Source organism: Diadema setosum, chromosome 7 (assembly GCF_964275005.1).
Source record: "Diadema setosum chromosome 7, eeDiaSeto1, whole genome shotgun sequence".
Classification (NCBI taxonomy): Eukaryota; Metazoa; Echinodermata; class Echinoidea; order Diadematoida; family Diadematidae; genus Diadema; species Diadema setosum.
This window is the reverse complement of record NC_092691.1, coordinates 12,904,595-12,973,636: the sequence shown is the minus strand read 5'-3', so window position 1 is coordinate 12,973,636 and position 69,042 is coordinate 12,904,595. Positions and strand designations below refer to the sequence as shown.

General features: G+C 38.4%; 2 protein-coding genes across 2 annotated transcripts; one reads left to right on the top strand and one right to left on the bottom strand.

The window, feature by feature from the left end:
- The first annotated feature begins 25,201 nt into the window (after window positions 1-25,201).
- On the top strand, window positions 25,202-67,789 carry LOC140230374 (uncharacterized). Its single transcript, XM_072310521.1, has 11 exons — window positions 25,202-25,548; window positions 27,289-27,448; window positions 27,844-28,014; window positions 28,503-28,594; window positions 29,730-29,961; window positions 30,633-30,878; window positions 34,709-34,931; window positions 35,816-35,905; window positions 36,777-36,985; window positions 37,449-37,652; window positions 66,909-67,789. Exons 1-11 carry the CDS (start codon window positions 25,202-25,204, stop codon window positions 67,206-67,208), a joined length of 2,274 nt encoding a protein of 757 aa, XP_072166622.1. The 3' UTR covers window positions 67,209-67,789.
- On the bottom strand, window positions 48,099-49,086 carry LOC140230509 (uncharacterized). The gene is made up of 2 exons (XM_072310659.1): window positions 48,357-49,086; window positions 48,099-48,280 (listed from the first exon to the last, which is right to left on the bottom strand). Exons 1-2 carry the CDS (start codon window positions 49,084-49,086, stop codon window positions 48,099-48,101), a joined length of 912 nt encoding a protein of 303 aa, XP_072166760.1.
- Window positions 67,790-69,042: the final 1,253 nt, after the last annotated feature.

The following is a 69,042-nucleotide window of genomic DNA, read 5'->3' as shown; positions in this document are numbered from 1 at the left end:
AGTATAGCATGCCGTTCTACAAAGAGTTGTATTCTAGAAGAATTGTACTCGACAAGGTGGCTCGTATACCCACCTGCTGATGAACAGTTAGTCTTTGCAATAATGCCATGGACAATTATCCCTGATTTCGTGCAATTATGGTCTCACAGACTCAGTACATATTGACCGATGTATTTTCATGGATATATAGAATGTCGCTGTGTATAATCAGAGATAGAAAATGGTTTGATTATGAATATACTTTACCTTTATTCAAAACTTACCTTTCGAGTAAAACCTAAACGCCTGAGAGATTAGCTTAGCAAAGGACTTTGTAAGCCTTTGCGAAACGGGATTATGATTGTAGGCCTGTGCGAAACGAGGTATGATTCTATTCTTTATTGAAGCGAGGACGAGAACACCGTGAGGTCTTCCTATATCTTTGCAGAAGAATCATATACCTTGTGGCTTCTCATGTTAATTTATTCACGACTACAGCTGTATACGCCGCTACTCCTGGTAGACTGTAAATTATTTTATAAAGTATTTATGACGGACGAAATATTTAGACAAGAAGTAGCGTTTCATGTTATTGCACTGGGCATTGTCGCTTGTGTTAAGACATAGCAGAGCTGTCAAAATGAAATGGCGATGATACACGAGGCTTTTGTCGCTTTTGTGATGTTTCTTTGACTCGCACCATTCAGAGTGATAATTTATTTTAATCTCTGAAATATTTGAAACCACAACAATGTCGCTTAGATGATATTAGTTCGCCTACCGACGTAATTTTAGGATCCTTCGTTTACCCCGTTTTAAGAGTGTGTGCAAAGTATTTTACGGGTAGAAAGTTTTGATTGATGATGTATTCCACGTGAAATGTATCATCTAAACTGTATCATTCTAACATTATTTTACCTCTAAATGTGAATATGGCCATATAGATTTGATGCAGCAAAAGTTTCTCGTCAGCATTCAATTGACATATTACTCAAAGATACGTTATTCATGAATTTTAGGAAATTCAATATCTAGCTTTGTTCAACCACATCTGTACTAGAAATTATATTGCGCACTGATTAATGTAATAGAACTACAAGCGCATATGAAGTTTGCAACACCCACAGGGATCTTGAACAAGCAGTCACTTGATGTGACTGTGAAATGCCTCCTATTAATTCGAAAATCTTGTTAAATCTGTAATTCGGGGTCATGAAATGTCAGTTATGCCTTCATAATTACGATACACTCTGCTCTGAGCGAACATGTAAGGAAGTCGCAGTAGTGTATGTGCATGTAAATCTGGCACTCGTTTTTGCTGGTCTTTATCTCTAGGTTTATTAGATATCTTCGTTGGATTGTACAATGTCCCTCCGCTTTATATGGCATTCTTAAGAATTGTCAGGGAATGACATCTGTTCGGCTTCACGAAATGGCAAGAGTATAACATCACCTTGACGATGCTCCTGTTAATTCGCTTAAAAGTTTACTTCGGTTTTATTGGTTAATAGAATGAGCACCCCTTAAGTTCTTGGAAAGATCTCTTACAACCAAGGGTTCTTAGTGCTCGTCTAACCTTGATCAATGAAATATGTTTCTTCGATATTCTTGTAAAATCTTAATCATAGGTGAAAAAAGACATCATGTACTATTTCATCCGGGTTTAAATAGCTGTGAATGAACGTGATAAGGACGGTAAACATTCACACTATAGAGGGCTGTTTCACCTTTTATAGAACAAAACAGAACTTGTCTAATAACCTATTACGCCCGCACCCCACCTCTCCAATGTTATTCGTAATGTAAGCCGAGAATGTTCTAGTTTACGGTTATGTCCCGTAGGGAGACAAGAGTCTTTTCAGTCCCTGCTTGTTTCCTGAAGAGTTATAAATGCTTTTAAGCTTTACCTTGCCATATGATAATTTCTCTCTTTTTCTTCGTAATATCAGGCAAAACTCAGACAAAAGTTTTAACTTTCGCAGCAAAAACATTGCTTATATTTCGATCACTTGGAATGTATATCAGTCGAGTAAACTAGTATTTAACAACATTCTGTTTTTTTCATTTAGGTGGTAATGTCATAAATTATGTTGAATCCAATGACGCAGAATCGTTAAATGACTCTCAGTTAGGTGGATTTCCACTTCTGAGATGACAGCGATTACTACCATGAGGAAAGGGAGAAGTGAATCCATTTTCATTACCTCCAAGAGACTAATATGAGAGTTAGTCGCTGTTTTCTCTCTTTCTGAATATCGTTGTTTGTTTGTTTGTTTGTTTGTTTAGAATTCTGTCGAATCGATATCTTGGACTGTATTCGCATGAGCTCTTAATTCTGAATTAAACTAAACTTATTTTTCACATACATCTATTGTTTCTTGTCATTACTTCGTAGAAGGCCAGATCGAGTTGACTTGTTCGAGTGGATATGCATGTTTTTGTTGTGTTTGTTATGCATGTGTTTGAAGAATATTGAATTAATATTGAATGCATTGAAACCTACACAGTTCCGTTTTCATAAATTCATTATAGATTAACCGATGTGATTCGTTGTTTCGAGTGATAGATAAACCGATTCACTAATCATTCAATAGCTGATACTCGAAGCCATGTCCGAAAACTAATTCATTTACTGGGGAACATAATTTGGATGAACTAACCCTTCCGAAAGGTAATTAGGTACCACGTCGTGTTGGTGTTTTTTCATGATTTTATCTCAATTGAATTCATAGCAGTTTTTCTTCACATACACTGTCAACGTTTCACCATTTCAGTTGAGAGAGTTTAATATCACACATTAGTTTCATTTATTTTTTACACTCCTTTCCATTGTCACTCCCTTTTGAAGCTTTGGCAGTCTAGTAGTTTATACGTCAAAACTGTTCACTGGATAGCATGGAGACTGTCAAACATATACTATCTTTATGATATATATATATATATATATATATATATATATATATATATATATATATATATATACATGTATAAATATATATATATATACATATATATATATATATATATATATATATATATATATTATATATATACATGTATAAATATATATATATATATATATATATATATATATATATATATGTACCACTTAAAATGGCAAATTCTACGAAACAAATAAATGACTTCTCAGACACTTACTCATTGCAGAATGTGTGGAACGGAAATGAAACACGGAAACTGCGTCAGCTTTGATGACCGTTTTTTTTAATATGATATATACACATTCAATATATTTGCTTTTTCCCCCATAACATGATTACTTATATTTACATAATGTGGCTGCCAAAGCAAAAATTTGTTGCACCAAAGGGAATTTCCAGGATGTTAGAAAAACAAATGTTGAGAAAAACATCGTATGGAACAATCAACCATCACCTCGTCACGAGTTATTCATTTTGCTGAACACCTTCATCTTCTTCAAACGGAAGAGCAGATGTTTTGAAGAAGAGGAAGAAAATGCATCGGCCATAATAAAAGTACAATATATCCATGTGTGCCATGCTTCATTTTGCACTACTTGCCTATTTCGTGTCTATAGAAGTAAGAGCTCATGTTTGACGCATATCTAAAACTCTTATAGTAATTCTTTGTACTTTCCTTTAATTTCCCTTCTCCATTTACAGATAAAAACAATCAACATCAACACATAATTTTTATTGTGTTATTGTAACAGCTGTCTTCAGCAGTCGCTGGCTCCTCGAAACATAATGTTATAGTAGCATAGTGAAAGCAACTTCGACACCAATGTCTCCATTCGTTGAACGTGTGAAAGCGCAATGTCATATATCATCAGTTGCCACTGAATCCGAGGTAGAACAAGATGATTATAGCACCAACATTTCATGATTCCTGACAGCACACTTTTATCCAGCAGTTTCATCCAATTTCTAAGGGAGTTTTCAATGGACAAGCGAGCCTGCCTGTCATTCAAATCTCCATTGATCTTGCGTCCTAAGAATTTGACTGGCGTATTATGAATCCCAGGGATCCTCTGCCCGTCCACAACAAAGGGTTCTTCTTGTCGAACTTTCCCGTGGACCAATACAAGCGATCGCGATTTCGCTGCCTTGATTTTCATACGGCTCCAAGTCATAAACTCATTCAATTTGTCCAAAACCTCCTGCGCGGAAATCACCGAAGAAGTGCAGATGGTTATATCATCCATGTATTCCTTTAATACAGGAACACGAATACCCCTCTTCTTCAAGAGATATTGCTTCGTCGAGATTTGGCTGACAAAGTCATTCAAAAGATTGAAAGTCGAAACAAAAAGAATTGGAGACAAGGTGCGACCCATGAAGATGCCAATTGAAAACTTCTGCCAGTCCGAGGTCCAATCCTTCACCGAAAAGCGCGCGTACAATCCGGCGTAGTAAGATTGAATAAGATCAACAAAAGTGTCGGGAACGTGGTACCAGCGAAGAGCAAAACTTATCGCCGCGTGGGGAACGGAACCGTACGCGTTCGCAAGGTCCAACCAAATTACAGCGAGGTTCTTCTGACAGGTTTTGGCATCTTTGATGGTTTCCCACAGAGTAGATACGTGCTCCCATACGCCACAATGGCCACGTATTCCTCCTTTCTGCACGGAGACATCTAGGTAGTCGTTCACTCGAAGATAATGTTCTAATCTCTTGGCTTGAATTGCGAAAAACAGCTTAGCTTCCACATTAAGCAAAGAAATCGGTCGGAAGTCAGTGATTGTCTTTTCATTGGAAGTCGCCGATTTTTGAATGTACACACCTTCTGCTACTCTCCATTGGATAGGGATCTTCTTTGTTCTCCATACAACTAACATAAGACCCCATATCACGCGAAGAAGACGGGGGCACTTCTTGTACATTCTGTATGGAAGACCGTTTTGCCCCGGAGCGGAAGCATTTCTTGTCCGCCCAAGTATTACTTTCAACTCCCGGAAAGATGGGGCAGTGTCTCTGAAAAGTTGCGAAGGCGGGTCAGGCTTGATTGCGCCATCCCATTCTTCAAAAGCATTTGACGCATCCGATGAATAAGTCTGTCGAAGATGGTTATTTAATTCCTGCCTCGAGCAGTCGAGATCAATCTTCGGGCTCGGTTCAAGAATCTTTTTGGCTGCACGGAAAGGGTCAGTCATGAAGTTCCTTCTCCCCACTCTTCTCTCTCTTCTCCTCTTGCAAGCCCTATCCGCTTTACGTAGGTTGAGAATCGCGACATGCAGATTATCACACAGGTCCTTTAAACCTTCCCTCTCCTCATCCGGTGCCGTCCGCAACCTCTTTTGGAGCCTCCTCTTTTCCTCGCGAAGTTCTCTCAGCCGGAGAGCTCGTCGGTTCGGTTGAATCACACGCTTGACATTTTCCTTTGTACCAAAGTATTCCACAGCAATAGCATGCGCCATCTTCTCATAAGTCTTAAGCTTTTGTTCGGTGGAACCATGCATGAGAGATTTCACCACTCTTTCTGCTTCCTCATCAAAGTTCTCCCAGTCATGATTATTACTCATATTTGGCCAATTTATCGAAGGGTGTCTCTCTTGCTTTGACAAAACAAAACGATCTCGAGCCTCTGACGGCATACGATAAACATTGTGGTTTTCGTTTACCAAGTTCCCGTTCTGCCCCGATTTGCTAAAGTTATGAAACAAGATACGGTTCAAAGACTCACCGCAATTTGTCTTGCCCTGATGAATTCGGACTCCTCTCCTCCCTTTGAATTGACGGTGACAAATTTCACAAGTGTCCTCTTCGGTCGCAAGCTTCAGATCGCTTGAATCAGAATCGTCGTCTAAGTCAAAATCCAGGTCCAAAGTCGTCGAAACATGGGAGGTTGTTAACCCGGGCGACCTCCCAGCCGGTATGAAATTCTCTGAAGTAACTGTATCCATGATAAAACACACTAGTCTTTCCTAGCTGTCAATCAGACTGTTCCTGATAGTCATCCAGTCTTTCCTGGCGGTCACTGAAACTTACGATCAGGAGGGAATATGAAATACCAAAACATTGGCCAAAAATAATGACGACACCCCGACAGGAGTTAGCCAAAAAAAAAACAAACTGAAATTGAAAAACAGGTTAGTCCCAAAACACCGCTATCTTCATCAGTTGCCGGGGAGCGGAAGGTGAAAAGGGTAGGAAAGAATCGTTTCAGAATCGGGCATGCTTTTGCAAACATGACCGATCCCGGCAAGACGACTCTTCTCACTAACCTGTTTAATTCGAAAAGATGCACGCAGCTCACATTACCGTCTCCATGGTGAAAGATCGCGTATCACTATCGGCAACATAATTATATAAGCATATAATTATGTACAATATATATATATATATATATATATATATATATATATATATATATATATATATATATATATATATATAATGTATGTTGAAGGCCCGGAATACATTTTTGTTTGTGATATGTATGTATAAGTAAATGTGTCTGTAAATACATGTGTTTATACATGAAGCATATAACTCGTGGGAAATGTCTGCGACGATAACAGATGGAATCTGACATGTCAACAAGGCCAGCAACACTCCCGCTGGCATGGCGGAAATTTTCAATGACTTTTTCTCTTCAATTGGAAAAAATCTTTCTCAAAATATTCCTCTTTCTAGTAAATCTTTTAATGATTTTCTAGATACACCTAACTCCAAAACTATATTTTTTGACCCAACATATAAAGAAGAAATAATAAAGATTGTTGCTAATTTGAAAGAAGGAAAAAGTCCTGGCCATGACGGAATTGACAACTATTTGATAAAAAACATAATTCCTCAAATAGTGGATCCCTTAGTACACATTATCAACTCATCACTTACAACTGGCCATGTGCCAAATAGCATGAAAATTGCGAAAGTAATTCCTATTTACAAGAAAGGGGAGAAGGATGATGTCAATAACTATAGACCCATATCTTTATTATCTTCTATTTCTAAGATTCTTGAAAGAATAGTTTATATCAGGACAGTACGTTTTTTTAAAACCTGCGACATATTCTCAAACTTTCAATTTGGATTCAGGGAAAATCACAGCACAACACACGCACTACTTGCCCTCATCGACAAAGTCACTCAAGCACTCGACACACATTCACACACAATAGGTATCTTCTTGGACTTCTCCAAGGCCTTTGACACGATTAACCACGGAATACTTCTCGCCAAACTGTCTCATTATGGAATACGTGGAAAGGCCTTGGAGTGGTTCACGAGTTACCTATCAGAAAGATCCCAATTTGTATATGTTAACGGCTTTGACTCTCAAAGTAAAACAATTGCATCTGGTGTTCCACAAGGGAGTTTATTAGGCCCATTGTTATTCATTATTTATATTAATGATTTTCATAGATCCTCGGAGAAACTATCATTCATATTATTCGCGGATGACTCTAACCTTTTTTTTTTCTCACCCTGACCCAAACATTTTAATAAGAACAGTCAATGAAGAACTGAAAAAGGTTATACAATGGATATACGCAAATAAATTGTCATTAAATATTCAAAAAACAAAAGTTATGCTTTTTAGTAATTCTTTAGATAGCCTCCCAGGCAAAATAACATTTGATACTACTCCATTAGAAGAAGTTTCTTCCTTTAAATTTCTTGGTGTTTGCGTCGATAACAAGCTTTCATGGAGGAATCATATTGATAACATATGTACAATTATATCACGTAACATTGGCGTAATGAATAGATTAAAATATTATCTTCCTTCATCTGCATTATTAACTCTTTATTCTAGTTTGATACTACCTTATTTAAACTACGGGATTCTTGCTTGGGGTAATACATATCAGATGTTACTTGATAAACTTCTTTTACTGCAAAAGAAAGCGCTTAGAATTGTTTTTAATTTACATACCCGAGAACATACAGATGCTTTGTTTTCTGACCATAAAATATTAAAAGTAAATGATTTGTATGTGTTTCAACTTGGCCAGTTTATGTTTAATTACAACAGTAACTTTTTACCCAAAATATTCCATGATTCATTTCATCGAAATAGTCATGTTCATAACTATCCCACGCGACGATCCGACGAATTTCATCTTCCACTAATGAGAACCGCACATGCCCAAAATACATTTCTTTATACCGGACCCAGACTTTGGAATAACTTAGATGATAGTTTAAAAGATTCCCCCAAATTTGTTACATTTAAATACAAACTCAGAAAATATTTACTTTCTACTTATAATCTTAGATGATTTAAATTGTTTTGATTCATGCTTGAGCCTTCACCTGTCCTGATGTCGCAGCACTTGGCGTGTTCTGTGTGCAGACTTCTCTTCTTTATTCTCTCCTCTTCCTTTCCTGTCTTTTGTTCCTCGTAGACTTGTATTGTTACCGTCTTCTCTCCTCTCGGTACTGTCTCGCGTCTTACAGTGTATACGTGTGGGTAATCGAATGTGTGTACGAACGTGTTGTCCTTGTCATATTTTCCCGGTACACGTGGTTCAGTGAGCAGTGTCCGGGCACTAGCATTGGTATTCTATATTTTTTTTCCCAACTGGTGTATCTCAAAATAATTACATGTATATTGTTATAGAATAGTATATAATTTACTCATTATTTGTCTAGCGATCCACGTCCGACAAGCTATGCTTTTTAGTGGATCACTATTTTCCATAATCGAATTCATTTTCCGCTCTCCCACGAAGTATTTATACAGTGTTTTCCTAAATATTGTACATTTATATGTTGTTCTATAACTTGTCTCGTATATATATTACATGAATCTTTTGCAAACGTTTGAACAATATTTCATCACATGTATACTTTGTACTATGTTTTTTTTTTGATTTTCGTTGATTGGAAATAAACTATGAATTGAAAAAAAAAAACAAACAAACAAGGAGCGGAGCGAACTTTTTCTACACACAAGGTAGACGAACTTTTTAAAGAGTTGCACTCTCGAGTAGACTAATGAAATGAAATACAGGAAACAGTGATGGATTTTAGCCAAAGAATCCTTTGTACACATCCGTACAAACAAGGACAAAAACTTACACATATGTGGAATATTTGTTAATATGTTGACATTTCTGTATATACAGTACATAATATATACTAACAATGTATAATGCATGTATACATATAAAGATTATTATACACATGCAGAAATTATATGTTTATAGTAATTTTATGCGATTACAGTATACAAAAAATCTGTACACATCTGTACACAAAGGTACATGTCAAGACAGAAATTCATATAAGTTGATGTTTATATGATTATGTACAAATATATATTTATAATGTGTGTGCGTTTATGCGCTTGCCGTTTTGTGTGTGTGGGGTTGACTTGTGTCGACTGATTGTACTTCTAATCTGCATTGTAGTTGATGGATAATAATTGTAAGAATGTCGTATACGGTAATTAACAAACTGTGAGATGAACAAACTTTCCAGGTCGACACAGGAGGTCAAAGAACTTTATCAGGTTGTTGCGAATTCTTGCGAATACTGAAAGATTAATCATGCCACTGATGATAAAACTACATCATACTACTTATACACTTTACATACACTTACACATCAGTGTCATGGCTGTGTGTGTGTGTGTGTGTGTGTATGTGTGTTTGTGCGCGCGCGCGTGTTTAATCAAGATGGTTCATGTGTATATCGGATGAATGCACTTTTAATCTACGTCTTTAATTGGTGGGAAATATTTGGAACGCTATCATTTGCTAATTTACAAGAAGATGACCTCTTGCTCAGTCAGAATGACTCTTTAGTTGAATGAACTTTTTAGCTGATTTGTCATCAAAGCAAAGAACTTAACAAGGGTGGTGAATAACAACCATAGACAGGTAAAAAAAAATAAACAAAAAAATCCTGCAAGGACACAATATACACATTAACTTTAAGGTCAGATCACGATTAAGATTTTTCGTTCCCAATAGTCTAAAGTTCTTTTAATTTTCTTGTTGTTCTTGATCGTTAAACCAACAGCATTTTGGACGTCTAGAAAAGTTCGTTTACTTCTTACCGGTCAGTATGTGCAGTGTGCTGGCGTTACTCTGACAAAGAGGTATGTTCATCATCCTTGGGTGAACATAATGCCTAATATACTCAAATAGTTCAGAAAACTTTGCTCTATTTATTTTTTGTTGACGCTCTCGGCTTCTCCCCTCTTTTTCTTTTTTTATTTCTTTTTCTTCTTCTTTAGTCCAGATGACCTGCCTCCTTTAATCCAATAAGTCCGGAAGCTTTCAAGCTCAGATTAATCCACAACCTGCAAGATGTTCTGAGAGCTGTCGAAACATTCGGTATAACCTGAATATTACCGAAAACTGAATATCGCATTTCGTTAGAAATATGAGAGATAAACACAAATGAGATTGAGTGTTTTAGCCAGGAGATTTATGCACAGTCAATAACAGTAAACAAATAGTTACTAACACCTTATAGTAATTGATTTCTATAGAGCCTTCTTTCGTTTTGCACATATTTAAAGAAAAAAATTTTGAAAAAATGTTGAGAAATGGAGAAGACATGTGGAGCTAATTTTACAATTGCAGTGTAGATAGTGTATGATTATAAGGGATGATGATAATGTATTTTTTTTTTCGAATTGTTTTATTGCGGCATAATGATAAGAATTTTAGTTATCATTATTATTACTGTGCTACAATTACAGTTTATCATACAATTCTAATCATCATCGTTAATATTGTATAGCTTTTATAATCATCGTCATCATCATCCTCACCAAGTTAGCAATCACTCTACTACGTGCAAAATGTCTGCCTTATATACGTCACTGACATCTAGACATCACCTTATGACATTATACTGGAGCATAGTCATGCTACCGCTCGAAAAATAATCATCACGTTGGCTATGCAGAAGTATAATAAATCACTGTAGAATCATAAATCACTGACCACCCACTCAAATAATGCCTTAACCAGTGATAAAAGTGACGACTACCTTGTGTTTACTGCATTACCAAGCAGGAAACAAAATTCATCATCTTGTATGACTGTATATTTAATCAAGAGCAGGTACAGGAATATTTTGAACGTTTGAATCGAAATAAATTATCAAAATGTTGAAATAATGCCCCTTTCCCTCCCAGCCTTTCCGTTGACTGAGAATAGCTCGCATGTTTCCGTGTTACAAATATAACAAACAAAAGACATTGCAAGTTATATGCTCGGTCTATGGGAAGTGCACTGCAACATGTCCAATGCTTTTGTTAATTGTATTAGTCTTATTAAGAGGTTGTTGACAGATTGGTTTGGAAATTTTGGTTTGGAGGTGTGTTTTTTATTGTTTTTGGCTGTATCCGAGTAATCGCAAGAAAAAAAAAACCTAGAAAATTATGATGAACTATATGACAAGGAATCATTTTGGCTACATAAGTGATCTTGAATCAACACAAATCAACATGCATTTGAATTAAATAGTTAGTTTAATCAGAAAAAGTAGAAGTCACTCTATCTTCCATGCACTAACAATCAAGGGAAATCGAACAAATGGATGTTGTCAGAAGAATGTATTTCTCTTCACGCACCATAGTAGTGACTGCTTATCCTTGGTACAGTCATTTATCTGTTCCTCCCCCAGATCCATAACACCTACAGGCTAAGTAATGACTTTACGGTTGCAATGAAGACAAGTCAAGCCAGTATCGTTTTGTGACCGACTTTGATTGCAGTATGTTCAGTCTGTATTATTGGCTTCTGAGCTTGCACTCTTGTCTTGTCGATGCATGTCGCTGACTTATCTCTCACCAAGTCTCTTTCTCTATATTATCCACCTCTTTGTTCCCTCTCGACCGTATTATACAAACTGCAAAAAAAATTAATCTGCGATGAACTTTCGATCAACCCTGTTCGGTACTGATCACCTCAAAGAAACGGGGATGTGTTTTGATCTGGTTTTGGCTGATGTTTGCGTGCAGCTGTCATGAAATTGTAGGTGTCGAAGTTGAAATCTTGCATAACACATATAGCAAATATTGTGACTGATTTTCGTGGTCTATATGACGTACTTGTCCTTCGTTAAGTTTACTGCGCAGGTAGGGATCGAAAGAAATATGATTATGTTGATCTGTCAGTCTACAGGAAATTAACAGCTAAGTTCAATTATTCAACTAATCGTATTATTAGCGTGTCAGTATTTGTCGAACAAATAGAGGAAATACAAGTCAATCAGAACGCATACAGAAATCAGCTATTCATAGCGTGGAACAGGTAGCCACTATAATATTCTGCTATAAGAAACATGACCAGTCTTATTCTACAGAGTGTACAATTTTGCGTAAGTGAGTACATGATAATGAATTAGTTATATCATACAGTTTTCGACATGGAGCGACGAACAACCTTTATTCATTTTGTGGTATGCCCTACATATCTTTCGACTCATGATCAAGCTTGGACTAAAGTAATATGCCACAGTGTTTCGCACAATACAAGGAATCAGATGGTAAGCAAATCATGTTGCTTGCATATTGAAGATACAAAAGCACGAATATAAGATATAAGAATATATAACAGGATAAGAATATATACAAGATGCAAAATTATCACACATTTCACATCATTTCTAACTTGACTATGATATATGTTTCGTTAAAATCAGATCTCACATTCAGTCAACCAGTTTGACATTGGTTTGGAATTGCATTTTACTAGTATCACCATGACAATATCAACTTATCGGGCCGAATATGTACTGTATGTCATACATGTATGAATCTCTGTCAAATTTTCATTTCTACACATGTAAGGAGGACAACACCGATGAGTGGTGATTAGTGGTAATGATGACGGTGATGATGATGAAGATAATGATGATGATGATGATGATGATGGTGATGATGATGATGATGATGATGATTATGATATTGGAAGAAAAACCCTAGAAAGAAGCCTGGAAGGAGATGGTGGTGCAAGTTTTTAGAAATAGCATAGTTAACACTTGAAAATGTTTCATCACTTGTCATGTTTACTTACGAAATATTTTGTATTACCACAAAGTATTGTTCGTGTTTCGAAAAAATATGAAAATAAACTAAACTGAAACTGAAACTTACAAAACAGAGGGGGCATCGTTATCATTTTTTTTTTTTGGAGAATGGTTAGTATTGATCTTATACTGTGCACTAATTCTCCACCAACAGTGACCAAGGGCGCAGACACAAACTATTGATGATACATCGCCTAACACTCCAGTAATGGGAGGAGGGAGGGCAAAGATGCATCGTGGAGAAAGTTCATTCACCTAAGAAACTATATTCCTAATCGGTTACCATGGCATAGTGCAAATATGACAGATGACGTTGGGAGAACAAATGAGTACAGTTTAAACGGCATTGTTAATTAGTGTAATCATTAACCTTTATCACACGGTGCATCGCGAGATAAGAAGAGATGAAGATAAAGGTTGGACGTTTCGTTAATAATTGTCAAGGATCTCTACCCATCCAAATCGGTAACATGCACTGGCTCATGGCACCCCTCCAAATACTGTAGATCCCTCTTCTAAAATGATTCTATCCACACACACACACACACACACACACACACTTTTTTGTTTTCAGTGATCTTTTCATTAATTCCATTTCCTTTGAGAATATAACAATTCAAAAAAAAATTACACACATTCTACATAACATCTGTCATAAATCATGTAGATATTCCTACAGTTATGAGACATAATCCATAATCCATAAAACAAGAATAATCATTCAATTCATTTTAAGGCAGAAATCAAACAGAAGAGAGGAAATAGAATGAATTATCCGATCATTCCTTTTTAACTACAAAACAAACAAGCAGAATTCATATATGCAATTGTGAACAATTTAGCCAAACACTAAAAAAAAACAGGAAATGAAATTTCTATTATATCAAAAGAACAATGACAACAACAACAACACAAACCACCCTCATTCCCACCTTTCCACCATACCCAACCCTCAACTACTCATAACTTTAAACTTTAACCCCCCCAAAAAAAAACAACAAAAAAAAAACGTCCTTCTCATTCCTAAACCACCTCCCCACCCTCTACACCACATCCACCTCCTTACCCGACAGACACACTCCCTCTCATCCACCTCTCATCTCATCCACCTTTCATCCACCCACCCATTTACACACCCACCCTGCACACACATCCACTTAACACACACACCCACACACACACACAGACACACACACACGCACACACACACACACACACACACACACGCGCGCGCGCGCGCGCACACACACACACACACACACACACATCACCACCTCTCATTTCCCCTTTTCCTTGTCTTTCGATGGTGGGGGTGGTTGGCGGGCAGGTATTCATGCACATCCGAATTGTTTTCCACAGTCATGTGACAGAGAAACTGACAGTGTATACAAGGAGCTTCAAACACAAGCTCCTTGGTATATACAAAGTGTATGCTGAATGCCATGTACAGTAGCAGTATAAACAAATGTGTTTACTCCACAGTCAGCAAGACGCGGTTTTCGATTATAGTCTGGGTGCCAAAGCCACTTTTTGGGCCTAACCTTGTTTTACTGTCCACCCAATGTTTTTTGATGGTTATACCCTATTTCGGGGTGCTGAATCTGAATCTGGATGATGCAACTCTTGCGTCCTTGAGGATTTTGAGATATTCAAGATGGCCGCCAAAATGGCCGCCAAAACCGGAAATTCCCACGTATTTCCTTCTAAATGGTGTGATATTGAAAACAATTGATGGATTTACCCTATTTCGAGGGTGCTGAATCCGAATCTGGATGATGCAACTCTTGCATCCCTGAGGATTTTGAGATATTCAAGATGGCCGCCAAAATGGCCGCCAAAACCGGAAATTCCCACGTATTTCCTTCTAAATGGTGAGATATTGAAAACAATTGATGGATTTACCCTATTTCGAGGGTGCTGAATCCAAATCTGCATGATGCAACTCTTGCATCCTTGAGGATTTTGAGATATTCAAGATGGCCGCCAAAATGGCCGCCAAAACCGGAAATTCCCACGTATTTCCTTCTAAAAGGTGAGATATTGAAAACAATTGATGATTTAACCCTATTTCGAAGGTGATGAATCCGAATCTGGATGATGCAACTCTTGCGTCCTTCCTTTTGAGATAATCAAGATGGCCGCCAAAATGGCCACCAAAACCGAAAATTCCCACGTATTACCTTCTAAATGGTGTGAAATTGGAAATAATTGATGATTCTTCCTATTTGGAAGGTGCTGAATCCGAATCTGGATGATGCAACCCATGCATCCATGAAGTTTTTGAGATATTTAAGATGGCCGCCAAAATAGCTGTCAAAATGGCCGCCAATTAAAAGCGGAAATTCCCATGTATTTCCTTCTGAATGGTGAGAAATTGAAAACAATTGATGGATCTACCCTATTTCTATGGTGTTGAATCCGAGTCTGGATGATGCAAACCTTGCATCCTTGAGGGTATTGAGATATTCAAGATGGCCGCCAAAATGGCCGCCAAAATGGCCGCCAATCAAAACCGGAAATTTCTATGTATTAGCTTTTAAATGGTGAGAAATAGAAAACAGTTGATGGTTTTACCCTATTTCGAAGGTGCTGAATCTGAATCTGGATGATGCACCTCGAGATAGTCAAGATGGCCGCCAAAATGGCCGCCGAAACGGAAACTCCAATGTATTTCCTTGAATGGTGAGAAATTGATAACAATTCAATGGTTTTCGTCAATGGCACAGTTTGAACTTGCTGTATATACAGTGAAACCAGCTCTACTGGATATCTTTGAGTTGGTACGATACAAGTGTGCCAGTAATTAACCCTTCAAGACTACAGATGCGGTTGAATAATTGCAAGATTACACTGTTTCCTCTACATATAATGGATAAGTTTTGAACACTAACAATTAATGGACAAGACATGTTCATCTAAATCATATTGTGATAGTGATGTAGAGAAGTGTACTGAAATTACCCAACATTACCTGCCTTAATCCATGAGCAGTTTTAATCTCTTTATCCATGAACACTCAAATTGGTTATTTGGTTTATATTGGTGGTCTTGAGGACATTGTTGAAGACACGAGTGGGACATTTTTATTGTTATGCTTCAATTTTTTCTTCAATATGATGTAATATTACCTATGTGTATATGTATATATGTATATATAATCTATTACAAACACACGAGGGGACGGACAAATCACAGGTAACGCGCCGTGAAAAAAAAAAAACTAAATAAAAATCAAACGACAACATGGAAGGTAATAGTTGATAATCCAGTACTTACGAATATCATAATCGCGCAGAGTGCTTTTGAAATTACCCTTATTGATATCTACTATAGTGGTCATGGATGCAACCATTTCCAGTGACCTAATCAGAATATGCCACAAGTTTCACAAGAATACGACGCGAGAGTCGTCAGAATACAAGACAAGTTTCAACACCAAATACCAACATGCCATAATTTAATTTTACTCTATTGATAGCCGAAAAGGATTAACTTTACATCTATGGAGCCATATTATTGGCGACCACAAGCATTATTTCATAACAATTATGCATAAAGACATTTTCAGTCGTATCTTTCTTTGCGTTTGTACGTTTCAGTATGATGTCAATATTACTTCTTTTTTTTTACAGTACGTGTTAAAGTTCCGTTTGAGACATATCGGAATATCTCAGTATATTAGAATACCATTCTACCAGTCATTTTGGCTGTCAATAAATTTCGGCTGATTTGACAAATTCGCTCAACTGAGTTGAATTCAAGAATACGAATTATTGCTTTTCACCCGGCATGGGTTTAATCTCCCGCTTCGCGTTGGAGCACAATACTTCACCATTTCAGTATAAGAACATGTTAAGGAGTTTCCGTTCATACAGGACATTTATAGATGTCCGAAAACCTTCAAAGACCTTCAGCACCCTCGAAATAGGGTAAGACCATCAATTTATTTTAAAATTTTTACCATTAAGAAAAAATATATTAACATTGGAATTTCTGCCACTTATTTTGGCTGTCATCTTGGACGTCTAAAAACCCTAAAGAATGGACGAATTTCAACAACCAAGTTTCGAGGGTGCTGAATAGGGCCTAAAATTTACCAATTTTTGACAGTTATTTTGGCGGTCGTCTTGGATATCTCAAAACCCTTAAAAAAGAACACGAAAGTTGCTTCAACCAGGTTCGGATTCAGCACCCTCGAAATAGAGTAAAACCGCCAATTGTTTTCAATTTTACACCATTTAGAAGGTAATATAGGACTTACATGGAAATTTTCGTTTTTGACGGCAATTTAGGGGCCATTCTGGCGGCCATCTTTATTATCTCAAAACCCTCAAGGAAGTACGAGCTGTATACTGGAGCTTCAAATTCAGCAAACTCAAAATAGTGTAAAACCACCAACTGTTTTATATTTCACACCATTTAGAGGGAAATAGGGGGTCTACATATGAATTTCCGTTTTTCGCGGTCATTTTTGGCGGCCATCTTTATCATCTCAAAACCCTTAAGGATGCAAGAGTTGTATCCTGAGCTTCGGATTCAGCACACTCAAAATAAGATGAAAACCACCAATTGCTTACAAATTGTCACCATTTAGAAGGAAATACATGGGAACTTCCGTTTTGGGCGGCCATTTTAACGGCCATATTGAATATCTCAAAATCTTCAACAATGCAGGAGTTGCACCATCTAAATTCTGATTCAGCACCCTCGAAATAGGGTAAAACCATCAATTGTTTTCAATTTCTCACCATTTAGAAGGAAATACGTGGGAATTTTCGGTTTTGGTGGCCATTTTGTGGCGGCCATATTAAATATCTCAAAATCTTCAAGGATGCAAGAGTTGCATCATCTAGATTCGGATTCAGCAGCCTGGAAATAGGGTAAAACCATCAATTTTATTGTTTTCAACATCTCACCATTTAGAAGGAAATACGTAGGAATTTCCGGTTTTAATTGGCGGCCATTTTGGCGGCCATCTTGAATATCTCTAAAACTTTATGGATGCAAGAGTTGCAACATTCAGATTCGGATTCAGCACCCTCGAAATAGGGTAAAAGCATAAATCATTTTCAATTTCTCAACATTTAGAAGGAAATACGTGGGAATTTCCGGTTTTAATTGGCAGCCATTTTGGCGGCCATCTTGAATATCTCTAAAACTTCATGGATGCAAGAGTTGCATCATCCAGATTCGGATTCAGCACCCTCGAAATAGGGTAAAACTATCAATTGTTTTTAATTTCTCAACATTTAGAAGGAAATACATGGGAATTTCCGGTTTTAATTGGCGGCCATCTTAAATATCTCAAAAACTTCATGGATGCAAGAGTTGCATCATCCAGATTCGGATTCAGCACCTTCCAAATAGGGATAATCATCAATTCTATTTGATTTCACACCATTTAGAAAGAAATACGTGGGAATTTTCGGTTTTGGCGGCCATTTTGGCGGCCATCTTGAATATCTCAAAACCCTCAAGGATGCAAGAGTTGCATCATCCGGATTCGGATTCAGCACCCTCGACATAGGGTAAAACCATCACTTGTTATCAATATCTCACCATTTAGAAGGAAATACGTGGGAATTTCCGGTTTGGACGGCCATCTTGGCGGCCATCTTGAATATCTGAAAACCCTCAAGGATGCAAGAGTTGCATCATCCGGATTCGGATTCAGCATTCCCGAAATAGGGTAAAACCATAAAAAAAAAAAACATTGGGTGGACGGTAAAGCAAGGTTCAGCCTCTGGCACCCAGACTATTATTGTTCTACCATTATTTTACATTATTCTTCGAATTCTGAAATTGGCTTGGAATTGCTTTGTATAAGAAAAAAGAGATTTCTGTTTTGACACAGACATTGATGAGTTTGTGTGTGTGTGTGTGTGTGTGTGCGTGTGTGCGTGTGCGCATCTTCTTTACTTACTCTTGCCATACACTCACAACACACGAAATAATTACATCATAGAACGAGATCATTGATCATCAAAACTTTACTGTTTCATTCAGTTATCGAAAAAAATCTCACATTACATTCATTTTTCGACAAACTTCACTGAAAATAATTGAGAAAGGTATAAAGTGATATTACCCCCCCCCCATCACACACTCAGGGAGGAGTTGCTCTTTTGAGTGTGTATTTAAAATATATTGATTTTGTATGATTTTCTATTCTTCCTCCTGCTATGCATCCATAATAGTTTTACTTTAATGAGATTATTATTGTCCATCATATGAACGATAATATTTCATAAATACATCACTCGATGATTATGGACATTTCAGGGTATATATGATCATATAATTTATTTTCCAAAACGTCGAAATATAAATATATAAGAAGTTCAAGATAGCTTAAGATCTTAATAAATGATAGTATGAAATCCCCCCAGCACTCACCAAAATACTTTTTTTTTTTTTTCAAATCAGGATAACTTATAATCGAAATAAAGGAAAGTATAAGATTACATTTCTCCACCCACACCAAGGGAGGTATACGACATCACGCCTCCCTCACTTTTATACCATTCATGGACACTCCCAACAAAATCATGGACCCCCCACCTTCCCCGACACACATCCTGAAAATCCTCACACACAAACATACACACAATCACACCTGCACGAATCCTGTTCCAGTTTATCTTTCTGCACCTGACAAAAAGAAAGAAAGAAAAAAAAAAGAAAATAATTCTTTTTAAGAAAATTTCATGGGTTTGTTCCCATTTTTGTATTAAATTTACCTCAATTTTCCCCCTTAAGACTACATTTTATCGTCATCTCTGTAATCTTCCGTCATTACCTTTTGCACGGATGGCAAAGTGCCTTGTTTTCTAGAATTGAAAGTGATATGCTTTACTAGAAAAAAGATAAACAATTCATTACATATTAGCCCCTATATTCTAACAAGTTTTAGTTTTTATTTTCGGATACTCCCATAAAAAAAGATTTCCAATCATCACTGTCAACTTCCCGTGTATACGTTTTTAATTACCTCCTGCCATAGTCGTTCTACCTTCGGGCAATCTAAGCATTTTTACCTATAAAACAGTCTATGATAGCGCCCTCATTCCTTCAACTAAGAGATGAAGACACCTGTATCGGTGGTTAATAGTTACGTGATCAAGCGTAGTGACCATCTTTTGATAAACTCACTCAAATCAATAGTTGATTTAGTACGCCGTAATCCGGGGTACTGCCAATTTTCTTTTATTTCAATGACGTTTTATTTCCTCCTCTTGCTCTGCATTCACAAAACACGTAACATCACAATAAACTGATACACGAAATAATTACATCGTGTAGAAACAGATCATCGATACAAAATGTATTTGAGAACACTTTTTTTTTCTTTTCTCTCGATTATCGAAGAAAATTCTCACATTTTGATACATAATTATAGTTTTTCCGAACGAAATCTAAAGTCAAAACAATAAAAAAGGTACGAAATTTTGACACACTCAGGGAAGGGTTACACTTTTGTGTTTTTATTTGAATGGTTGTTTGTATTAGCTTATATAATTCCTTGATCATGCAATTTATTTTCCAAATCAAGATAGCTTAAAATAAACAAAAACCCAAAGAGAAATGTTGATCGAGTGAAAGCAGCAACATTAGTAGAACACATCAGTGAAAGTTCGAGGAAAATCGGAAAATCGATGCAAAAGTTATGATATTGTGATTTTTTTTAAAGTTTGGTGTTGGGACCGCTGGATGAGGAGACTACAAGAGTTCATGACGTCGTGTGTGGACAACAATATAAAGAAAATATAAAGGGAATTCCACACTCCATCAACTTGATACTGACATATGTTACGGGTAGTAATTATTCTCCCTGTTTTTTGAAAGCAGTTAGTCAAGTGTTCCTTCATTATGCTAGAAAAGTGAAATCATGTTTAGTTTTCTTTATATTTTCTTTAAAATCATTTTTGTCCACACATGTCATCATAACTCCTAGTAGTCTCCTCATCCAGCGGTTCCAAAATAAAAAACTTAAAGAAAATGATAACTTTTGCATCGATTGTCCGATTTTCCTCAAACTTTCACCTTGTGTTCTACTAATGTTGCTGCTTTCACCCAATTCACATGTCTCTTTGGGTTTTGGTTTCCTTTAAAAGCAAAAAGAAAAAAAAAAGGATGGAATGAAGTTTCCCCACCCCAACACCTACCAAGGGAGGTATGCGACATTTAATACGCTTTCTTCCTTTCACTATTAATAAACACACCAACGAACTCATGAACCAACATCCCCTACACACACACACCCAAACACCCCCCCCCCCCCACACACACAAACATCCATCCATACGGTTGATGCTCGTTATTCCGAAGGTTCGTTAGGCTATTCCGAAACACATGCACAAATTCCTTATGTTCGTTAGTCAGAAAATGGAAAAGGCTTCGTTAGTTCAAGGAGGTGTTCCTTCCTCTCACCTCCCTGGTTTATAGTCCGAACATTAAATTGTGTCGTTATTCCGAAGGTTAGTGATTCCATGATTCGCTAATCCGAAAATTAAACTATTGGGTTCGTTATTCCGAAGGTTTGTTACTCCCAAAATGGAATAAGGTTCGTTATTCCAAAGATTCGTTAATCCAAAAATGAAAAGACTTAAGGTGCTTAGGCTAACGATCGCACCTTCGAAATCAGAAACTTATTTCGATTTCAGATGAACGAACATTTTTTTTTTTTTTCATTTTCGGATCAGTGAACATTTGGTATAACGAACCTGTGGAAAAACGAACTGGAACAACGCCTTTTTTCATTTTTGGATTCTAAATCTCTATATAATCTTGTAGAGCAGGTTCGGCATAGCCGAAACAGCATTAGCCTGGCTATCATCATACCTTACTGACAGGGAACAGAAAGTGACAGTTAACGGCGTCACCTCCGACTCCATTCCACTTAAATAGGGTGTCCCTCAAGGATCCGTAATTGGACCACTTCTGTTCATCTGTTACACCACTCCAGTCCAGGAAATCATCAAAGCTCATGGATTTGGCTGTATGATGTATGCGGATGACACCCAACTCTATATTTCTATGAAATCTACTGACAGAAATCGAATCATCAGGAGGCTTGAGCTCTGTCTGGCAGATATCCGGAAATGGATGGAACATAACCACCTTGTCTTAAATGACAGAAAGATGGAAGTGCTGCATGTGACATCTCATTTCAAGCCCTCCAGAACCCTGGCTCCCATTGCATCCGGAGAGTGCCAAGTCGTGCCATCTGCAGCAGTTCGTGAGTTAGGAGTCTTCTTGGACAACAATCTTCAAATGAATCAACATGTCAACAACATCTGCCGTAGTGCTTCCTTTGCCCTGAGAAAAATAGGAAAGATCCGAACCCTTCTTGACAAGCGAACAACAGAGGTGCTAGTACATGCATTCGTGACTTCTGTCCTTGACTTTTCAAACAGCTTACTAATTGGCCTTCCAGACAAGGAGATTAGTAAATTACAAAGGATTCAGAACTCTGCAGCCCGTCTGGTAACAAAGTGTAAGAAGCGCGATCACATAACATCAATTCTCGCTGAGCTTCACTGGCTCCCTATTCAACACCGGATCCAGTACAAAATCATTTTGTTTGTTCACAAGGCTATACACAATATGTCACCCGACTATATATCTGAACTGGTCACTCCATACGTCCCTACAAGAACTCTCCGATCTGCCTCTCAGCACCTGCTTCAAGTTAACACAAGAAGGACCAAGAGATACGGTGATAGGACTTTTGCCCATGCAGGTCCAGTCCTCTGGAACTCCCTTCCTCAGCTACTCCGATCCCAAGAAAACTCTGAACTGTTCAAAAAACAATTGAAAACTCACTTATTTCGTTCAGCATACAATGTTCAGTAACTTTCCAGTAGTATTAGAATTATACTGTTATGATATGTGGTTTGCCACTTTTCAGTTGTGACTTTGTTTCATTATATATGTATGTAAAGCGCTTTGAGAACCTATTTTGTGTTGAATTGCGCTATATAAGAACATTATATTATTATTATTATTATTATAAGATTTGATTTTATTACTTTTTGTACGGATGCAATGGCAGAGTGCCTTGTTTTATAGAAATAATAACATAATTGTATTCTAACAATTATGCTGGATCCTCCCATTAAAATGGATTTCAAACAATCACTGCTACTTTTTTTTACAACTTTTACAATTGCCTCCTGCCGCATACAATCGTTTTAAAACCTCTGGGCACCCTAAAAATAAAATGTTGGTATGTTTCTATACTTCTTTTTGTACAAAACTGTGAAAAAAAACTGTTCAAAACCAATTTTGTGTAAAAGCTTGTTTCGTTTGATATAAGAATGTCCCCTATTAAATTTTGTTATAATTTGTATTGAAAGGTTCTTGTCTATCATACTATAATAATTATAGGCCTATGTAAGACTACTGTTCTTAAATATTCTCTCAATTTCCCTATTCCAAGATGATATTGACAACTGTAAATGTCTGTAATCTGTAATAAGCATGTAAACCTTCTGAAATTGTTAAATGAAATAATAATATAATCGTCTAGACTTGAAGTCACATTATTTCTGCAATCGTCAAAATATCATCAACAGATCATCAGTATTCACATACCTCAGGATGGTTGACAATTAAATCCTTGAAATGTAGAGCTTAGATAGAATCACCGTTATCAATTTTGCCGACATTAGTTCTACCATCTGTCTAAAGAACAAAATAATCTAATCATGAGTTTTAGAATTACACACTTTGTAGAACTATAGTAAGCGATAAGGAGGGCATTAAACCTCCAAATATGAAAATATAGGCTTGATTTGCTGTATGCACAGTAAGACTAAATCAGTATAAGAGGTTTTTTAATTATTGTTCTAGATCTTTTTTTTTTTGTGGAAGCGCGAATTTGGCTACACTATACATGTTCGGAGGAAGCAAAAAAAAAAAAAAAAATGAAGAAAAAAATCCTTGTCCACAATTTTCGTCCGACCAGTCACTAGAGCCTATATAGGGAAACCGGGTAGGCATGTGAGAACGTCATGTCAGTGTGATTGGTCAAAGCAAGGGGTTATCACACCAGTATTTCCTTCGCCAAAGCTTGTAGATCCAGTGGTAAAAGCAAGTAGGCCTACGTTGTGCCAATGTTTCTGATCTGGGGCCGTTTTTACAAAGCTTTAAAATCAACCCTAAATTCAATTCAGCTAATCTTAGAGGCAATTTTTTGGATTCAAATTCAAATACATAGGCTCTACTTTATTATATTTTTTTCGACAACAAGCATAACTTACATCTGACTTTTGTGACAGAGAAATAACGTAAACAAGACCATGTCTGTTGAACAGAGTAAACAACAATAATGAAACGTTATACATTATAGTTACAATACATTGTAAAGAGTACAGAGTAATCAAGGTGAAGTACCGTGTATAAACAATATTATCCACTGAGCAAAAAATGGAGGACAACAAGAGACTATATCAGAAAAAAAAATGACGAGGCGAACATGATAACAAGACAACAGAGACAGCAATCTTTGAAGTTTGTGAAAAGAAATAATAGTACTGTGACACCTTTGTAAACAAAGGAAAAATAAATGGATAACTGCGATATGAACCTTATTCCTACCTTCATAGTATTCGGGCAATTGTGGCGATAGTATAGAGGTGGCGATGCAGATTCTACGAGCTAGTAACAAAATCCGCCCACAACCAAGTCCGATTCTGAGGAATCATATGGAATTGTAAAAAGAAAACCTCAATCTCTTTTTAAATGAGTATATAGATGGCAGAGAATTTCAGAAGTTTGGACCAGAATAAGTGTGTTCTTATAGCTAAAATCTCATAATGGGAACAAATGTAAACTAGGCCCTGTTGAATTGAATTGAATTCAAGAAAAATCTTTTTTTTTTTCCTTAAATGTTCTATTATTGTGATCTCCGGTTTTTGCACACTGTGTTGGGAAGGCCAAAAAGAGTTCTGCCATTCATTTCATTCTGGTCGGTCACAAGCAGAAAGTGGATATACAATCAATATGTCAAATTCATAATGATGTTTACTATTTGCATTGGTTAAAAATACAAAGCGTGGAGCTGTCTGACCCTGAACTCCGTAGTCACGTGAGGCTTTTCTACTGAAATATCAGGTGACCTCCTATCCGGGGTCACCTGATACATGATGCTATTTTGTATAGACATGCACAGGCGCAGCCTGCCTGCTGCTGGACGGACCGGACTGCGGTGATCTTCTGCTCTGACCAAAACACACATGATCACGAAAATGAAGCAGTCGCTGATTTTCTGCTTTATTGCTGCCTTCGTCTCAAACTTCAGATCTGGAGAATGTCTGTCTATTGGACATATGAAAATACCTTTCTGGAACGACACTTTGTCATGGGACCAAAGGTTAGACGACTTGCTAAGCCGCTTGAAAGTAGATGAAATGACATACCAGCTCGCCAAGGGTGGCGCAGGTCCGAACGGGCCATCCCCGCCGATCTCTCGCCTTAGGATCCAGCGGTACGTATGGAACACGGAATGTCTGCATGGAGATGCACAGGCGACTGAAAATGCGACGGCCTTTCCTCAAGCCATCGGATTAGCAGCAGCTTTTAGGTACAATGTCTGCTTTAGTAATTTACTTGCACTAGATCAGATCTAATTCGAAAACTGAACAGCCTGTTTTTGTTTTGTTTTGTCATATATCGATAATTGTGTGCAACAGTTAGTCAGCAGATTCAGCATTAATTTTACTCAGCAGGTTCACAAATGCAGCTTTTAGTAGTTTACGGACATAACAGAGCTCTTCAGTACCGGTACAGTTCTTATCTAAAGGCTCTCTTACAATCGGTCGTGCTGCTACTACGAGTGGTTTGCGTGCCAAAAGTGGGCCAAGTAGTGAGATGCACGCAAGTGGAAAGTATTTTTTTTGGTGGTCGCAAACACGACGCAGAGCACGCAGCCTGAAAACTGGCCTGTCAGTTGTTCGCTACGACCTGGCTGTGACAATAAGCATGCATGGGGCACGCTCCGAGTACGCAAGACAAAAGTACTGAGTAAGTTCGATAGGCGTGCGTGTAGAACGCAGGCAAAACATGCAACAATTTCGGGGGGGGGGGTATTTTCCCACGAAGGCGTACTTACCACGCAAGAGGCTTTTACTTGGGGTGAGCACACTTCCTATGTGCGTATTACCTACTTCCAAAATGCGTGGTGAGTACTACTACCGTACTTGTGAAGTACGTCACACTCAGACGATGAACGTGATCAGCACGATAGAAAGTGCGTCAGAAGTACATGTTGAGACATGTTCAGGTGCATCGTGCTCCTATATAAAAGCTGATACGGAGAGCGTGCTTTCAGTTCCGCATCGACATTTTCTGCAGTGAGTCCACACGAATGATGAAGAGACTCAGTGCACCCTTTTATATTATTGTGATTATCCGTGCGTTCTTCCAATTTGACGCACAATTGTCTTGCTTAACACTTCCGTGCTCCTTACGTTTCTGTTACGTTTCTCTTACTTCGTAAGTACGATTTCTGAAAACGCACGCTTCACTTGCAATTCATGTACAATTATCCCACTAATTGTGTGCGACAGAAGTAGAGATCTTACGTGCTCCTTACTTCTTCCTACTTCCAAAAAGGCGTACAGACCACTTGCGGGCCACACTTTTTGAGCAAGACACACCCACTCATTAAGTACTTACTACATGCTTCCCCTCCGATTTAATTTTCACCCTGCGACAACTCCACGCCTGACAGGAACTCCGAGTGCGCACAATCTCTAAACATGCATGACGGGATGTAAGAGAGGCTTTAGACAAGGCCAATATTAGTATTTTTTGGTCCATTCTTAAGCATAAATTACTTAAATTACTTAAATTCTGAAGTGTGGATGAATATGGCAAAGATAGACTCAAAGATAGTGTGTTTTTATACAAAAAAAAACAAACCCAACCATAATTATTGCCCCAAAATGTTTTTTTTTTTTAAAGAAAAGAATGCCTGCATGCACAAATCAAAATACCACTGACTCAAATGAAATAACTTTACAAGCTCTAGCATTTGATACTAAATCTGTCTCTGTAGCTCACATATTTTTTTTTCAAATTACATTGTACTTGCAGATTTGTGATGTGTAGGAAAAATTTCCATTTTTTTTTGGAATTGCCCTGTAATGTTCTATTCAAATAACTTTCAAGGGACATCCGTTGTACTAAGCAAACAACAAGCGTACATTGTAGTTTATACAACAGTATGATCATTTTGATGTCATTAACAATACTAGGATACAACACTTTGAGTGACACCTTTGATTTCTATTTCATGGAATATGGTAATTTTGTGTTGCAGCCGGGGACTTGTTCATGAGGTTGCAAATGCAACAGGCTATGAAGTGAGAGCAAAGAATAACTACTACACGGAGCATGCAGAGTTTTCTGACCATCAAGGATTAAGCTGCTTCAGTCCTGTCATTAACATAATGAGACATCCTTACTGGGGAAGAAATCAGGTTTGTAACCTCGTGTTATCTAGAGCGTAGACAGTGGAAAAAAGTTCTTTTTTTATGAATCACAACATTATAATGTGACAGTTGTTTTTTTTTATTCAGTGATTGGTATCAGAAAAAATTGAAGCAACAACTAAAACAGTTCCGAGGTAGCTTCTTACAGATAACTTTCCACTAGCCAAAAACTTTACTAGGTCTTTAATCTTAAAAATTCAGCACTCAAATTTAAACATTTATTTCAAAACATATGTTTTGTAATTGTATGCATTGGATATGAATGTTCCTGTGACATGGAGAGGATTTCCCAAAATTATGATAAGTCTGTCAAAATGTAATTTGACTATCATTTTTTATATGTCTGTGTATTTTCATTGATAGCGTATTTTTGTTGGCTACAGGAAACGTATGGAGAGGATCCGTATCTCACAGGGGAACTGGCCAAAAATTTTGTCTGGGGTTTGCAGGGCAGCCACCCTCGATACATCCTAGCCAATGCTGGATGCAAACACTTCGCTGCTTACTCGGGACCGGAAGACATCCCTTCATCTAGATTTACCTTTGATGCAAAGGTATCAACCCCAACTCCCCTCACAACATGATCCCTGTAGATGAATGTTTAGAAAATCTAAGTATTGATATAAGGGCCATTTGGCAAAACCATAAAGTTTGCTCAACTTATGCTGTAAGAACAGCATTCAGTTCATACATCGTTTTTTTTTTCTTTCTTTTTTTTGCTGATGTTATTTATGATGATGAAAATAGTAATGATAATTATAGTTATACAAGTACCAAGGTACATGTGATAGTAATAGTTAAGAGTAACATTAGTAACAATGGTAATGGTAATGATACTGGTGATAATACTACTACTAATAATTACATTAATATGAAAAGAAGTTAAAGTAATGATAGAGCAGCATTACTTATAGTGATAGACATAATGATTATAATGCTCTAAGTTATTATGATCAAAATGAGAATGTCCTGAGTCAGCAATGCTGGTGTTCAGTTTCTTTTTATCGTTACATACATGTGCACACATTCCATATCTCTACAGGTTAGCGATAGAGATATGCAGGTGACGTACATCTCAGCATTCAAAGAATGTGTCAAAGCGGGAACCTACAGCATCATGTGCAGCTATAATAGGTAATGGACAAATAGAGGCAGACATTTAACAAATACAGCGTACAGATAAAAGCTGAAGAGGTCAGTGAACTTCCATGGTATACAGAATGTACGTGGTGAGAAACAGATACATGTATTTGGTCTACACAATCTGCTTGCTTTTATAACCTTTCTTTATTCTGCTTCCTTTTCTGCTTCCTTTTATATACAATTTAACCCTATAAATTAGGATGGGGCATTTTTGAGAGTTCTTATTGCATGTCCAAGAAACCATGCACTGGAAATGTGTAAACCTGATTGGATGTTTTTCTTTTTGTCTTCTCATATGTGACCCGCTACAACAAAAGGATCCTAAAGTCGCTGACGGCTGAGCCGAGAAAATCGAGTTTGAAGTCGCATCATCAAAATTGGTCAAAACATTCGGATTTCTGTTTTTGGCACAATTTTGTAGTCTAATGTTTCGTCTATCATCAGCCGAAATTTCGAAGCTAAATGATCAAAGGAAAGGCAAGAAATCAGCGTTTTTCTGGGCCATGATTTTCCGACTTTCAACGTAACAGAAACGTGTCTGAAGCTTTGGATTTAGCGCCGCAGCTAGACTCCACCCCTAGCAACGAGGGAGTGATCTTATTGGTCAGTAAGTGGCATCCTAATTACTGATTGGTTGTGCGTAGATCGCTGACACTAAGCTTGAATGAACATCACGGAGGTCGCTAGGAGCATGCCTTCTATTGTCAAGCGGTGAAAACTGTCTCGCCTCCCCTTGATCATGATAGTTTCGGAAGGTAAACTTTGAAGGCGTTTTTCTCGAAACTGATTTTCTCAACCACTTGACATGCGCTAATAAAATCATCGATATCTTCGCAACCGAGTAATTTTATGAGTTGTGCTATATAAGAAATGAAAGTAGAAGAGTAAGGGAATAATGTCATGCCATTTTAAGAAAATTGTCCTCCCCGACTTTCGGATCCTTTTGTTGTAGCGGGTCACATATAAGTTATCTATTACCACAGTCTGTGTAATTAAACTATTGTAAGTATATAGTCAAATGAAGATAATTAAGTTAGTAACTGTAAAGGATGAAATCCATGTGAATTATCTGCCAGTGTTAGGATGGCATATCTATTCACAATGTTTTTGTCGTAAACCTTTATAGTGTGAACGGTATTCCGGCCTGTGCAAACACATATCTCCTGACCAACATCCTTCGCAAGGAGTGGGGCTTCCAGGGCTACGTTGTCAGTGATCAGCAAGCCCTGGAGCGGATCCAGACGACTCATCACTACACCTCATCGCCCCTGGAAACAGCTGTGAGGAGCCTGAAGGCGGGATGCAACCTAGAGCTTGGATACTCTCTACCACCGGTGTATGCACACCTCATGGAAGCTGTAAGCTATTTCTTCCAGAGTGTTTTGCTTGACCCGTTGAAGACTAGTCCCGAGTATACTCGGGCAGGTGTCGATAGGAAATGCATGTTGTACATAGCAAAATCACCTCGTCCTCAACTCAGCAAGCTCTGGGGAAAAATATTCGCAGAAAATCAGAAGGATAATTCAAAATGAAGAAGATGCCTATTTGAGACAGAAATAGGAATTGTAATTATCTAAAATGTGTTGCCTGTTTAAAAATCAGTGATGATTTTTGGAATTAAGATTCTTTAAAGAAATCTGCAACTGATACAAACAATTGTGAATAACAGAGGAGTGAAATAGGAAAATCTGAAAGAATAAGAATTGTAAAAAAGCACAGCATCATTCTCTGCCAAGTTGGAATGCTGCACATATCCCCACAGTATTGTGTGATCTTTTTTTGATTCATTTGTGCATGTGTTTATGTGTGTGAGTGTTTGTGTTTGAAAATGTGGCTGTGATTATATTTGTAGGCAGAGAATTATGCCAAGTTCTGCCTTATTTGATCTTATGGTAAATAGAATTTTGACACATGCAGAATACATAAAATACATAAAAACTGTTCCTGTAAGAACAAACTAGGAAATGCACGAAGAGAGAAATCTTCCAGAGTTATCCTCATCTTTTGGTTCTTCCTGACATTTGTATAGGTTCAACTGGGAATGCTGACTCCGCAAGAATTACAGGAGAGTTTGCGTCCCTTGTTCTACACTCGTCTACGTCTAGGGGAGTTTGACCCAGATCACCGAAATCCTTACAAGGCACTGACAGTGGAGGAAGTGGTTGAGTCTCCCTACCACCGGGACCTGGCAGTGAAGGCTGCCCTCAAGAGTTTTGTGCTGCTCAAGAATGAGAAAGACACCTTGCCAGTAGAGGGCAGCATTAAGACACTTGCGGTGAGATACCAAATGATTTCAGTAGACTTTTGAAGTATCCAGAGACATGTTAAGTAGATGAAACTCCAGACATTAGGCTCTCTTGATCTGCTCTTGTAACATGACCAATACTTAAAACTTGTTAACAAGGTATTGTATTTGATTTATTCTCAGCAACTGGGAAAAGAAAATGAGAAATTAAGAGCAACAAAACAGGAGTGCAATATTTCACACTGTGTTTTTTGTTGTTGTTGTTTTTGGTTTTTGGTTTTTTTTTTTTTTTTTTGGGGGGGGGGGAAATCCTGTGAAAAAAATGCGCATGAAGCAGTACATGCAATGTTGTACAAATGTAGATACAGTTTTCTTACTTTGTTCTTACTTGCTTGTTGCTGACATATTTCTTGTGCCTTGAATGCTATGTTTAGTGTCACACATTCCTAGTTGAGGACACTATCATATATTGTGTATACATCCAAACAAACAAACAAAAAAACGCCATAAAAAAAAAACCCTTAAATGGTAGCTTTGCTCTGCCATGACTTCATATGCATTGTACAAAGTTGAGTTCTTGTTTATTCAGACAAGTTGTAATGGAGAATAGAAAAGTAAAACTATCCCATGAATTTGCATATGCAGTACGAAGAATGATTATGTCTATAGGTACAAAGATAGTTATTTGTCTAATCCTTCTTTAAATGGGATATGACATGACTACAGAAAATTTGATTTAGATCTTGTAGTTACTCAACCCATGTAGCCCACAAAGAAAAACAGATAAAGAAAGAAGAAAAATGTCACCATTGTCTATGCTGTGACTTCAATGTATATATATATATTTTTTTCTCTTTTCTTTTTATTGGAGGTAATCTATTAGATTTTAGACTGATAACTATCACATGTCTGCTAAGGGAGCAGTGGATGCTTCATAGCAAGCAAACATGAGCCCCATAATTCCCCTCTGAAGGACTAGGCCATTGTGATGAAGTGCCTTGAACAGGCAGAAACTCAAACCAGGAACTTTGTGATCAATGATAGCCTATCATCTCATCCGCTGAGCCACAACAGCCCCCCAAATATGCACCTTGAATCATATTGATACAAGTTTGATAAGTGATCCGTTTTACCCGTGATTTATTAAATGCTTGTGAAGATTCAGATCTTTTTTCATGTTGTAACGAATGTCAAACCATGTAAGAATAGAGCACTGTGTAGTGTTCTAACTTCACACAAATTGTTATAGGAAAATTGCATCACATTCCTTGGGTTTTACTCTCATTTTGGCAAAGAAGGGAAACAACAAAGCAGGGGATGGTGATTTCAAGACTTAAAAAATTTGACTCTCTTGCTCCTCTCTGATAACCCCCAAAATAACTGAATTCTCTTCTGCATAACGCGTTTATTCCTTGTCACTCATACCATATACAGTATTTAGGTGATCCGAGTATCCTCTCGGATCACCTTCTGTATCTGTACGGATTCTTTATTTCTTTATTTCTGGACAAAAGTTGTGCAGAGGTTAGCTCAGAAAGTGCATTGCCTATCAATGTCAAACTTATACCATATACATGTATGTATCGTGTCCCAAAGACGACAGATCTAGTAAAATCACAGTGATCAGTCGACCGTGACGTCCCTATGACGTCATTATATGAAAACACATTTTCATTCATATCTCATTAATGGAATGGAAATTTTCAATTAAATTTACGTCACATATATTTCAAGTCAAACGCATTCTACTCATGTTATCAAAATTCATATTTATTATTCAAACGTGCGCGTACGCGTGCGTTGAAATATTTGTATGCTTCAATCGAGCTCAAAATATTTTTGCACACGTTTCAGACCATTTTGAGCATTTTTTGAAAAATTGAAAAAATCGGACGGACGCGTATGTGAGCGCACATATGCGCACGCACAGCTCATATGCAATAGAAATTTCCCGTTTTTTTCACATTTATCAGATGCCTGAAATGTCAAGGAATATTTCTAGAAAGTTTCAAGTCAATCCGACTTAATATGAAGTCATACGTGCCCGTCAAAGTTGAAATTCCGCGCGCGCGTCAATGGCGATATACAGTGCAACTATGCCAAAAAACCTCCAATTTTAAATCCGATTTTACTCTTCAGGATGGACGGTGACCCCCCATTTTCTTTACATATTTTGAAAGCTGATGAGTTGTAGATATCATTTCATGGGTTGGCGATACTGAAAAAATGATTAAAAGATATCAAATTTCTTAATAAAGTAAAAAAAGTAAATTTTCAAAATGACGTCATCAAATTTCAAGTTTACTCGAGCGTGTCTCACTTATCCTTTGCCAATTTCCACCTAAATTTCAATATGTTGTAGCTTATGAAATGCTCTTTCATAAATGTAATTACACAATTTTTATGAGATGACGACATCACCTCGAAAAAATGGATTGAAGGTAACCCTGTCAAATTTGACCAGTTTACGTGTAATCTCTATAGGAGTGCAATTTTTATGGAAATGAAAATTGACATGACTATCTTTATCGAGCACTAGCTCACTTATGCTTCGGTGAATTCCTCTAAGATTTCAATATGTTGTAGCTGAGACATAGGGCTATCGTTAATGTGCCCTTCGTTTTTTCATACGTTGTCGGGATCACGTGAAAAAACTTGGTTGAAATTAAAGCGCATCTTCGATGTATTGAAAAATTTCTTTCTTTTTGCAACTTTCTGTGCAATAACTCAAGAAAAACATACCCTATCACCACCATATTTTGCATATGTTTAGTTCATGTCACGAACATTATTTCACAAAATAACAACTACTTGATCAGACGCCATCTTGGGTATGTAAATTAGGGTCAAAGGTCATAAATGTTTCATCCTGTATCTTGGTAAATATATGTCCTATCTTTCTCATATTTTGCACAAGTAAAGACCATGTTACAAGGATCATTTCACAAAATAACCACTAATTGCTAAGATGCTATCTTGGGTGTGCAAAGTGGGGTCAAAGGTCATAGTACTTCTTTCTCAATCTTCGCTATTACGTGTTATCTCTATGGGAGGGAGTTTTTCTAGATGTGAAAATTGACATGACTATCGTTATCAAGCACTATCTCACTTATGCTTCAGTGAATTTCTCCTAGATGTTAATATGTTGTAGCTGAAACTTTGTGCTATCATCGTTAAGTGCCCGTTGTTTTTTCACACGATGTCGGTATCACGTCAAAATACTTGGTTGAAATTAAAGCTCATCAACGATGTATTGAAATATTTCTTTCTTTGCGCAACTTTCTTTGCAAAAACTCAAGAAAAACATGCTCTATCACCACCATATTTTGCACATGTTTAGTTCATGTCACCTACATTATTTCATAAAATTAAGACTTCTTGATCAGACGCCATCTTGTTTATGTAAATAAGGGTCAAAGGTCATGACTGTTTCATATTGTATCTTGGTGAATACCTGTCCTATCTTTCCCATATTTTGCACACTTATAGACGATGTCGCAAGAATCATTTCACAAATTAACCACTTTTTCCTCAGGTGCCATCTTGGGAGTGTAAAGGTGGGTCAAAGGTCATATGTATTTGTTGCTGTATCTTCGTTATCTAGTGTATACAGAATTTAGTACCAAGGATGGCAGATATGACTCCCTTTTCTAAATGAGAATCCAAACATCACACGGCCAATGTCTCTAAACACAGATGAAACCTGTATGGTCATGCGTATTGCGATCAGGACTCGAATCATTGATAAAAAAAAATCGGATGACCTTAATTTGTCAGTGATGATAAATTACAATCTCTAGTTGTTTTATTGGTACTGTAATATGACTTATATGAAGCATTGATGTTTATTGTTTTTATAGGTTGTCGGCCCATTTGCTAATGCCACTGACCTACTGTTTGGAAATTACCATGCCAACACTGATCGCACCTACATTACCAATGTTCTGAGTGGACTGTCTCCCTTAGCAACTGAGACCAGATTTGCCGCTGGATGCGAGTATCCAAAGTGTCCGTCCTACAATCAGACGTCCATCTCAGCTGCTGTGGATGGGGCAGATTTAGTGGTGGTGTGCTTGGGAACGGGTGAGAAAGATTATACAATGCAACCATGTCTACCAGAAGTATATTTGTTGTTGTTGTTTTTTATTCTGCAATTACATTTGCAATGTGAAATTACTCTGAAAAATCTGTATAATGATAAAGGGAAGAGATTATGAATAACACTTTAAAGTCTTAATGGCAGACAAATTTATTTCAAGTGATGAAACCTTGTTGTTTTCACTATTTACTGTAATACACTGCAGTTTTATGTTTTGTTTGAAAGCCTACAAATATCGGCAGTATGCATGTCCATTACTGTTCTTGTGTAAGAATATTGTGCATACTGTATACGCCATATATTTTGCGAGTCTAAATTTTCACGAATCAGGAATTCCTGACGATTTCACAAGTGGTTAAATTCCTGATCGTGGAGTCGTGTACTGAACGGAGAAATGTACATGCGTACGTCACATCCACATCAGGATCAGAGTCAATATTTTCGTGTGTCTTTAATTTCGTGAATAGCACCTGAATTGCGAAATTCGCGAAAATAAAAACTTTGCGAAATATTTGGCGTATACAGTATGATGTATGTATTTAATTTGATTGTCTATTGCTGATACATATGAATACATGACTATGATTTGAGGCATGTTACATCTGACCACCAGCAGGTGGAACAATCCAGAGCGAATAGCTGGTGCACTGCTAACAATGTGGAATAACTATTGTATAAAATGCTACATACGTTTGGGGGGGGGGGTGGGTGGAGTGAATGAGCATGTGCATCAAAAACAGTTTGTAAAGTGACAAGGAACAAATGAAACAATAGGGTGATTCAATGGAAACAGAGAGAGTCTGTGAGGCTGTATTGGTCAGCTAGAATGCATGATTCACAGAGTGTGAGTGTACATTCTTCTTGACAGGTATTGGGGTTGAAGCAGAGTCAAAGGACAGAAAAGACATGCTATTACCTGGCAGACAACTGCAGCTACTTCAAGAAGCTGTCAAAACTGGTAATTGTGGTTTTTGTGTTTTTGTTGCTTCTCCTAGACACTGCCTGAGAGATTGATCATGCAGAGTGTGATGTGATGACCTCAGTCCAAGATGTGACTTGCATGCACCTGTCATTTGTCCTTATCCCAAGAGTCCATGATTTTGCTTTTGTTTTGTGCGAGCTATGCAAGATGATGTATGAAAAAAGTGGACAGTTTTGTGTGAGTAATTTTTGTGGGCGGGGGGAGGGGTAAGATAAATTTTGTGTGTTTTTGACACGGGGAAATCAAAATATAAGATAGTGTTACATTTTATATCAAGCAAAATATTCACATGCTTTTATTTTCATGCTACAGCTGTAGTTTCATGTTGCTCAATACAGTGTATGTGTGAAAATGTCCACACACTTCAACAATTTCCACTTTTACAGTATATTCATATTTTTCTGACAGTGCAAGAATGTGTAATTCAGAATTGAAGTTTAGAAGAGATAATGCTGTGTACTGTGGAATCAAAGTTTCATTGTTGTGTGTGTCTTTTCTTTCTTTGAACGAGGTTTTAGCTGTGTTTTGTCCCTTTCAACGCACAGCTAGCATGGCTTGGTAAAGATTAAGCACTTCAATAGACCCAGTACATCAGAGCCTCTTTTCTTGAAATAGTTCACACTTTTCCAGAGTGTGTGCTTTCTTTCCAGTATTTACATGTAGATAGGTCAGGGGAGTCCATATGAATTGAGTTACAGAACTGTATACATCATTTTAACGCTTAGAGTGTGATCTTTCAGAATCTGCCCTTAACTAAAAATCCATGTCTGGCGACTTTTTGGTGGTTTTGTGATGCAGGGTCACATGCAATACCCATGTTGTACTTACATCTTGTACATGTATCTAGCTGCAGACAAGCCGGTTGTCCTACTTCTCTTCAATGCTGGTCCCGTCAATATTACCTGGGCACTCACCAGTCCTTCTGTACATGCAATTGTGGAGTGCTTCTTTCCAGCCCAGGCCACTGGGGTTGCTCTCCGACAAATGTTCCAAAACTCTCCAGGAGCCAACCCTGGGGGCAGGCTTCCCTTTACATGGCCTGCCACTGAACAGCAGGTGAACTCATCTAATGGACATTTTCATGATTGATCGATTGAACAGTAGCACTCTCTTGCACTGATTGATTGGTTTCATCTAAGGCAGTGCTGATTTTTTTTTTCCAATACTTCTGTGTTTATAATATTAAGTTAAGTAAGATTTTACATACCAGGTGCCAAGTATGTGAACATCGTAGGGGTCTATTAATGAAATGAAATGTATGACACTATGAAAGTGATAGAAACAACCCATTGGATGTTTATCAGTAAGGTGGAGAAGTGTACAAAGCTGAAAGGACATACACAAGTGTGTGTGTGTTTGTGTGTGCACATATTGTGTTTGATAATGCCATAAAATTCTCCGCATATCATCATTTTCATACTGCTCTTATGACTTTTTTTTTTTTATGGCACTTCTTTCATTCTCCAGTGATGTACAGTGGGAATTAACATAAGTCCTAATTCTTATTTCTCGTTTCAAGATACCACCAATGGAGAACTATTCCATGGCTGGGCGTACTTATCGATACTTTGATGGTGATCCGCTCCTTCCATTTGGGTACGGTTTGTCCTACACAAAGTTCAACTACTCCAAGCTTGTCCTCACTCCAGCCAGCATTCATCCGTGCCAAAATGTAACAGTGAACGTCACTGTGACGAACATAGGAAACATCACAGGGGATGAGGTGAGATGACAGACCTTTTCCTTCTCTCTTACTTCATCTCCACTTTCATGAGTCTGACTGCAACACACAATCCCACTCCTCAGAATTGTCCTCAAAATATGTATGTTCTATTTCATTCAGTTTTGCAGGAGACTGCACTGTTTCCATTGAGTTGGTGGTAGGTATATAGGGACTGTTTCTATCTCCACTGCTTTTCTCTCAACATTGAGCATGTGAAAATTAATATTCCTTCAAAAAATATCCAGTCATAGATATATCTAGTCTACCTGATTAAAGTTACAATCTCATCCAGGATGATTTTAGTAGAACATGATTTGATAATCGGATAAACAAACCTGCATTTATAGTGGCCACCTCTCTATAGCAGCCACCTGCTGTATGTAGCCACTAAAAAATCCTGGGAGAAAAGCCCAGTCAAAGACCCTGCGCATTAAGGTCACCTGCCTAATGCTGCCAGTGGTCACCATTTTGAATTCTGCAGTAGTGTGTTAACTGTAGCAACCACAGTCCCTTATGGCATATGGAGCCACGGCTGAGGCTATAATTCAGCATGTACCGTTAGTGCACCAGTTTTCGACAGGGCCCAGATTTCGGAGAAAAGCAACACATTGTCTGCAAAAATTTTGATGTCAGCCGTTTGTACAACGTAGGGGTTCAAAACAATATGACGCATTTTGTATACATCGCCGTAAAATGAAATTCACCCATGCCAGTTATCTTACTTTCGTATCAATTTGTTTGCCAAATCCTGATGTTTGATTTCATAATCGTCTTTAGTAATTTCATGGCTGAATTCGTGATAAATGAGCAAACTTGTAGAAAGAGTTGGCTTTGAGAATGTGGCACCAGATTTCGACATTCCCATATCAAGACACATTATAGAGGAAACAACAAGTTCTTGCGCTGGTATGATTGCTGATTTGCGTCCACAATGCAGTGTATGCGTACCGCGGTACTGTACGCGCCATGTGATTTCTGTGTGATGCGCGCTGTGATTGTGTTGAAAAATGATGCTGGGTGTCGAAATCTGATGCCAGCGACGGCATGATGGAAATCGCTTAAAAATTGAACACGAGTGCATTAAAATGGGAATTTGTTCAAGGCATATTATTATTGGCCTTTGTTGCTCAACTTCATATCGAAATTCCGAGGTAAAACGGTGCAGTATTGATGGTAAACAAGGAAATGTGCTAAAGTGTCGAAAACTGGTACCCTAACGGTATTTCTGTTTTGCAGCTGTGCCAGTCATGCATGGTGAACAATTCAATGATCACATTCATCCACCATTTAGGCATATAGAAGTGCAGTCATGAAAATCTTGCTTACTTTGGCATGCTGGTATGCAATAAATTGATTATAATAGCAATGTTGTTCAATGTACAAAATGTTTTCAACTCATTGATACAAGTACACATAAATACTTTATATACATACAACAATAATACATGTACAGGTATGTGATATATCAGGACATGAAACATTGTAAAACCTGTCTGTAGTCGTCAGCGCTGCTGTCTGTAAACCCCACTTTTTCATCTCCCCTGGGTGGCTTCTATAGAAAGGTGTGACTATTATAAACAATAGTGATGTGTACTGGATTTTTTTTTTCAGTCCAGATAATATGGAGTAGAATAAAAAAAAGAATAAAGAAGAAGCAAATCACTATTCCAGCATTGTGAATTGATTTGACAAGGTAAGTTAAAAGAAGGCAACTCTTGCTGCTTGAAAGAAGTCTTATGACAGGAAGTTTGTTGGTTACATGAGGGCACTCCTCCGTCAAGATAAGTGTGTGGAATGGTTTCTAAATCTTATCGCAGGAGTTACCCGTAGGAGGCCCACATGTATTCTTGTTATCCTTTATCAGCGTGCATGCTGGGAGTGAGGTGGTTTTTCCGAGCTGTGACGCTTGTTTGGGTCATGTGATGTTGGTGTCATGGTGGGATGGTTTGCTTTGCTGGTCTTGTGGTTGGTTGTGGTGGGAAGCCATTGACACTGGGCTAGTCGCTCGTTAGATAAAGCGATGAGCCACATGTTTTGGGGCTATTGTGTTTTTTTTAAATGACTTCACAATTAGTGGGTATAAAGAAGGCAGAAAAAGATGTGCTTGCATCTGATGATGGAAACAGTAAAAAAACAGAGCTCTCTCTTTCAATTTATATCGCTGGAATCTCATAAAAATGAAAGTTTCTCATTGTTCACATCTATAGTTTAACCCATTGAGGACGGGCTGATTTTGCTACAACACGCATTTCCCATAGGCACCTGCCTGAGTATACATGGGACTCGTCTTCAACGGGTTATTAACAAATACATGTAGTGATTCATTATTGTAAATCTAATGGGTCAAATGAAAAGTCTGTGGGTATTTCAGAATTTGTATTTCTTGGAATGCGTTTAGTTGGTATATGACAGTCCATTCATGATCTTAACCAAATTCTGAAGTGAAAAGGCTGGTATGTGTAGGTATCATGAAAGTGTCTCAGGAATTCAATAGAATATAAGGAAAATTCAAGGAATAATTTGCGTGATTACTACAAACAGATGTGTAGGCTCAATATCAGGAAGCACCCCAAAACAGTCAAAGGAACAATACAGTTTCTATGATGCCAATTAGCAGCCATCAACCAGCTGTAAGGATTTAATTTAGACTTGACTTAATTTGGTAACATCTTTTATTTATTACCTCCGCCAAGGGAGGAGGTTATGTTTTCTTTACTGTTGTGTGTTCGTTTGTTAGTTAGTTTGTCCGTGTGCAAAATAACTCAAAAAGTAGTTAACAAGTTTGGATGAAACTTGCAGGAAAGGTTTGGAATGATACAGGTAACAGATTATAAAATTTTGGTAGTGATCCGAGAATTTTTTGGGAAGTTATAAAGGATTTTTTACATTTTGGCAGGTAGGGTCAATAAACTTGGGAGTTCAGGCTGCGTGTATTGAGGTTGGCATGCGCGCACTAAAGTGCGTGCTCTAGTTTCTGCAAGGGTAAGGCATGCCGTGCAGCTGAGGGTTTATGACGTAACAAAAGGCTTCTATATTGGGAAATCGAGCGACTTTCAGCACACAATGCTATAAGTACGTATATGGGTCGAAATCACTGATACATGTATCTCTATGGAATTGAACAAGATCAGTGGTGGAAATGAGCTGCATGCTTGGCGGAGGTCTGCGCTCTCAGAGTGCTTCTCTAGTCTTATATATGAAATATTGAATGCCTGACTGTACAACTGGATATTAATGATTATAGTTAGAATGATTTTGATGATAATGATGATTAATGATGATACTCTCTGCTGTCCCAATCAGTTCATTGTGCCTGTGACATTTAACTTTAGCAGTGTATTGTTTAATGGATAAGAATGAATATGACATACAGTTGAACCTCTCGTATCCGGACAAGTCGGGACCGGGGCTCGTCCGGATAAGGGATTTGGCCGGATACGGGAGACTCAATGCTTTATACATGTACATACCGTATAATAGAGCTCTATGGTACATACACATACACATGTACTGATGTAGCCCATTGTAGTACCACATGTAGTAATGTGTATACTGCGACCTTTTCATTGTTACACTCAGTAACAGACCCCAAAATAGAGGTTCGTGTTTGCAAGCGGAAATCATTTTCTTTTATAAATTCTTGGGATGATTTACCTAAATAATTATTAAGAAATGTATCAAGTATATGTAATTCATGTGTGTTTCCTCCCGTAATTATTAAAAAAAGATAACAAATCACGGCGAGATTGCGTCCGGATAATAGAGAGATCCGGATAAAGGGAGGCCGGATAATAGAGGTTCAACTGTATATATATATTGTAATGTAACGGGTGGTGTTACATTTGGAATGTTATTATGAAGCAGAAATGAAGGAGCTCAGGTACAGTTTTGGTACATTTCATCGATGCAAAGTGTTTATTCACAATCGTTCAGAAATATCATGATGAAGTTCAATGACAAGTTAAATGACGAGTATGTACATCAGAGTAAAATATAGAAGTATCAAGATGCAGGAGAGAGAGAGCAATATCCAGTAGAGGTTGACTCTCTGATGTCGAAATCATGATCCCTCTTGGGGGCTTGGAAAGAACACCAAACTTGGAAATGTTCAATGGGTGATGGGTGAGAATTTTGGTAAGACAACCAATCAAAAGGGGATAACTAAAAAGAGTGACCAAAGGGGTTGTCCTAAGGGGTGATGTTTGACCAATTAAAGGAGGGGGATTCTTTTGTGGAGGAGGAAGTATTATAAGATAAGGGGCAGACAAAGAGTCTGGTGGTTCACAAGGTGTGTGTATATAATCTTTGGGTAATTAAACCAGGGACAAAGAAGGGTTGTTACGAGGGTGATTAAATGACTCCTTGATGTAAACATCAAACAAGGGTAATTAACGACAGGAAATTAATAGTAAATAATCTTGGTGTTATATTCTGAGGTGAGTATACAAAAGCAAGGGAATTTAAGTTGAGTTGTTAATGAACAGGAAGTTATCCCCAAAATATCCTAAATATGTACATTACATCCCCTTTTGTTAGGAAACAAGGCTCGGGGGGGGGGGGGGGGGGGGGGTTAAAATATCACAAACAAATCAGAACAAAGAGAGGCTTCTGGAATTTCCAGAATCTGAATGTTGGAAAACAAAATGATAGATATTATAAATAAAAACAAATGAATGGTAGGTAGTGGAACTCAAATCATTACTGTCCCACTATCACTTTCACACATTCACTCTCACACATTTAAATGACATAATGATGATCTATTTACAATGAGATACAGTGAATAAAGTAACCAAAACTAATGCAATATTCTTCAACAGAATTATCCTAAAATGGTCAATTTCTTCAACCATAACAGTAACAACTGAGCAATGACTATAATTTATAACTTCAATATGCTCAATTATCAAACTAGGAAAATTAAACCAGCACAAAATATGCATGAATAGGAATTCATGATTAAAAGAGCAAATCAGGAAATATCAGCGAAAATTAATATATCAAATCATAATCAAGAATTTGAGTCATTCTCGCAGACGCTAATTTCCAAGCATCTAATTGAGTATCAGCGGAGAGGTAACGAGTGCGCTCGAGGTATGAGAGCTATCTGTGCGGCCTATTAGGAATTATCACTTCAGTGAAGGATGTACACAGAAGAATATGACTCTCAAACCTCACTCGATAAGAAAGTAAATTTCTCCAAATTGATAACAATAGAAGTAAGCGAAAGAACAGACACTTTCAAGTCTGTTTATTAAAAATGAGTTTAAACTCAAATTTCTCCAATCAGTGTCAAGACAATTAATTTGATACAATAATATAACATGCAATTACACAGCCTTGAAAAAAGGATTCCAAAGCTTATATTCTCATTATTTTGGCAATGAAATTAATAATGTGAAAGTTACGTATATTACTTCAGCAACAAATACAACAAATCATAAAATGACAAAGAAATATATCATACAGCTTTAGACTTATAAAGCTTATCAAGAAAATCATGTGTATAATCGTTCCATATATTTCTTTGGTGTTCCCGTGACAGGAATGATTCTATCAATCAGAATTTGTCTTATCAAGTTACTTGTGTCTGTATACAGTCCTATGTTCCACCAAAATCTAACCTCTTTGGGGTTATTACCGTCAGTCGGAGTCCTAATGAATGAAGTCAGTACTTGTAATTGTCCGTTCTTAAATCGTCCTCGGTGTAGGGTCATGTCATTGTCAGAAGGCGCAGTTGTTAGAAGGTCAAATTGTCGTTCAAGGTCAGTTTGTCGTAGGGGGGTTGGGGCGGCTATTCCGTTGTTAGGGGTGATGGATGTCACATAGTCAGATGTTTGGATTGGGTCTGTCGTCTGAAAGCACATGATGTGATCAGCAGTGCATTCAGGAGGGGTGTGGTCATGCTCATCAATAAAATTTACTGATGGTTTGTCAGAGGTTTCACCGTCTCCAGGGGTCACTGTCTTTCCAAGTGCCTCTTTCAGTCGCTGGAGGTGGGTGATGGGTTTCCTCTCATCCGATGCTTTCATGAAACAGGGTTTCAACCTGTTGTAGTTAAAGATATCTCGTAGAATTTCACCTTTGAGAGTGGAGAGAATGAAGTGGGTTCTATCGAGCACTTCATGCACAACTAAAGGTCCGACCCAAGCAGCTGCAATCTTTCTCGAGTTTGCAGTGAGGGAGGAAGAAGTTGGCTTGTACAAATAGACTAGCTGTCCTACTGAATAGATAGGAGTTTGCCGTAGTTTATTTGTAATGGCGACATTCTGCTTGTCTTGAGTTCTCCTTTGAAGCGAAAGCATCGTGTGAGAGATCTGGTCAAATTTCCGTTTGAGATGGGAAACATATTCGTCATAAGTCTGGGTCAGACCAGACATTGGGTTGAAGGTCAAGTTAGTCATGGTTGGGGGGTCTCGTCCAAATACAAGTTGGTAAGGGCAGTGGTCACCTAGGTGAGGGGAAGAGAATGAGTTGTAGGCATAGCAAGTAGTGGGAATAAACCGAACCCAATCTGTTCCAAATTGGTTCAAGTTCACCTTGAGAAAGTCAGAGAGTGTTCGAATGTGGCGTTCAACTTGTAAGCTGCCGTGGTTTGCAACACTAATCACTTTCCTATCAATGTTCAGGGCGGTACACAGTGTAGTCAGTAGTTTGCCTGTGAGAGCGGCTGCTGCGTCAGTCACAAGGCAGGAAGGGGGTCCGAAAATGCAGATAACCTTTTGTATCAATGCCTCACAAATTGTTTCGGCATCGAGAGTGCGAAGTGGGGCACAAATAACAAAGCGGGTTATCTCGTCACAAATGACCATCAAATGTCTAAAACCAGTTGCCGAGGTAGGCATGGTCTTAAAGTCAAGGCTTATTCTGTCAAAGGGTCGATAGGAGTCAGGTACACGAGTGTGAAATGGGCGTAACTTGTCTGGTTTGCCACGGAACTGTTGGCATCTCAGGCAAGCTTTGACATAGTTTTGTACCCTGTCAAACATCTGTGGCATATAGTAATTACGTCGTATTGTCAAGTAAGTGCGCATTGTTCCTTGGTGGTTGCTAAGTAGGTTGTCATGGTATTGTGAAATGATAACATCAGTCAGTGATTCTGGTACAGCAAGTTGTAGTTTAAAGTCGTCAGTCTTGTCAAAGAAAAGGCGGAATAATACACCATCACATAGGATGTATTGCTCAGCTTTCAGCTGAATTGTTTTCGCTGCCTTTTTGTCACTGGGTAATATGTCATGGGCTAGAAAGTCATAGATCGGTTTGAAAAATGGAGATGTCTCTTGTTCTGTCTTAAGTCTTCGTATGTCAATGGGCAGGTTGTAGTCACGGATGATTTTTCTCTTTATCAAGTCTAGTACTTTGTCTATGTCATGTTGTTTGGGTATATGTGGAGCAACAATCTGCTCAACATTTGAGATCAGTGGCTTAGGGGCTGTAAACAAGTCTGGGGGCACATCCCTGTATGTTTGTGTACACGGTGACTCATTTTGTTTGTCCACCAGTCTAGGTTCTCTTTGCTTCGGAGCTTTAGGTGTTGGTTTCTGTGTGTTGGGTCTGTTATGGTCATGTGGGGCAAAGTGTGTCGTAGTTGGGGGCAGGTCAGGGGGTGTGTCTAATGCTGATCTCTGATTGGCCGGTTCATGCGAATGTGGGGTATTGTTATTGGGTGCAAGTGTGATGATTGGTTCAGGGGGTGGGGCAGTGTCAGTATCAATATTGTTATGGTTGTTAGTTTTGGGTCTGTCAGGATAAAGATTGGGAACAGAAATACCCATCTTTTTAGCAAAGGCGCGTGTCACTGGACGCTCGGCAGGTTGTATGGGATTAAGATGATCTAGGTCAGGATTATCAACTAAACTAAATGAAATAGGCACTACATGATCTATTTCGGCATGTTTGTCGCTTGGTATGCGAGACAGAAAATCTGCTAGGACAAGTTCGGTACCCTTCTTATATGCAATCTTAAAGGAGTACTCTGATAATTTCAAGATTAGTTTCTGAAGGCGGGTGGTGGATGGTTCATCTTTGGACTTTAATATCTGAACAATTGAGCTGTGATCAACAAATGCATTGAATTCACAACCACGCAACAAGTGTTTGAAAGCAGTTATGTTTATCAAAAGGCCAAACAATTCTAGTTCTGTTACACTATACCTCTGGCAAGCGTCAGGGAGAACTTTAGAGTAATAGCCTATAACTCTTTCATGTCCGTTGATGATTTGAGTCAAGTAAGATCCAGTTGCAGTCCGTGATGTGTCACTGTAAAGTGTGAATCGTCCGGTATTCGTAGGCATGTGTAGTATAGGGGGTTTGGTCATGAGGTCTTTGATTTTGTTAAAGGCGCGTTCATGTTCGTCAGTCCATTTGAATTTCTTACTCTTTCGGGTAAGCTGGTGTAGTGGCTTCAAAATAGACTGTATTTTGGGGAAGAATCCTGCAACATAATTGACAGCACCAATTAACCTTCTAACTTGTCTGGGTGTCTTGGGTCGAGTCATGTTGTGTATAGAGGCGCATCTATTGTTCAGTGGTCGAAAACAAGCCTCACCGTCCGAGTTAATAGTTATCCTATGTCCCATGTAGTCTACGTCATTGGTGAAGAGTTTACATTTCTTAGGAGAGATTTTAAGTCCATTGTCAGAGAGGGCCTGTAATACTTTGGTCAGGTGGAGTTTGTGGGATGTCTTGTCAGGGCTAAATAGGATTATGTCATCATGGTGAGCAATGCAGAAATTGCGGGAGTTGGGAATGGTGCCCAGAATGTTGTCGATTTTTGCTTGGAATAGTCCGGGTGAAATGTTAAGTCCTTGGGCAAGTCGTTTATAGTAATAGTGCTTTCCTCCATGATAGGAGGCAATGCCGGTATACTGTTGTGCTTGTTTAGAGAGGGGAATGCAGTGAAAGGCAGATTTGAGGTCGATGACACTCATTACTTTAGTCTTAGCATGTCCGATGCGTTTAAGGGTTTCAGTCAGTAGGGGAAAGGGATGGTTGATACGTCTAATTCTAGAGTTCAGGTAACGAAAGTCGGTCACTACTCGTTTTTCAGTCTTGTCTTTCTTGGCAATGAGTAATACAGGCGAGGTGTATGCCTGATGTCCAACCTCAAGTATACCAAGTTTCACGAGTTTGGTCAGTTCCTTTTCGATTTGTCGTTTGTCAGGTTCAGTAGCAAAGTATGGTCGAATGAAAAATGGTTCGTCATTGGTCAAGTGTATGTCTACTTCAAAGTTTGGGCAACTAGATAGCTCACCATAGAGGGAGAATGCGGGTCTGTTGTCTTTAAGGATCTGTATCAACTCATTCTTTTCAGAGGGAGAAAGCACACTATCCTTTAAGTCAATATGGGCTCTAATGATTTGGTCTTCAGTCATGTTAGCAATGGGGTCACTGGGATCAAGGTGGGGGTATTTGTCAAGGTTTGCTTGTCTAGTCTGGTTGTCAAGGTTACTGCCTGCGGTGTCAAGCTGAGTGGAGTAAAGTGCATGTGTGTTGTCAGTCAAGGTCATAGTTATGTTATCTACTGGGAGGGGCTCAGTCACACGTACGGGGTTAGTAGTGTCGAGAAAGGCAATCGCCCTACCCTTAGAGAAATGTAGAGGTCTGTCAGTAGTATTAGTCACAATGATTTGAGTCGCACCTTTTGTTAGTTTTACCACCATTGTTGATGGGCAGTGCCTACTGAGGTAGTCATTGGAAGTCAGTATGACGTCAGAGTTACGTAAGTGAGCAGGTGTATGTCCCTGTAGTGTCATGAGTCTGGACCCAAATGGTTCGATTTTCACCTTTGATGTAGGGGAAAATGGTATCCTACGCCGTTTGATTTTGAACCTATGGTCCCTGAAAGTCAAAGTCCCGTCTACGTCCGAAAGTGTGTTATTGCCTAATATCAAATCAACACCAACAAGGTTTTCAACGACTAAAGCAGAAATTTCGAATTTGTAACCTTGAATTGTGACTCTGAATTTAATCCCGGTTTGCGCTTCAAGGAACTGCCCGTTCCCTAGTTTAAATCGAGTAGGAGTCACGCTCTGCCTCTTTAGGTTGGAAAGGTGTTGAGTTGATTTAACATAGCGGTCAGAAATCAATGTCTTGGTAGCACCACTGTCAAAAAGAATGAAAATGTGCTTACCACTGTCAATTCGTCCCTTAACAAAGTTATTACTAGTCAGTTGCAGGTCTACGTCCTCTGTCCCTAAGTATGTCGATTTGAGTTTTTGTCCGTCCCTAGGCCTGGGGTGTTCATTTTGGGAGGTGGAATAGAGAGCGCTTCTATTTTCCTCCCTTAATGAAAACCCTGGGGATGTGTGTCGAAGTACTGTCCTGTGTATTGTAGATGTTGTTGTTGTTGTTGTCGATGATGATGTCGGTTATAGTCGTTGTATTGTTGTCTGTGGGGTGGGGGTGGTCCGTAATATTGGGGTTGTCTGTTGCGTTCAATGTCTCTCAACCTATGCCGACAATCCCTCCAAAAATGGCCAGGAATGTGACAATAGTCACACTTGCCAGCGAATCGAGGTCGAAACCGTTGGTCGCGTCCTCGGCTTTGTGACCGATAACGATCACGAGAAGGAGAGCGCCGTCCAGGATGTCTGTCTCTACTATCATGTCGTCTGTCTCTACTACATCTGTAGTCAGAATGATGTCGGTCCCTACTTAAGCTACGTTCATGTCTGCTGTGGTCATCCCTATGTCGAGTCCTACTAGCGCTGCGGCTGGTACTGCGGTCAGAGTCATTGTGTTGGGAATGTCGATTTCGCCTTCGTCCTCGGGAGTCTAATTTCTGTTCGGTTTTAAATCTAAGGGAGGAAATTTCCTCACTTAGGAGGTCGACATCGTCTTGGGTTGCGAATGTCACCTCTTTTGTCGGGGTAGTGTCAGTCCTAAGATCTATGAAAAGCTGCGCTTTCGCGGCTATCTCGTCAGGGGTGGTCGTTGATGTCTGCGATGCCATAAGAATGGCGGCGCGACAGTCGGGGGTCAGTGCAGCAAGTAAACGGTCCTTTATTTGCTTCTCCCCATAGTCTATGTAGGAGGCAGTCTGTCTGAGTCGTTGGAGAAAAGTTTCGACACTCTCTCCATCAGTCATAGTCATGGTGTTAAAGTCAGTAACCCTAGCAAAAGTCGATTTGGCGGGGCTAAATCGCCTAGTGAAAGCCGTCTTTAGGTCGTCATAAGTAGTGAAAGTCAGTTTGTCTATCCAGAGTCTGGCCTGTCCCTCTAATGTCCGCTTGAAAGTCTTAAGTATAGTCGTCAAGTTGTCAGCTTTGTCCGAGTCAATGTCATGGGCGTCTAAATAGTCTTCAAAGGTCAAAATATGGGCAGTACAGTCATTGTAATCTAGTCGGCTGCCAGAAAATTTAGTCGGTAAAAAGTCGGTCTGTCGGAGGGTCCTACTGGTGGTCATGGTGGTATTGGTACTGTGATTGGTCATGGTGTAATACTGAGTAACACAAAGCCTATCTAATCAAATATCAAAGTCAAAGATCAGTAATAACAGTCAAACAAAATATGAGTATGAAAAATTCATAAGGAAACACTTGAGAATTAAATACAAATAACCAGTCAAAATAAAATAATGCAAACTCAGTAAGCACTAGTCAAAATCAACATACTCTCAAATATCTCTCACACTGGGACAGTAATAACAATCAAAGTTCCACTTACCCAATGTGAAAGGGTTCAACCAAGTCTCCAATTCCCGAAATGATTGCATAATATAGTATTCCAAAAACAAGAAAATAATCACAATAAGCAATCAAAGATCAGTCCTCCAAGTTAAGAGTCAATTATCCTTGAAAATGTTATTAGTGTTTACACTGTAAGTGTCTAGTCCTGAATCCGTCTGGTAGTCCTATCGTTGTCGAAATGTGTCAGTCATTATTCAGCAAAGCGTCCATTTTTGAAGAATTTTCCATGGAGCTGCATCCGCGTCAACACCAGTCATGGGTCCTCCTCGTACGTCTGGTCGTGGTCGTCGTAGTCCTCGTTGCGTCGTCATCCAAGTCTTCTTGATGTCGCCATCCAGGTCACGGTCATCATCATTGTTAATAGGTGGAGGTTCAAGTCGTCGGTCGTCAATCAGTCGTCATTTGCAAAGGCCATGTCACCACAAAGTTCGTTGTCTAAATAATTGTTGAAGTTCATCGCCTGATTCGTCAGCACTGCAGTTTCGAAGTCGACGAAAAATCTGTTATAGTCACATTTCAACAATTTTCAGGTCGCATGCTCCCACGGTCCTATTAATGCTCGGCCTGCATGGTCTGGTGAAAGTCTCCTTCCAAAATCGATGTCGAGTTGCAATGATGAGGTATTCCGATATAGGATCGATATAAGGTTCTCCACCATGTAATGTAACGGGTGGTGTTACATTTGGAATGTTATTATGAAGCAGAAATGAAGGAGCTCAGGTACAGTTTTGGTACATTTCATCGATGCAAAGTGTTTATTCACAATCGTTCAGAAATATCATGATGAAGTTCAATGACAAGTTAAATGACGAGTATGTACATCAGAGTAAAATATAGAAGTATCAAGATGCAGGAGAGAGAGAGCAATATCCAGTAGAGGTTGACTCTCTGATGTCGAAATCATGATCCCTCTTGGGGGCTTGGAAAGAACACCAAACTTGGAAATGTTCAATGGGTGATGGGTGAGAATTTTGGTAAGACAACCAATCAAAAGGGGATAACTAAAAAGAGTGACCAAAGGGGTTGTCCTAAGGGGTGATGTTTGACCAATTAAAGGAGGGGGATTCTTTTGTGGAGGAGGAAGTATTATAAGATAAGGGGCAGACAAAGAGTCTGGTGGTTCACAAGGTGTGTGTATATAATCTTTGGGTAATTAAACCAGGGACAAAGAAGGGTTGTTACGAGGGTGATTAAATGACTCCTTGATGTAAACATCAAACAAGGGTAATTAACGACAGGAAATTAATAGTAAATAATCTTGGTGTTATATTCTGAGGTGAGTATACAAAAGCAAGGGAATTTAAGTTGAGTTGTTAATGAACAGGAAGTTATCCCCAAAATATCCTAAATATGTACATTACAATATAATTATATATGCAGTTTAATCACCCTATGCTGATGAGGTTGATACATTACAGTGCTTTTCATGATATGCAACGTATATCATGATTTCATATATCGTCGCGCACATGACACATTTTCGTTAACATGCTTCCCTGCACGTGGCAGATTGTTGCTAGGCTGTAGGAGTGTGCGTAGGGTTTATAGCAACATTCTGCCATACGCACAACAATATATCATGAGGAGATTACTCTGAGAAAGAACAAAGAAGATGTCTCATTATATGTTGTTAAAACTGTATTGTGTAGCCACTTCGTTGGAAGATAAATCCTCTATTTTGAAAGTCATTGTAGGACAGCCATGTCTGTTCCTTGCAAATTAGAGTTGCTTCCTTATAGACCCAACCCAGTTTGTTTTAGCGACAGTCTTCCTCCGAAGAGGGGATTAATTTCCAGGACAAACTTTAATTGATCTCCTTGATAAAAATAAGGTATCATGAGGCTTTCATTGCCATTTATAACCATGAGATTGTCCCAAACAACATTGAGTGTGCTGTTTGCTGACCAATGAGTTGTAGCACCCATGACTTTAGAAGACTGATCTTACTCATCAACACACCTGGGCTATAGAGAGCGTCCAGACTTGATGCACCAGGAATCCAGCAATGAAGTTGCTCATTGTTTTTCTTCTAAGGTCACATGCCCCGGACGTTTCAGGGTGGAGGGTGGGGCAGGCAGGGGGGAAGAAGGAGTTGTGTGGCTGCAGATACTACAGGCGACAGAATGAAAGAGGCGTGGTCGTGTGTTCGGATAGATATCACCTGTGAGCTTTGCTGATCCCGAGATAAGGAATTTCCTCTAAGGGTGAGAGTGGGTGTCAAATCATCCAATTCAGTGAAATTATGATTCATTTAATTTTAATCTATTTACCTGTAAATTTATTCTCCTTTTGTAAGTGCACAGTGAAGAAATGAGTAACTGATCATACTGACACTTCTTTTCCCATGGCCAGCTTTCAGCTGCTTGGCACCTTTGCAGAGAACACACGCTTCAGTGTGCATGTTATGCAAACCTCCAAAACGCACAGCTTGAACCCCCAAGCTCACTGACCTTATATGTCAAAAGACAAAAAATCCTTCAGAAATCCATAAAAACCTCCTGAATCCTACAAAAAATTGATCATCTGTTCCTTGTGTCATTATTGACTTTTCCTGCAAGTTTCATTTAAATCTGTTCCCAGCTTTTTGAGTTATTTTGTAATTAGTCAAACCACCGCCGAAAATCACTTTAGTTAGCCTCCTTCCTTGGCGGAGGTAATGATAGGACTCTAAAATAAGATGTGATGACAGCTACATGTCTTCCACTGTCATCACTCAGGTCCTCTTTGGTTACTGGCTTTGTCATGTGACTTGATGGAATGAGGTATTGAAGTCCTGTGATGAAATGTTTTCCGGTAGGTTTGCCATGATCTCAAGAATTACATAAATTTCTGTCTCATGTAACAAACACACTCTCTTACTCACAAACAAAGAAAAATCCTGCAGGTACACAAACTAGTAAACAAGAAAACAGACAGCAGAAGCTAATGTTAAGGGGACAGTAGCTTTGCTACATTTTCAGAATCAACAACTGCTGTTTACATGGTTTAAACCATGAACAGTGCATGGAGCGCCAAGTGTCGCATGGCCTATTTCGTTAAATGACAACATTTCCTCAACGAAATGACTGATTTTTTTAACGAAATAGGCCATGCGACACTTGGCGCTCCATACAAATTGTCCATGGTTTAAACCATGGTTTCAATTGTAATCTTTTTAACTGACTGCTGCTTGTAATACTTGGGGTCAATCTAAACAGAGTGTAGGTTTTCAACAGCATATCTCAAGACTCTAGCCCTTTCATAGACACATTACTTTGTCAGCCATGTAACCTCTGACCTCTGGACTTTTACGCAAAATTTTCTAGACATGGTGTGGATGTAAGGTTAATCCTACAAGTGTGTTGCGTGTACATCAAATGCCTTCTTTGAGCTGGGTTCCAATGCTGATCTCTGGTCACTCATTAGCCAGGTACTACAGGAATTTCTGTTGCACGATAAACAACAAATCATAACTGTTATTCTAGATGGAATAGATGAAAATATGATTGCTACATGAAACAAATCAGAGTGATAAAATGATATTCCCTTCCAATGGGCAACAAATTTGCATAGCAAATGCGATTTCAAAAATGACAGCAATGACACAGCACAAAACAAAACACTCATGGTTTTGTTGGGTGTACTTTCCCTACAATTAGAAAAAAATGAATTCTCTCTATATATTGGATGCAGCTGGAATGTATGAATCCCAGCATTCCAAAAGAGTACATAGGATACTATGCTTTTGAGTTTTGTGGTTTTTGTGCGGCCCATCAAAGGATTAGTTATGGCCAGCCTGTCTGTGTCATGTAACCAAGAGTTTTCCAGCCAACTAGTACCCTGGCCAAGCAGGAGAGTAATATCCAGGGCTCTTTAGCAAACACCCTACTAATCATTCTTCATCATTGTGTGGTGAATACCTCAAATCTGAATACACTTCAATGACTCCTGCTGATGACCTAACACAGGTTATGACATGTGACGCCCAGCTTTAAACCTGCAAAAAGTCGCAGATTAGGATTCTCTGTAATGGACCAAAATATGTCATTTGAAGGTTGTCTTTACCTGGGAGAGTAATCGTTTCTCTACCTACTGTCAAAATTTTGGGGCTTAAAGGGACTCTTCAGTACTGGGTGAGGTGGGAATTCATGTTTTGAACATTCCTGAGTGAGATAATGAGAAACCTCTTATGAAATATGAATGAACATGTAATTTTAAGAAGGATTCAACATTTATTTGATGAAAATTAGTTTTCAAATGGCTGAGATATCCAAAAAAGTGATAATAAGGCGACTGGCCACGCCTTTTATTAGGATCTCTTTGTTTCACCTTGTTTTTGGATATCTCAGCCATTTCAAAACCGATTTTTCATCAAATAAACTTTTGATATCCCTTAGAATTGCATGCTCTTTAACATCTCATAGAGTGGTTTCTGAATATCTTGCAAAATGATAAAAGCTAAATCATCACCTCGACCAGAACTGTACACACCCTTTAAAACGAAATCAAAATCAAGATATTTTCTGGACCATATTTTTTTCAGACAGGTGCTGCTTACACTGGGAAATAGAATATATTTTCATTGGTACTTCTACTCAGCATGCCAGAGTGACTCTAATCTTTAAAGGGGATGGCTAGTAACTGATCAGTGGGAATTAGTGGAAATGCTGGAGGATGATTGTTCCAATCCTTGTGGGATTCATTTAAGAGTACATTATACATCTATTGTTGTGTGAAAATTATTTGCTTCAGAATGGTCTCATATTCAAGTAATGTGCAGTTTAATGTTTCCAGGTTAGCGTGCCTGGTCAGTGACGGGGCATTAATCTGCACATTACTTGAATATGAGACCGTTCTGAAGCAAATAATTTTCACACAACAGGAGATATATAATGTACTCTTAAATGAATCCCACAAGGATTAGAACAATCATCCCTCAGCATTCCCACTGATTCCCACTGATCGGTTACTAGCCATTCCCTTTAAATCCTCATTTTTTCCCTTTTTATGAAACTGTTTGTCTCCTAACTCTCTCATGTTTCAATCATTTTGAATGGGTTGGGATGGTCCAATTTTACCATGTTGTCATTTTAAAGCGTAAATCTTACTCATTTAAACTATCTAGAAAAAAGTGTAGTCTCATTGTGGCCCTACCTTTTTGGGGGTGGGGGGGGGGGGTGGGGGGTTGAGCTGGGCAGTCAGAAATGGATCTGGGCTGGTTACATCACTGTGTTCAAGGTGAGGCATTTCTGTGATAAACCTTTGAAGACCAAACAGTGCATTTATTGTTTGTTCCTCTGCTTCCTTGTCAAAAGGCAAACATTGATCTTGAGATCAACTATTGATAGGTCAAAGTTGGCATCAAGTCTACCCATCTGAGATAAGAAGTCACATCCATACGCATTAAGGGCATAAAATATTTTGTACATGTTGGGTCATCAGGTTGTCTTGTTTGTAAAGCAAAACCCAAGAGGTTGCCAATGATAGAATTTCACTGTCTGTGTACCACATTTGCATACTATACATACACTTTCAGTGGTGTGCAAGATGTAGGCCTACAGCTTTGTACCTTTTGTTTTGCAGCTGCTCAGTGTTTAAAGGTAAAACATAGTTTCCATTTGACTGCAGAAACTGTCAATTTCTGGTCTAAAATGGAGACATATGTAGATGAGAAATGTGTGAAATAACAGTGTGATACCACAATTTCACTTGGAAAATTACAAAAATTTGAAATATTACCTGAAAAGCTACGCCGAGAGTAATGCAAGCTTAATGCTTACCTGATCGTGGTTGCTATGTGGTGTTTTATATTCAATTACATCAATTACAATATATTAGGCATGCAGCTTGTCAGCTCCATGTGATTCAATACTACTGCTGGGGCATGATTTGATCATTATGTACTTGTAGCATTCTACATACCTACTATTGAATAGAGAGGTGCTTCACGAGTACACCAACTTTTATCATTTCAAACTTTTGATCGCAAAATACTCCAAAGCAAGTTATTACTGTGAAAAGAGGAATGTTTGCGTGCATTTTAATTTTGCAAATTTCGCGAGAGCCGAGTTTCGCGAAATTAAAACGCACGCTAAAGATCTTGTCTACACTTTATGCATCGAATGTTAGAGGCAACTCGCAAAAATTTCATGCTCCGAATAAGGCCGTCGCCTCCCATTCGCGAAAATTTTGTGCCGCGAAAATATTGTGTTTTATAGTATCCTTGCAATTCACGTCATCCAGACAAGTTCCTGGATAGAGCTTTTTGATATATTGGAAGCAAATTCCAAATGGTGGAAGAAATATTGTGATCCCTTCTGAGAACTATGTTTAAGCTTTAAACAATATGAAACAATGAATTACAGAGGGTACTACAAATTTCCAAGCTCATTCCTAATCCTTATTTATAACTCTTGTGATGGATGGTGTGATTGCGTAATAATAGTAAGAGTATTTTGATGAATCTTGAGCAAATTTATGATTCCAAATTCTGTGTATGCCATGGATGCATGATTCTGTCGCCATGTAAACCAATGTTGTCATGCAGGCATAGGGTGAAGTACATATATTAGTGTCCAGGGAGGGTGCTACATGTAGTGTCACTTCTATGGTCTCAGGAATGCTGGAGGGTGCTAAAGAACAGGAAACAAACAGGGATCCTGTAGATTGTCAGTTGAGTGTGAAGACTCCCTAGACCATGGTTTCCCCTCTCACTTTCACATGGAGCCAGCTTTCTTGGAGTTATCATAACTTCAAAAGAAAACTTTTATACAGTCAAGATCTTATTGCCACTAGCAAAGGGTTATTGCTTATATTACAGGCGACTAATTATGACTCCTAAACAGCACTAGGTGTGATGATACTTAGCCTTATTATTAAAAAAAAGAACTTAACCAGTGAGATTATATGGCATTATCCCAAAAGGAAGATAAAATTACCGTAAAAGTGGAAATGTTCGCGGTGTGAAAATTTTCGCACATTTTGCGCAACCAGACGCTAGCACGAAAATGAAAGCACACGAATATTTTGGCATGCCATATGTTCCAATAGTTAATGTCCTGATTCCCAGAATTAAAAACATGCAAAATCCATCTTACCTGGCCTAGTATGAAAAATTTCTTGCGCGAAAATATCCATTTTTACAGTATGTTCCTTTCTATGGTAAAGTCATTTAAATTACATATTGCCTAGTGTAATCACGTAGTATTTATGTAATGACCAGTAATTGCTTTTGTTTGATTTTGATTATTAGACAAGGAAGGGGGAAAAAAGGTCTGGATGTAATGCTCCCCAAGAAGTGGAGTGAGTGCACAGTGGGTGTGAGGTTGATTTCAGTGAGTGGTTAAGAATAGGGTCGTGGAATTTTTGTTTGTTTGTTTGTTTGTTTGATTGATTGTCTTGTCACCGTGCTGAAACATTTAGGTACTCAGTAAAAAAAAAAATCAAAGGAAGTATTACATACTTGCAAATTGATTAATTTATTTCATTGTTATTTCTGCATGAATGCCACTTGGAATTTGTGTAGACAGAGCTTTTGGCAATGCATTAAATGGTTAAAAACAACAATACATCTATATATACTCTGCATTCCTACGGTAGGTTTGGTGATGCAAAGTTTAAAGTTGAAAATTTGTGGAACCTGCTTATTAACCAACCAATTATATACTCTGACATTTTGAAGTGAGCAACAACGTGTTCAGAGCAGAGATATCTCTTGTTCATATCTGGCAATACTTTTTAGAAATGTATCATTCTGCAAAGATAATGTTTACATTTTGCTGTGAAAAAAAAAATGTTCAATTACTCAAGATTAATGTTAGGCATATGAATATCCTGTCAAAATCAGGAAGCATTGAATTACTGAATCACTCTAAGTATGGCAAAATCTGTCAACAGCAGTCCCAATGTCTGATTACAATCAGTGTATGATCCCTCGCTAGAGTTCTCGAACTCCAATCCTGTATGCAATGGTCGCAGGAGAGTTGCGAGCATCCCTCAAAATAACGTATTGCTCAGGAAGGCCGTCAAGCAGGCGAGACCCAAGTTTAGGGACTGCCACTCAAGGGGTTTGACTTTGTGATAAACCATGTGGGGGGGGGGGGGGGTCTGAATCACATGTGACTTGGTGGACGGGCACAGCGAACACCCCGTCAGCTTCTCAAGGTTTCTGGATTCATTTTGATGTGCAATAACGGTTATAGGATGGGGTTTACTAATATTCTAATAGATTATGGCATGGGTTAGGGTAGTGATTGTCTTTGTGCTTTTTTAAAAACATTTTAATCCAAAGTTGTAATGGATATAGGCATAAATGTCAACTGTATATTTTACATGGTTGATGGGATATTTGATCAATGGGAATCAAGTCTTTGTTATTTGCATTTGGTTTGATGCTTGATCATACTAAAGCTTTGTCATAGTTGGGTTGTCTGTAAAATTAGCTTGAACAAAGAAAGTTAACCAACATACAACTCATGGACAACCTTGATCGTGACCAAAAAATTTCCCCATTCCCTATAGAATACAATTGAATAGTTCCTCAGCCTTGATATTTTCTCATTATATGACTAATCACAGCTGAGGCATCCTTGGAAAATGCTTGTGAATGATGGCAAGGATGGCAGAGTTTTGGGCTGAAGTCCAATATTGAATGGTTGAGGTGATCTATTTTGAGTCCATGTCTGTCCAGGATAAGAATTCCTTCTTTGAGCCTCCTTGATCTCTTCCTCTCAAGAGAGTCAGGAGATCTCAAGATGTCTCTGTGACACTAGGCTCATTCACACACATCCAAAAAAGCGTGAGTCGAATCACGATTCAAATTGCACTCTGGTTCACACGTATTCAAGAAAGAAAAAATTGCTATCTAAACCACACCAATTCAAGAAGAAAAATCAAGACTCAATGAGTGAGTCTCGCAGTTTGACCTTACTTTGACCCAGCTGTCCCTCACACCTTGCATCATGGGATATTAAAATACGATGCAATTTTGCACAGCATTCATACATACTTTTTACCACAAATAATCACATCTATCCAGAAAAAGTGTGACAATTTCAGAAACATTGCACTTTTAGTGGTACGCAGATCACAGTTTGAATCTCACTAATAGTCGTGATTATTATGTCCACATGCATAAAGAAATGGTTCTTGCGTCTCAATTCAAATCACAACCCAAATAATTGCGACTATTGGTGGCTGTGTGAATTGGTCTGCTGAGCGTCGTCTCCATAATCATGAGGTTTCTTGACGTGCATGTCAGGAATCTTACACACGATGCTGTCATTGTCGTAGCAGACAGTGATCTTGAAGGCGGACCCAAGTACTATAAAGGGTAATTATATAGACTGGAGGCCAAGAAACACTAAATTGGATCCAGTACATAGTTGGTTTGATGTTATAGAGGACTAGTATGTATGAGAGTGTAAGACCCAAAATGATGTCCTTCTTCCCCACTCCTCACTTCCCACTGTAGATGTCCTTGCAGTGCATTATGACGCAGGACGCACTGCTTTATTTGGAAAGTGGTCAGTCCCCACTGACCCATGCCACCCACCGATTATGAGCCCCTTTGTTTAGACTTCTCCCTAAAACACTTGACCAGCACATTCCTTTGTGCTGACGACCACTACTACAGTTCATTCATAAACTCTCATGACCAAATATGGTATATGAACTTTCCCCTTCCCAAATTTGGATTGCCTTCTAAGAGATATCCTGCATATGTATTAGTTAACAATAATCTCCCCTTTTATTTTATGCAAAGTGTCAATAATAATGTATTCACAAGTTTTAGTATAAATGCCCCTGTAAATCCATACTCTTAGTTCTTGTTCAGCCAAACTTACACTGGTTCGACCAGGCCTCTTGCCACCCGGCAGAGGGATATCAGCGATACACTCCAGCCCCGATTGGGAGCATACCAGGGAGTGCCAAGTGTTCATATATTGAGATTGTACTTTCACCAAGTTCCTGTATTACTACAAATAAAGTATACATTCTGGCTGAACTGTACTTTCCTTCGCGTCTCTTCGTCATCATTATCATTGTGTCATCCAGCTGAGACTGTCATCGCACATTCTACTGAACTGTTATACGTTTATAGTAACACTCAGTTATACAAGTGTTACGAGTGGTGACTTTGCATTATTATCACCGTCGTGATCCTGATACTTATACTCCAGTGACACTCGCCTATAAGTCCACGCTTACCACAATCAATCCAAAAACACAAGAGTGTTACAAGAGGATCATGACAAAAAGACATTAGTGCATCTCATCCTGATGCACACACACACACACACAAACACACACACACACACACACACACACACACACACAAATACAAAACAGACAACAAAAACTTTTTTTTTTCCCTTGAGATGTCATATCCCTAGCTTTGGTTCATGGCTTCCGTGTATTGATACACAAGATACATATTTTACCCCATCATTGTTTCTATTCCCACTTCTATTTCAAAGGTATGAGTGTGGCACATGTACCATGCTAGCCTCTGCATGCTCATGCACCCAGATGCAACCACTGTGTGTGCATGCATGATAAAGTAGCCACTGTATACAGTGGCGTAACTACGGGGGGGCATGGGGGGGCACGTGCCCCCCCAATCCGCTGGTAAAAAAAAAAGAAAAAAAAAGAAGAAAAAAGAAAAAAAAACACCTACCAAAATGGTAATTCAAGGGTTAGTAAACTGCTTTTGAAATCGACATGAAAGGATGATCAAGAAAAAAAAAATATTTTTCTAAGATTTCTTTTAACAATATAATTAAAGAGGTATTATAGTGAAACATTGTTCAAAAAGCCCGGAGACGACAAAAGATTGTGATTCAGTGTGATTCCTGGTTGGCATTTTGAATACAAGCAGGATGTGCGCAGTGTACTCAGAACATCGGAATGGCAAAAAGAGTCGCTGCAATGTTGCGCAAAGTGATGTTTGATAGGTTGTACACATTTGCTATCAAAGATTGATCATTGATTTTGCAGTGTTGCTTTACATACTAGTCTATATTAAAATGCCTTGCATTGCCAATAATAAGACTTGACCTTGGCTATTTCCTAACTCTTCCATCTATATGAAACACACACTCACAAACACAAACAAATTAGGGGATGCTCTATATAAAGTGCAGATTTTGGACATCCTTCTCCCGCTTGGTCATTTCGACGCCCCCTCGCTGGTCATACCTCCCCCAATCATGAACATAAACCGACACCGACACCCGACTACCAGTGGCGGATCCAGGGGGCGCACCGGGCGCCCCCTCCCTCCAAAGCGAAAAAATATATATGTAGCTACAAACGACAGTTTTTGGACTGTAAAATGTCAAAATTTTCAAGCTCGCTCGCTTCGCTCGCTCGCATTTAATCGCTATGCAATTCTCCTGATGTTGCTGTCAGTAATTGCCAGCAGTTGAGCCCGGTGCACCCCCTCCCCTTAATTTCCAAAGCGAAAAAAATATAGCTACAAACGGCAGTTTTGGGACTGTAAAAATAAAAATGTCAAAATTATCAAGCTCGCTCGCTTCGCTCGCTCGCATTTAATCGTTATGTAATTCTCCTGATGTTGCTGTCAGTAATTGCAGTTGCGCCCGGTGCGCCCCCTCTCCTTAATTTCCAAAGCGAAAAAATATAGCTACAAACGGCAGTTTTGGGACTACAAAATGTCAACATTTTCAAGCTCGCTCGCTTCGCTCGCTCGCATTTAATCGCTATGCAATTCTCCTGATGTTGCTGTCAGTAATTGCCAGCAGTTGCGCCCGGTGCGCCCCCTCCCCTTAATTTCCAAAGCGGAAAAATATACCTAAAAACGGCAGTTTTGGGAACATAAAATGTCAAAATTTTCAAGCTCGCTCGCTTCGCTCGCTCGCATTTAATCGTTATGCAATTCTCCTGATGATGCTGTCAGTATGCCAGCAGTTGCACCCGGTGCGCCCCCCCCCCCCGAGTTTCCAAAGCGAAAAAAATATAGCTACAAACGGCAGTTTGGGGATTGTAAAATGTCAAAATTTTTAAGCTCGCTCGCTTCGCTCGCTCGCATTTAATCGTTATGCCATTCTCGTGATGTTACTGCCAGCAACTGCCAGCAGTTGCGCCCGGTGCAACCCCCTTAATTTCCAAAGCAAATATATATATATATATATATATATATATATATATATATGTATATATATACACATACATATATTATCATGTATAGCTACAAATGGCAGTTTGGGGACTGTAAAATGTCAAAATTTTCAAGCTCGCTCGCTCCGCTCGCTCGCATTTAATTGTTACGTTATGCAATTCTGATGTTGCTGCCATGAGGTGCCCCCCCAATGTCTTGACCCACGGTACGCCACTGACTGTATACCTACTGTACACTGTATGTAAATGCAATCATGTCCAATAATATGCCATTATCATAAGATATCTCCCTTTTCTCCATTGTCTACTAAGAAGCCTCATCTTCAAGGTTACAATGATGGCAAAATTTTCAGTTTTGACCAAGAAGAGAGAAAAAAAAAGCAACAAAGTGCAACATTACTTATTCATATTTCTTTCCCTTGCAGCTTTATTCTGATTTTACACCTGTTGTGCTAACACATGATATAATTATTATAACTGTAAAATGTATCAGTACTTTCAGAAGAGGTGACCTTATTTTTAATTGTGTATCCTCCTCAGATGTATTTTCCATGTTATCATTCTGCAATGGCAGCCTTTTTACAAACTCTGAGTCCATGCCTGTTCATTTACATTGCTAATTAACACACACACACACACACACACACACACACACAAATAGTGACAAAGCAATTGTCATCACAGGAAAGTGCCTTCAGTAATGTTTGCTGAGCAACTGGTGTTACAATAATGAAGCACAGTTGGTGGTGGGTATTAGCTTGTTGGCTCAGTCCCAGCTGCATAATTAATTGATACAGACACTTGGGAATTAAGGGAAATATCCAGAGGATTTCCAAGTGGGGTTGATAATGTGCACAGAGAAATAAAATCCAAATGCTGGCTCATTATGGTACTCATGGGGATCCAGAGTAGGCCCAAACATATGGGCAGGATGTAGAGAATATCAGTGATTTGAATAAATAGAAAGATTTTTAGAATGGCTTTAATGATTAGTTCCATCCACTATGGTTCAATGGCAGCTAGGGTAGATGATAATTATTTCAGTGACTCCTGTGCTATATTTAGACAAGCAGTAACCATGTGTGTGTGTGAACTAATCATGGAAGGATGTATGATTTTAATCATAGCCAGGTGATTATGATTCAGTTATTTTATTATAGAGAGGACAGAATTTTGTCTGTTAAAGGGAAAGTTCACTTACAGTCCACAATAACAACCAAATGAATTTACCACAATAGGCGCTAAGAAGGAAATGTTTTATTCCTTTTGGCTCTTTTTCCCCTGTTTCAGTAATGAATGAACATAGTGTATGTTATGAAAATAAATGGTTCTAGAATGATAGTAATTCAATATGCTATCAGGGCATTGAGAGTATCATCACTATGGACTTGAGTTATTGAGTCAGATGCATTATGCTATTATTATCATCATTTTTAATTGTTATCATAGTCAAATCATCATGAGTGCAGCACTCATGAAGTCCATGTGTGATGATCTTTTAGTCTTTATGTACCTTTGATTTTGAAAAAGGCAATAATGGTGTGACTCTTTTCTATAATTAAGTAGAAGAAGGATAGGAACTGATGCTGGAAATGATTCATTTTTCAATTGTTTCTCCAAGGGCAAAAGTGCTGTCTGCAGCATTGAAATTTCACCCCAGATCAATTATACTATACTTGAGTCTGGGAGACATCTGCAAAACTTCCCCTTCCCCAAATTTTGAATCTTCTTCTGGGGCCCAAGCTTATGACAGAAAAGCTGAATGCCTTGTGTTGGCCTACTTTTACCTCAATCCAAGTTCTCCCAAATGACTCATTCAAGAGCTTTAACCCATTGATGATGGGAATGTGGGGTGCCCTTTGCAAAGTCTCTGGGTGTTGTTTAATCCTACAGGCTATGAGTTAAAGTGCAGTAGCCCCCTTGTACAAGCTCAGTAAATATCTGCCAAAGGATGACATACATACAGAGAACATGAAAAGAACATGTGCTGTACATAGGGGCCCTGTGGTAAAGTTGATGAGACTCCAGACTCCTATACAGGAAATCACTAGACCCAGTTCTGCCTGGTGAAAGGAGAAGATATTCTGACCCTCAGTGTCTGTCTCGACCTATCTATTCAGCTGCGTACCTGATGATTATAGCTTATTGATAATGGCAAGACCCTCTGGAAGAGAAGTGTTTGTATTACAGAGGCTGCCCTTGGTGGATAAAATCATTATCTTCATAATAATCATGATCATGATGTGATGATAATCATCATCATCATCATTATCATCACCATTTTCACTATCATAATCATCATTATCAATACCATCATCATCATCATCATCATCATCATCATCATCATCATCATCATCATTTTTATACCTGTCATTATCTGTATCATTATCGATCTTGTTATCAATATCACTGTGATGGTAACGTGTCATCATCACCTGTCTAAGTGATAGTCATGGGTTAACCTTTTGTGAAAAAAATGTCTCCAATCTGCACACAGACTTTTTTCAGCTAAAATGAGTTGTTCATGCTGGTCCATCAAAAAGGGGCTTTGTGTAACAGGTACTGCTTTCTGTTCAGAAAACCTCATTTGTAAAATTCATGAGTCACTTTAGCAGAAAAAATTATTCTAAATGATAAAGGAAGATCAGTGATAATACCACTTTAACATCTGTTGGGAAGTATGTATATAGTCGTGCTTAATCACAAATATGGGTAGGATTTAATCTAATCGTGCATTCATCCCTCGAATTCAGTTTGAGAGCAGACCAAATGTGTGGCTCAAGTCATTCGTTGTAGGTCCATGCTCAAGCCCAATTTAGTAGCAAAGTGCAACCAATGAATGCAATTTATAAATGTTTGTCAACCACCTACCCCAATTTTGATGTTTTATATTTAAAAAGTGCATTCCTAGATGTAGAGGATTTCAATGAATGGCATAATCATAGAAAAATACTGAAGATTTGAGAATGTGGGCAAGCATATTATACAAAGATAAGATATTGTGATATCTATATTATATTGGATGGCTATGAATGGGATACCAGGGAATATTGGCCCTAATGAGTGCAGTATTCCCTGGTATTCCATGAATCAAGGCCATCCAATATAATTATTATTTCAGTTCAGTTCAGTTCAGTTTTTATTTCTGCATTTCAAAATCAATACAAATCCACAAATCAACAAAATACTTACATAGTCATTTACACAGCTAATATTCGTAACGTTTGGATCTTACATACATTTTTTTTTTTTTTTTTCAAGAACGAATATCATATATGAAAGGAAGCAATAGGAAATGATAAAAATGAAATGCAGGGGACCATCATCATAAGCTAAGCTTGACGAGGAAGATGGCCCCAGGTAAAGAGATACATAAAGAAAATCTTGCCACTCACTGAGTGGGGGGTAATTGTGCAAAGGGCACAACGAAGAGATACATAAAGAAAATCTTGCCACTCACTGAGTGGGAAGTAAATTGTGCGAAGGGCGTGCGGTGCAGTGCGGTGTGCATTGTGTTGGGATGAATCTTGGTTTGTACGTTGAGTGTTATTTTGTGTATCAGTGTGATGAGGTGAATATTACTTCAGTTATGGCCGTGAACTCATTGTTTAGGGTGTTTGTTGACCAGGTGGTATGAATATTTTTATGTGTCAGAAGTATACTGGATTATGAGGGTGTTTTTTAGTTCTCGTTTAAAAATGTTCAACGACGTACGTTGTTTTAAATTAGGGGGTAAAGAATTCCAAATATCTGGTCCATTGTGCTTTAAAGATTTTTGAGCTAAAATGATTCTGGGGTTTTCGAGATGGTAATCGGACGACTGACGTGTTGGATATGAATGAACGGTGAAATTTGGAGTGAAGAAGCCATCAAAAATTTTTGGAAGACAATTAAATGTATATTTATACATAAAAACAGCAGTTTGAAAGGTGTGAAGATCCTCAATTTTCAATGTTTTTAGTTGATGAAATAGGGGATTGGATGGGGATAAGTAACGGGAATTGGTAATCAAACGTACAGCACGTTTTTGGAGAGTAAGAATTGGATTAATTTTAGTTGAGCCACAGTTTCCCCAAACGATATTGCAGTATGTGATATGTGGTAAGATCAAAGCATTGTATAGAATAGTCAGGGAATTTTGAGAAATGAAGTTTTTCAGTCGATATAAAATTCCTACAGTTCTTGAGACAGACGTGTGGATATTATGAATGTGATCGTTCCAAGTTAAACTCGAGTCAATTGTGATTCCTAAAAATTTAGTAGATCTTACTTCAGTTAAAGATAATCCATCAATATTGATATTATAACTGCTGTTAATGTTCTGTGAAGCAGTAGGTTTGAAACGTATAAAATTTGTTTTAGAGACATTAAGGGATAATTTATTACATATAAACCATCTATCATCTATACAATCAAGTAGAGCAAGCATAAACTGCACAAAATTACCCGGCTTCTACTCGTCTTTGAAGTTGACTCAGCAGTCACATCCTAGCGCTGAAAAGGGGAAGCCCCTAAAACTGCGTACATGAAACAAACAACTAGCAAGATGCTTGCGCGCTTGTGAATTGTAACAAAAACGACGCGCACTAGTAGCAAGCATTTGCGCATTCAGCAAGCGCTCGCGCAATAGACGAGACAGAATTGAATATGGTATGATCTTGAATGGCAAGCAACAACGGTAGCCTATGGGGAATTAATACGTTGGCCTATGCGTTTCGTTCATTATGCTCTGATATTGAACGGTAAAAATTGAGCGGGCTACAATACGCGTTTTTAATGCGCCGCTAAAAACGTCCTATATAGATGATAATCTATTATACCTCAATATCATCACATAACACTGTGTACATGTAATTGCATTTTTTTTTTTGCACAAAAGATGTTAAAGGGTAGTTGGTAGGTAAATTTCTAAACTTCATGAATAAATATGAGAGTGCTAATTTGTATTGTTTAACTCTCTAGACATTTTTTTTTTTTTTTTTAAGCAAGAAGGAATAGTGCTGTCACTGGAAGAAATGATACATTCTGAAGCATTGAGATCCCTTTTACCATTTATTTTAGGTAGCAGATATTTCCTTTCAGGACCTGACCTCATATCTTGTTCACATGTATACTGCTTTGTGCTTCATGATTGCTATTGTCTCTTCTGGAGGAAAATACCATATAGGATTCCTGAATGCAAACACTCTTCTGTTACTCTGTTAGAGAACCACAAATGTGTGGAGTTTAGGGAAAGGCACCAAGGCTTTTAAGTCTTCCTGATCCTGCAGGAGGTTCATGAAAACTTGAAAATGAAATTATCTCTTCATGTTGAGACATGAGAAAAACCTCCCATATATGGAAATCATGCTCTTTGGAATCCCCTCAATTTTGTGATGAGTGACTATTAGGTAGCTACCCTGGGATAATGCCTCTACAACATACTTTCTCTTTACTTGTCCTCCAGGTAATACAGGTGTACGTCAGCTGGCAGGGTGTCAGCGTCCCTACACCAAGGATCCAGCTGGTTGATTTTGCCAGGAAGGAGATTCAAGCAGGGAAGAGCATTGTCGCAGAGTTCAAGATCGTCCCAAGGGTCATGGCGGTGTACACTGATGAATGGCTTCTGGAGCCCTGCACCATTGAGGTGTATGTAGGCGGCCAGCAACCAGGACAAAAAGTCATAGTTCCCTCCAACGTGCTTTCCTCAAAGTTCCAGATTGTAGGTGCTGCAACTCCTTTGTCAAAGTGTCCCTATCCTGGGTAGTGGGTGCAGAAAGGTGACTCAGTCTGCTTTTTGGGTAAGGATAGGTTGAGAGGAGGCATGAACTTTAAGGGTTGAATGCTGCCAGGAGAGGAAATTTAACCTGCCTGCAATATTGTCTTTGTCTTATTTGTTTAACTTTTGCTGCATACAGTGCATTTCTTTGTGTGCTATTTCATTATTGATGATCCTACCCAGTCTCTAACCATTTTAAGAATGTATATTCTTGATACTTTACTGAGTTCCTACAGATTATTACATGCTGTCAGTACTTGGGGATGGTAGAGAGGGGTATGGGTACCAAAATGATCAATGAAACATCAAGTCTGTGAGAGTCTCCATCATAAAGAGCAGTTGTTGCAGACTTTTTTGATGCTAACTTCCCCACTCCCACCAACAAAAACAAACCCCAAAACCTTCTCACACAAATTGGGACAGCTGCCAAATGTTCTTTCTAAACTCCCATCATCAACTAATATTTCCACTACACTGTATGTACTTAAGAGTCTGTACACTAGATATTGTTTGCAAGGTGTGCTGTACAAAGAAACGGTGTCTGGTATTAATGGTAGATTAAATGACCACTGCTATGTAAAGCAGTTGTGGGAATATCTTTGTGGTATCTCACAACAGTGAGTTAAGAGTATATGAAGGCCCCCCCCCAAAAAAAAAAAACACAAAAAAACAAAAAAAAAACAAAAAAAACCCAAAAAAACTTTAAAAAAACTATAAAAAAACCCACCACCACCAACAACAACAAAACAAACAAACAAATGATACAATGTAAAAACTACATAAACCAGTAACAAAAATGTGAAGAATCTGCAAATCAACTTTTTTTCAATAGAAATGTTTGTGAGTAATCCAGTTTGCTTTTTTCTCCTCTTAAACTACATTGTAGTATTGAAGGTGAAATAATCATATTTAGATTTAATTAACTACTTTGGAGACAGTGATAAATTTGGTCCAGTTTGGACCTACAATAGTTGAAATAATAGTAAGATGCCAACTAGCAGGTACTGTAGCTAGTTAAATGATGCCATACACTGCACAATCCTCCCGTTTGGAGCACTAAATTCAACCTCACTTTAAAGATATTATGGGGGCACTGTGGTATATTTGATAAGGTTGATGACTCATGAAGAGGCGGTTACATGGTCAAATCCAACCCACTGCCTACATCATTTGACTAGATTTTTATACTAACTATCCCCCTCCCCCTTGACCAGGGTGTGGTGTATAAATAGGTACATGTAGGTGCCAGTACTTGGAAAGTGATAAGGGGGCCCCTGGGATAAGAGCATTCACACTGAAGAGGCTCCCTGGGTAAAATCATCATCATCATCATATCCTGTGCTTTGTTTGAAGGGGGTATTATCAAGCTCAAGTTCATATTATCTTTTTAAGGATGCTATTCTTTCCCACAATATAATTCCATATTGATGATTTAATGGGAGGCTACCTTTATTGTCTGTGTTAACTTGAAGAAGTGAAATGAGAGCTTGTGATTCCTACAAACTGTTCATGTATAAACCCTGCAGAAATATTTGTTTATGTAAAATGTCTGATATCAATCTGAAAATGCAGACATTAATTATTTTACAATAGTAGCATTGCATTCCACAATTGAGTATCTGAATAATATTCAGATACTCAATTACTTGAAATGGTCTTCCATGGACTTGGGTCGTTCTTATATTATAAGAACGACCCAAGTCCATGGAAGACCATTTCAAGTAAACTGAAAAAACTTCATATCTTTTTTATTTGTCCAATAATGTTCTATCTAACTGTGATGGGAAGGCAACATTGTATTTACAAATGAGAACATATATTA

Bases quoted from the DNA above. Each gene is read 5' to 3' on its own strand.
- LOC140230374 (XM_072310521.1), top strand. From the start codon at position 25,202: ATGATCACGAAAATGAAGCAGTCGCTGATTTTCTGCTTTATTGCTGCC. The intron at 28,595-29,729 runs GTAATGGACAAA...AAACCTTTATAG, and splicing joins ATCATGTGCAGCTATAATAG to TGTGAACGGTATTCCGGCCT. The intron at 37,653-66,908 runs GTGAGATGACAG...CTTGTCCTCCAG, and splicing joins GAAACATCACAGGGGATGAG to GTAATACAGGTGTACGTCAG.
- LOC140230509 (XM_072310659.1), bottom strand. From the start codon at position 49,086: ATGACCAATCACAGTACCAATACCACCATGACCACCAGTAGGACCCTC. The intron at 48,281-48,356 runs GTAGGACTCGAC...TTCTGACTACAG, and splicing joins CAGTACCAGCCGCAGCGCTA to ATGTAGTAGAGACAGACGAC.